The sequence below is a fragment of the Amphiprion ocellaris genome, chromosome 12 (assembly GCF_022539595.1).
Source record: "Amphiprion ocellaris isolate individual 3 ecotype Okinawa chromosome 12, ASM2253959v1, whole genome shotgun sequence".
NCBI lineage: Eukaryota > Metazoa > Chordata > Actinopteri > Pomacentridae > Amphiprion > Amphiprion ocellaris.
The window spans coordinates 4,203,982-4,276,070 of record NC_072777.1 but is presented as its reverse complement, the minus strand read 5'-3'; the positions used below and the strand labels follow the sequence as shown (position 1 = coordinate 4,276,070).

The 72,089-nt window shown below is 38.5% G+C and overlaps 3 protein-coding genes across 6 annotated transcripts; 2 read left to right on the top strand and 1 right to left on the bottom strand.

Moving 5' to 3' along the window:
• The first annotated feature begins 21,262 nt into the window (after window positions 1-21,262).
• si:ch211-203k16.3 (fibrinogen-like protein 1) lies at window positions 21,263-27,446 on the top strand. Its single transcript, XM_055015970.1, has 10 exons — window positions 21,263-21,293; window positions 21,336-21,408; window positions 22,233-22,486; window positions 23,826-24,041; window positions 24,898-25,017; window positions 25,120-25,234; window positions 25,330-25,467; window positions 26,091-26,307; window positions 26,425-26,620; window positions 26,694-27,446. The coding sequence occupies exons 2-10, from the start codon at window positions 21,393-21,395 to the stop codon at window positions 26,838-26,840; spliced, it is 1,419 nt and encodes a 472-aa protein (XP_054871945.1). The 5' UTR covers window positions 21,263-21,293; window positions 21,336-21,392; the 3' UTR covers window positions 26,841-27,446.
• Window positions 27,447-30,029: 2,583 nt separating this feature from the next.
• On the bottom strand, window positions 30,030-57,912 carry snx9b (sorting nexin 9b). 4 transcript variants are annotated; one of them, XM_055015968.1, is made up of 20 exons: window positions 57,601-57,912; window positions 53,409-53,495; window positions 50,210-50,284; window positions 49,092-49,223; window positions 48,425-48,502; window positions 46,473-46,635; window positions 42,818-42,853; window positions 41,099-41,237; window positions 40,618-40,702; window positions 40,258-40,383; window positions 39,949-40,066; window positions 39,724-39,854; window positions 37,673-37,776; window positions 37,448-37,551; window positions 37,231-37,308; window positions 36,886-36,962; window positions 33,582-33,671; window positions 31,729-31,843; window positions 31,545-31,636; window positions 30,030-31,370 (listed from the first exon to the last, which is right to left on the bottom strand). In XM_055015968.1, the coding sequence occupies exons 1-20, from the start codon at window positions 57,610-57,612 to the stop codon at window positions 31,323-31,325; spliced, it is 1,890 nt and encodes a 629-aa protein (XP_054871943.1). In that variant the 5' UTR covers window positions 57,613-57,912; the 3' UTR covers window positions 30,030-31,322. The 4 variants fall into 4 exon arrangements, with proteins under 4 accessions (XP_054871943.1, XP_054871944.1, XP_023125530.1 ...); XM_055015969.1 differs by lacking the exon at window positions 48,425-48,502 and having other exon boundaries at window positions 57,601-57,911; XM_023269762.3 differs by lacking the exon at window positions 42,818-42,853 and having other exon boundaries at window positions 57,601-57,910.
• A 3,442-nt stretch (window positions 57,913-61,354) lies between these two features.
• moxd1l (monooxygenase, DBH-like 1, like) lies at window positions 61,355-71,577 on the top strand. Its single transcript, XM_023269761.3, has 13 exons — window positions 61,355-61,667; window positions 62,255-62,401; window positions 63,110-63,262; window positions 65,161-65,244; window positions 65,442-65,597; window positions 66,256-66,358; window positions 66,507-66,679; window positions 66,777-66,865; window positions 67,022-67,118; window positions 67,216-67,275; window positions 68,591-68,715; window positions 68,884-68,950; window positions 70,645-71,577. The coding sequence occupies exons 1-13, from the start codon at window positions 61,398-61,400 to the stop codon at window positions 70,801-70,803; spliced, it is 1,683 nt and encodes a 560-aa protein (XP_023125529.2). The 5' UTR covers window positions 61,355-61,397; the 3' UTR covers window positions 70,804-71,577.
• The last annotated feature ends 512 nt before the right edge of the window (window positions 71,578-72,089 follow it).

Below are 72,089 nucleotides of genomic sequence, written 5' to 3'. Positions count from 1 at the left end.
ATCTTTCTACTGAAGCGACATCCTTCTCACTGCTACAGCTCAAAGACGGCTGCTTCACACTACAATGAAACTTAAGTGCTGTGGGCTATTCAGTCTTTTCAAGAGCACATGTTGCTGCCACCCTGCAGAGCAGCTGATAAATGGAGGGCTATACCAACAGATGCTGTCTCTGAGAGCCCCGTAAACTTGGTTATTCTCCAAAGTTTCCTCTTCATATCCCAGCGGCTGCATGATTTGGTGCTGACAAGATGTTTTCAAGCAGTGAGACTGACATGTTTACAACTTTCAACAAAAGTAGCTGTCTCTCTAATTGCCAAAGTCAATTTCCAAGGAAGAGATTGTGACTGTAATTGAAAATGTGTCTCTCGCAGACACTGATAGCATCTCGAGCTGCGTTAACTGAGCCTGGACGTGATGTGAGCAGCAATATTGTGAGGATGCTACAAGGCAGTAGAATCTCTGGTAAGTTAGACTTTGATTTGAACTTGCATCACCGTTCAAAAGTTTGGGGTCACCCAGACAATTTCATGTTCTCCATGAAAACTCACACTTTTACTCATGTGCTAACATAACTGCACAAGGGTTTTCTAATCATCAATTAGCCTTTCAACACTATTAGCTAACACAATGTAGCATTAGAACACAGGAGCAGAGGTGGGTAGAGTAGCCCAAAATTGTACTCAAGTAAGAGTAAAATTACTTCAAAATAATATCACTCAAGTAGAAGTAAAAAGTAGTCATCCAAAAAATCACTCAAGTAAGAGTAAAAAAGTATGTGGTGAAAAGACTACTCAAGTACTGAGTAACTGTTTAATTGAAATGTCCAATTTATTTTTTAGAAATGATGTGATCAGACAGACAAAAATGTAAATTAATGTGCAAATTCTGGTATTTCCAAATAAAGAGATATTTAATAACCACAACGTTGTCTGTTAAAGTGATAGAAAGTCTTGAGCTCACATGTTCATATTTGCATTAGCTTCTGTTTGGTCAGCCATTTTGCTTCGTGCAGAGAGAGTCTTCTTCCTGAATTTAAAGCTACAGACACTGAGGGGGGGGGCTCTAAAACCAGAGGCTATACAATCATGGTGAAATGAACCACCTTTGCAGGATTCGAGCTGAAAAATGGAATGACACATTCTGGGCACATGTGAGACTTTAATTACGTTGCTGAAAGTGGGAACAATAGGGGACCTTTAAAGCTAAAGTGCAGCAGTTTTACATATAGATGAACATCAATTACGTTCAAGCTGTTGCCAAATGACTTCACACGATGCTGATTAGCATTTTAACATCATCTCACAGTGATTGTTTGCCTGAAAAGGGGAACAATCGTAACAACGGAGGAAAGTGAAGCAACAAAAAGTATCTGATGCTACAGACAAATAACTTCAGAGGGATTACAGCCTAAAAGAGAAAGTGATGGATACGTCACGACGAGACTGTGTGCATGTTCTCACTGCAAGAACAAAACTTCAGCACTGCAGGTTTAAATATCAAATGAATCAAGGTTGTATAATCTTAATGCTTGCATTACTTCTTCTAGATTGACCCGTAGGAATTTGCTCTGGTGTAAAATTAAACTCAGAGTTTAGAGTCACTGTATTAAAAATACAGTGCGACACCTTTCATTACTCAGATCAAATCTTTTATTGTTTCAATCCTTCACGTCCATATTTTTAATGAAACGCTGAATCTTCCTCGGATGATACCAGTGTTGCAGAGAGTTGTTCTGCCAGAGTTTGTCTGAATTATAGGCTTCTGCATGCCAGTATCTCACCAAAAAGCCCTTCTGTTCTCAGAGCCTGACAAATTGCAGTGCTGACAACAGTAGAAGGTTGTGATTTTTCTTTTGCCGCTTTAATTTTAGGTGTGTTTGTCATGCACAAGAGGGAGAATGACAATACACGAATGAATTATTGATACATCTGATGAATTTTACAGTGGGAAACTCAAGGCTTTTAAGGATAAGGAAGTCGGTGCCCATCACAAGGGAATCTATAAGGCCAGGGATCTGAATTATAAAAGTCATATATAAGATAGAAGACTGCTGGAGGCTGCATTTTACACGAGATAATCTTATACTGCATTAACAACCCTGTCACATCTGTGTTCCAGCAGCTTGTAATTCATTGCAGACTTGCTTTATGGTGATTTTTGGTTGACTCTTGACCATCCTGACCAACTGTCTCTCAATGGCAGGTGATAGTTTTTTTTGTTTTTTTTATCCTGATCATTGCAATAACACAACTGGACCATGAACTTTAGGTCCTCAAAGAGCTGTTTTAGCTGCTTTGAAATGCCTCCAAGTTACACGACCGTTCAGAAGTTTGAGGTCACTTAGGAATGTCCTGATTTTTGAAAGAAAAGCAGTTTTTTATTTCACTGAAGATAACATTAAATGAATGATAAATCCAGTCTAGACATTGTTAATGTGGTAAATGACTGTTCTAGCTGGAAACAGCTGATTTTTAATGGAATATCTCCATAGAGGTACAGAGGAACATTTCCAGCAACCATCACTCCTGTGTTCTAATGCTACATTGTGTTAGCTAATGGTGTTGAAAGGCTCATTGATGATTAGAAAACCCTTGTGCAGTTATGTTAGCACATGGATAAAAGTGGGAGTTTTCATGGAAAACATGAAATTGTCTGGGTGACCCCAAACTTTTGAACGGTAGTGTACGTTCCTGAGTTGTTCAAGACAATTCTTTGCTTTTTCAGATTTTTTCTGAACTCTATTCCCATTGTGGTGTTTGCAGAAGACTCCAATGGCTGTATCAAATTATATAATTAGCTCACAGGAGTCACCAGCTGTAGTCAATCAGAATCACTCACATGATTGTTTTCTGTGGAAGATGCAGGTGTTTCAGTGATTCTATCAGTGAAAATGGAGTGTTGTAAGATCATTGGAAACTCAAGACTGCCATAATATAGTACGTGGTCTTTCCAAGTGTGTGTAAACTTTTGTTCAAAACTGCAAAATGTAATTTTGTAATCATCTGGGGTATTATATCATTTAAAAAAAATAAAGTTGAGTTTTTAAATAAATTATGGATTAAATATGGATTCTATCCCTGTGAACTAAACTTGCCGTAGCTCTTCATTCTTCACATCATCTCCTGCAAAATTCAACTTCTGTTCTGTTCCTCCATCTGAATCTTTCATGTGGTCTGATAATCTATATTCCAGGTCTTATAGGTTCCCTTGCAATGGGCATGCATTTTGAATTTAGCAATGTGTGTATCGAACTTTTCTGAGGGCCACAAAAATACCTGAAATTAAAGCAGTGGAAGAAAAATCACCTTCCCTGCTCTTCTCAGCACGGCAATTTATCAGCGACTGAGAAGCGAAGTGCTTTTTGTAATAATAATACTGGAATGCAGCAGGTTATAATTCAGACAAACTAGTTTGTGGAACATACTTAATAAAAATGATGGAGCCTGATAGAAAACTATTATGGAGCACGTTTGTTATTTGTCTGGGATTAAAATTCATACTGCGGTGCACATACACATTCTAAAAATAAAAACCCGCTGAGGCAGCAGTAAACATACAACTTTTCACTTGGTGTGTTCTATAACCTTCACCCCACAGATATAAACAACCACCACTGCAATAGAAGAGAAATCCTTCCACACCTACAGTAGACGCAAACACGCTTCCATAATCAAGTATTGATGATTAAATTCAGACTAAGAGCCTCTATGATTCTTCTCTGAGCGTCTATCATGCTGGCAAATACAGTGGCAAGAAAAAGTACAGGAACCTTTTGGAATTTCATGGTTTTCTGCATTAATTTGTCCAAAAAAAATCGGTTCTGATGGGTCATTCCAGAATTGGAGGACATTTGGGCATCAAAATTTTTGAAAATAGACCTTCTCTTTTGTGTTTTTCTGCTCCGTGTTCATCAATAATAGGTAATAAACTATCAAAGGCTCAGCTTCCACATCAATGGTAGCATTTTTATCCCATGTTTTCTGTGTTGTTTGCTAACCCTACTCTAATCACAGTAACAGGGTTGCTAATCCATGCTAATGTGATCTTTTTCACAGCAGTAGAAGCTAGATATTTAGCTGCTGTTACTGCTGACCAAGAGGACAAACTGACTGATGGAAAACAGTCCAAAGAATTAGTCTGATCCTGATAATATGAGGTAGAGTGAGACGTTCAATCAAGACTGACAATGTGATGAAAATAGGAAAAATAGAAGAGAGGACATAGCTTTGCTCTACACATTCTTTAGGAAAACTGTTTGATGATGTTAATTCCAGCGTATCATGTGATTCACTGTTTTCTTCTTCTAGCAGCTAAAAAAGTTTATGCTAACAGGGTTGCTGTGGGACACATGTTCCATGCATAATTATTATTATTTCAAATATTATGTTTGTTTAAAATAAATGTTCCCAATCAATGAAAAAATAACCAAAAAAAAAAAAAAAAACAGATTGAAATTTCATTTTAACTGTTCTATTTGAGACTCAGTTTGGTCACCAGGGGGGTGGGACAGGAGAAGGGTGCTGGGGCTGGAGTGCAGCTTATAGGGGGGCTCCAAGCCAAACAGGTTGGGAACCACTGCTCTACAGTATATGGAGATGCCGCTACCCAGTCATTCATTTACAACTTGTTTTTTTTTTGCTATTTTTGTGTCTTTTCTCCTACGAGGTAGATCAACAAAACAGTTGCACGTTTGCAGGCTTGTTCCATCACCTGAATGCTCTGTCAGATTGGGATGTGAGGAGTTTGGAGGCAGTCGGTGCTTCATGTTGCTCCGAGCTGTGCTTTTTTGACGTGGAGGGTCGTATTGACACTGCTGCCGTTGGGGATTACGCTGGATCTGCAACAATACGTGTCAAAACAACACCCACACGAATGCGACGATCGAAGGTTACCCAACAGAACATTGCATTGTAACCAGATGTTTGATGTCTTTTATTGCGCCTGTCAGTGGTTTTATTGTTGCAGCTGATTGGTGTATACGTCTAGTATCTCAGTAAAAGCAAGAGGCATGTTCCAGCACCCACATTACCATTCTATATAGTATCCCACAATAAGATTAGTATGTCCCAATACATGGTGCATCAAATGCAAGATGCCAAAAATACTCAAATGTCCTACTTCATCTAGTCAGTGCTGAGCCACAGTCCATGTTACATACATATTTTTTTGTATTTAACCTTTATTTACACAGGTGACAGAACAACACTAGGGGACCTGTAGTAGACAATATAACAATACAGTATAACACAGAGTGACAGACAGACAAGTTCATGACAAAACACAACATAGACATCAAAATGGATGTGCAAAGCATCAAGCAATGAAGTTAAAATGTAAAAACACTGCGTCTTTTTGAGGTGAATTTGCATCTTTTTGTGGTCATTTTGCATTGTTTTACCATAAACATATAAATTAATACTTTTTCTGTGATTTATTCCTTATTATTTGTAATATAACGAACCAGGGAAAATCAGTAAAATAACAATATTTTTTGAATATGCAGAAGGAGTTGAGAATAGTCTGTTAACGTATTTGAATGAGGCAGAATTATTACAGAGATTTAAATGCATGGAATCAAGAGGCCTTATTTCACCTCTAAAATAACACTAGCTTTTATTGTGAGAGCAGCTTTACCGAGGACTGTGTGTGCTCTGGCTTTGTGAAAAAACAAATCTGACCCCAAGGTTTGGGAGAATTCAAAAACACGACACAAAACCTCCAAAGTAAAATTAGCTTTGCTGGCATAAAGCAGAGACGAAGGCTTTAACCAGGCAGTCAAAAAAACCAAAGCGACACGAAAACAAGTTGATCAAAAGCATGCAGAGAAATGAGCAGGATGAAGTGGAACGGAAACACTGGTGGTCTGAACCAGGAGATGATATACTGAAAGGACTAATCAGGGATTGGATCAGGTGTGAAAGCAGCGGGATGGGAATAGTGTGGTCTGAAATGAGAAACTGAAATCATGGTTATTTGTGGCTGTGAGTGTGTGGATTCTGTGTTTTAGCTGCACTCGTAAATTGGCAGCATCAGTCTGTCAGCTGCTGGGTGGTCTGTCGTTCCACCGCTTTGGTCCAGAGCTAAATATCTCAAGAACTGTTGGATAAACCGCCGTGAATGTTGGTGAATGGGATCTACATTTCTGAACCCTCTAAGCCCCTCTGCTGATCTCTTCAGTGGTTGGAGGTCAGTCGGATCACTCCTGTGTCTTTTTTGTTTTTTTTTTTACCAATAAGTGGGTTTTATACAGCAGGATATTCCAGAAAACTCTCTCTTGTCACTGAAGTGCTTGCATTTTTTACTCTGCCAAGGAACCGTGGAGCTATGTAACAATCAGCATATGATTGTTCGTCTGTCTGTCTGTCTGTCTGTTGGCAACATTACTCAAAAACTGACTAATGGATTTGACTGAAATTTTCAGGGAAGATCAGAAATGACACAAGGACCAAGTGATTAGATTTTGGCAGTGATGCAGCTTATAGTCTGGATCCAAGGATTTGTTAAAGATTTCTGTATCATTGCCAGATAGCAGCATGGCGTCACTGTAACCATGACAACAAGTGAACACTACGTCAGCTGCCTGCTGACGACAATGATGATGATTGTGATCCTACTACAAATCCACTGCTGCAGACTTATTGGGCTTATTAGTGGGAAATCATAGAAGGAACAACTGATTAAATTGTGGGGGTGTTTCTGAGTCCCATCAATTCCCGCCGCCTGCTACATATTTAGGTCACGTGATTCAGTATCCGTACATAACGTACACATGCATAACACACGCCTGTGCTCAGCACAAAGTCATTTTGTTTAAATGTCCACACTCTAAGGTGCTGTGATTTCATCCATCAAATGGTACAACGACTGAGCAGCATAGGTGGAGTACTGCACTCTCTTAGTTCTTTTCTTGGTTTTTTTTTGTGATCTTTTATGGAGCACTCCTGCAACAAAATCTACTTTCCTCCTGTAAATATATTGCAGATAGTTTTAAAAGTACACCAAGGTCAACTCCTTGACACAGTGGCCTCTCGAAAATGAAAGAAAAAAATCCAAAACCTCCCTTGAGAATCTGTTGAACAGCAGAAAGAAATTAGAGATATAAAAAAATAAAACAGTGATGCAAGAAAAGATCACTTCTTCAAACTGATCACTGACAACCGGATTAATGGTTAGTTAAATGTCTTGGTCCCTCCTATTTATTGGATTCGCTTTTATCTAATTAACCTTCTGGTTATGACCTTTTACTTATACCTACAGTAAGATTAGGTGCTTTGTTTTTACTCAGTTTTTTCTACTGTAAAGCGCTTTGTGTTCCATTCTGTTTGCGTAAAAAAAAGTGCTATACAAGTAACACACTGCTTGTCCAAAAGAAAAATTGCCACTTGGATTTAGCTTTCATTGGATAATTACTGCAGTGATGAATATGTTTCAGCTGCAACAACTTATCTAACCCTAGCTGATACAGTGAGGAGCTTCTCATTTCTATAACAACCATGTTGGAAGACATATCCTGTAGTCATGGAAACGATTATAATCTGTTTCAGAAGGGTCAAATTATTGGCCTGCATCAAGCAAAGAAAACAACTACGGAGTTTTCAAAAACTACTAAAATCGAGTTAAGAACCGTCCAACGCGTTATTAAAACCTGAAGGATAGTGGAGAACCATCATCTTCATGGAACAAATGTTGTCAGAACAAACTCTTGAATGATTGTAGGAAATCAACAGTAGAATTCACGGCTATGTTTAATAGTGAAAGTAAGAGCATTTCCACATGCACAATGTGAAGTGAACTCAAAGGATCAGGACTAAACAGCTGTAGCTCTAAGAAAACCACCTATCAGTGAGGCTAATCAGAAAAAAAAGGCTTCAGTTTGCTATGTAGACTGGACTCTGGAGCAATGGAAGAAAGTCATGTGGTCTGATGAGTCCAGATTTACCCTGTTGCAAAGTGATGGGGGCATCAGGGTAAGAAGAGAGAATGGGAATGATCATACCCAGTAAAAAGGATTTAACAATCGGAGGTGCCAGAATCCTTTAATTACATATTTCAGGGCTCTATTATGACAAAACACAGCCGCACACACAGTCACACTTGTCATTATCATTATGCAAGTTTAAAAAACCAAAACAAAGCATGTCAGCGTGATTTAGACACAAAGTGGGAAGAGAGAGCTTTAAGTTGAAAAGCCAGAGTGGGAGGATGGAGTTGGGATTACTGCATTTCATTTCACCCTGTCAGTCACAGAACACAGCAGCAGAACGTCTGCTCCGTCATGCAAACGTCTATTTCCCTCCCTGTGTTTGCTCCTGCACCAGAAACAGGACTTTTCCCTCTCCACAAATGACCATGCATGTGTTGTTGCCATGGCTACCGAGTCATGTTGGACAAAATGCAATTGTGTGGCTGCGTGTTGCATTTATGAACTCACACGCTGCACACTGAGATGTTTGTCTTGGTCGATTTGGCCGACTGTGTTTATGAATCGGCGTCTCGTTTGCACCGTCATGTTGCTGAGCTTCTTATTTTTAGAAAAATCTGATTATTGTGTCAGATTAGAAACTGAACAACTGAAGTCAGACTGAGGAGCTGAAGTAAATTTAGTCCGAACTACTGTCATATCATATGGTGTTGCTTTTGCAGTCGTCAGCTCAAACAGAGGTTTAAAAGAAGACTTTGAAAATCTGGCAGGGAGCCAAATAAATGGACAAAATGATGAAATATTGTAACGTTCAAAAACTGCAAATATCTATAAAACAATTGTATTTTTTATATGCTTAAATAAAGCTAAACCTGTGTAATATTTACAGTCACATGCTGTTTTGGATGTGGACATTATGTACAGTTTTAGCCTGTTTTTTCTTTAATAGTCACCATTTAAATTAATGTTATAACAAAACATTGAAAATCTGTAAAATATTAGTCAGAAAAATTTAATTTTTATTTATTATTATTTACAATTTTGATCTTTTTCCTCCATTAGCATGTAAATTAATAGTCTTTCTATGATTTTATCACATATTACCTGTACATTAACAAAACAAGGAAACTCAATGAAACAACTGTCAAAAAATTTATACCTTTTTGGTTCCTTAATGTATCTATTTTTCTTTTAAATAACAGAAAATATCTGTAAAACAATGCTTTTTGCTGATTTAAATACAGGAAAAATAGTCACTGTATTATGAAACATAAATGAATTAATACTGATTTCTGATGTGGACATTATTTACAGTTTATGGACATTTTTTTTTACTATTAGCATGTAAATTATTACATTGTTTCTGTGGTTTTGTTAGATTTTAGCTGTAATCTAACAAAGCAGGCAAAATCTGTAAGATTTTGTGTGTTTGTCTGTATGTATATATGTATATATATATATATATATATGTATATATATATATATATATATATATATATATATATATATACATATATATATGCACACAATCATGCATACATATATATATATATATATATATATATATATATATATATATATATATATATATATATATATACATATATATATATGCACACAATCATGCATACATATATATATATATATATTATATATATATATATATTAATATATATAAATAACCATTTTTCAGCCCTGAATATACAAAATTTTTCTGTTAAAAACTGAAATTATCTGTAAAATAATATTTGTTGCTGATTTAAATACTTGGAAATTAATGCTTTTTTCTGTGATTAATTACTTATCATTTGTAATTTACTGAACCAGGGAAAATTAGAAAAAGAACAGTAATTTTATTTGATTTTTTTGAAGAACACATTTGTCACTATATTGATTAATACTGAACACATCAAAACTATAAAAGAAAACAGATGGAACTATGTTGTAGACAAAAAAGTGTTCATCTTCAGTATTAATCTACAATGTAGAAAATAATACAAATAAATAAAAAACAGTGTCCAAACTTTTGACTGGTAGTGTGTGTATAGTACCGTTCAAAAGTTTGGGGTCACTTAGAAATGTCCTTATTTTTGAAAGAAAAGCTTTTTTTCAATGAACATAACATTAAATGAATGATAAATCCAGTGTAGACATTGTTAATGTGTTAAATGACTATTCTAGCTGGAAACAGCTGATTTTTAATGGAATATCTCCATAGAGGTACAGAGGAACATTTCCAGCAACCATCACTCCTGTGTTCTAATGCTACATTGTGTTAGCTAATGGTGTTGAAAGGCTCATTGATGATTAGAAAACCCTTGTGCAGTTATGTTAGCACATGAATAACAGTGTGAGTTTTTATGGAAAACAGTAGTGTGTATATCATTTTTACAGTGATAATGCAAGTGCTACTGCACACGAGTCACCAGAGTGTTTCATGAACATTCAGCATATTTGCTGCACAAACAGTTCAGTAACAAGGATTTCTTTCTGCCACAAACTGCTGACAATCAACAAATCACAAGTGCGTTATGTGCAGTTTAGCTCAGATGGAATCACTGCAGGACTGGGAATAAAATAACAGAGACTATATATGAAGATGGATGAACCCCTGAACAGTGGGTTGTGCAGCTCAGAGAAAGCAAACTTTAGCCGAGAATGATTCAGTTTGTCGTCAACAATAAAGCTGGACATATAAAGTGTTGAAAAAATAAAAGATTTTCTCCTCAGTAATGTAACAATGCAGCTCCTGTACGCTGATACAGTGATGAATCCTGTGATACTGTGTAAATGCTCTCACTCACAGTGTTGCATACTGCTGCTGCTCTGTTCTCAGGGCTGCAGACCTGTTGGAGGTTAATCAGCTGCATTGGACACACCTGGACTCTGCTGTGCCTCATGATTAGAAACTGGAGCTGCAGCTTCTCTCTCAGAGCTCTGATGTCTCCACACTGCTTCCTGCTGCAGCTTCTGGTTCACTGCTTTGGGCTTACAGCAGAAAATACACAGTTGAATTATCTGCATTTCTGATTGTTGCATGTTTGTTTTCATTACTACCGCAAATATAATTCTTTATTTTTCAGTAAACCTGTATCTCTCAGTCTCAAAGCAAATCTATAAAATTGTAGGTTTCACTATTTTCATACCACTTCATTCTCGGCATTTACTACTACTGACTTTTTAAAATGCTGTTAAAATTCTTGTAACACACTACTTATTGCACTGCAGATCCACTCTTAGTGAGCTACAAAAAAGTCTATACAAACTTAAATTTACAGCACTAAACTACACCGATTAGCTGAAGTGAAGTGAATGACAAATTTCAGATCACAATATTGTGCCACCAAAAACTGAATTTGAGTCGTTTAAATCTGAATTTGTGCTGCTTATCTCAAATAATTCAAAGAAAAACTTGAATTTGAATCTAATGATGTGAATTTGAATTTAGAAAATTGAATTTGAATACAGGTGGTCCTCAACTTACGTCGGAGTTGCGTTCCTACGACCTTATGTAAGTCAATTTTCGCTGTAAGTTGGAACTCCATCAGAGGAGTCTGACTTATGCTTGGGATCCATAATGAAGGGCAAAAAGTTAGTGAATGTAGCACAATCCAAGGTGGCGTACAATCGGCGAATGTAAACAAAGCCGTCTTGTAGCACCAGGTGACAACGTATTCATCCGCTCCGCTCGCCAACTAGTTCCATGCAACCAGTTCCGACGTAGCGACGAAATGCCGTAGGTCGAGGACGTCGTAAACCGAGGACCCCCTGTAATGTAATTTGAATTTATTAAACTGTATTCCAATAAACTTAAAACTGAACGTAACATTTTGAGGTATCGTTGCCTGTCGCATATCAGCAAGATTCCTATACATTCACTGCTGTTCAAAAGTTTGGGGTCATCCAGGCAAGTCCATGTTTTCCATGAAAACTCATGTTTTTATTCAGGTGCTAACATAACTGCACAAGGGTTTTCTAATCATCAGTGAGCCTTTCAACACCATTAGCTAACACAATGTAACATTAGAACACAGGACTGATTCATTTAAGGCTATCTTCATTGAAAAAAGCTGCCTCTCCTTCAAAAATAAGGACATTTCTAAGTGACCCCAAACTTTTGAACGGTAGTGTACATAACACTAATCACTATTGTTGCATTCTTGCCTTGTAAAAGACACAATTTGTTTCCCCAAACAGCAAATGCATTTTTGAAGACACATTTATGTAATACTGTAGAACAGGAACTTGTATGAGGTGCACAGTCACTACAGAGTGTTCGCAGGTGAACTTGTTTATTTTTAGCCATCATGATGTGAGAAACTCAGACCTCTGATTTTATTACCTTTGAGTGCTTTTAGGCGGCGTTGTTGTGCAGAGAAAACACACCCACGCACAACTCCTGATACTTCCAGTGTTTTCTGCTCCATAATGAACAGAAGCGACAGTAAAGAGTGGGTGGGAAGCCAGTGAGGGATCTTCACCTTTATGTTGCATGGGCGACCTCCACTAGTTGTTCAAAGCACCTTTGTCAAGAGTGTTGGATTGTGAGAACCCAAATGTATTCCTGCTTAGCTACAACATTTCAGAGCATCTCAAGACCATTTTAAAACCCAGTCAACGGTCAGTCTGAATGTCTTTTTGCGTCTCCAGGTTCGTCATCTGTGTGATATAAATTTTCCACCTACACTGGCATGCTGATTAGAATAATCAGTGTTTTGCTCAGAGCCTGTGGAGAATCTCCTGCCGCTAATGCAGCTGCTGTAAGTGAAAAACACTGAAGTGTGATTAAGCTCTTTCACTACATGATTAAGTGTGTGATAAAGCATTTTCATTAACAACACATGAAAATACTTGACAGTTGATTATATAAAAATCTCAAGTGTGAGCCATTAGCGTGGCCAGCTGTAGTGTGAGAACAGAGCAGGGAGTGGACGTCACGCTGATTGCAGTTAGCTGATTTCATCAATCAAACAAGCACAGAAGAAGGTCAGTGAGTTGGATGCGGTTTCAAAAAGAGACGTCTGCACAGTAAAGAGTGAGAAACACCAGTACTGGGGACAAATGTAGGTTTCACGGCCCCCAATACAGAACATTTTGAAATGCATATGACATTGTAAAACTGAAGCTTGTAAATGTTGTTTGCAGTCTACACATATCTGGTTGTGAGCAAAATTTTACATGCACATGTATAGACCATGTACACCTACCAGCCACAACATTATGACCACTGACAGTTAAAATGAATAACATTGATCATATTGGTACTATGTGGTGTTCTGCTGGAAAACCTTGGATTTTGGTATCCAAGTTGATGAGACTTAGACATTGTCCCAGATTAAGTACACTCCTTCATGCAAATGGAAATCCCAAATGTCACTGCAGGAAAATGTTCCCCACCACATCACAAAAACATCAAACAATCAGGAACATCTTGGGGAACATGACAATTGTGTAAGATATTGATTTGACCTCCAAACTGAGCCACACTGAGCATAACCACACAAGAACATTTTAACAATACAGAAAAAAATATAAAAATAAGAACAAAATTGTATATATGTACGCTACCAGTCAAAAGTCTGGACACACCTTCTCATTCAATGGTTTTTATTTAATTATTTTATACATTTTATATTCATAACTATAAAAGAATACATATGGAATTATGTTGTAAACAAAAAAAGTGTTATTCTTCAGTATCAATCTACAATTTAGAAAATAATACAAATAAATAAAAGGCACTGAATCAGAAGGTGTGTCCAAACTTTTGACTGGTAGTGTATGTAAAAAGTAAAACTCAACAGAGTATGTATTGGTGGGATGTGTAAGTTTGAATTATTATGATCCATGTTATATCTTTTAACTGCTACCAGTGATTGTTTCCTTGATAAAAACGAGTTACTCCTGGTTGACTTCTAAAAAATAAATGAATATAACAATGAGCCAGTCTTTTGAACGGCTCCCTTCAAAGAGTCTTATCTCTACTCCTCATATTCCAAACTGATCAAGAATCCAGAGGTTGTGTCAGAACAAGCCAGAGCCACAGGACGATGTGATGTTGTGAGGAATCAGTGTGTAATACAATTCAGAACAAAAGACACAAAACGTCCGTGTTGAAGTCATGCATTAAAGAGGTTTACCTGTGATTCACAGGGTTAAAGACTGTGGTTGTCTGTGAGCACTGAAGTCAGCACTCCTGTCCTTATCCATCTATTTCCTCCCCATCAATGTATGTGTGTGTGTGTGTGTTTGTGTGTGTTCTTGTGTGTTGCAGGCAGTCCTATCTTCCCTCAGCAATCAGTAGAATTGTGAGCAGGCAGCAGCAGAAGGAGTCGGTATGGATAATGCAATTGATGGAAAACCATGGTCCCTTTTTACGTGGTGGGCAGGGAGAGACGAGGGACACAACGAGACTCAACATTCATAAAACATTCATTCAGCACTATTCTGCCCCAGAGCAACCACACACTGTGAATAAGGATGTCGGATACACTATGCTGTGTGTTTCTGTGTGTAGCTTTGTTAAATTTTAGGCTTGGTTTTTTAGTGGAGATCTCGAAAAATATTCATATCGAGCAAAATATTGTAAGTCGGTAATGGGTTGTGACTTGCTAGTTAAAACTTGACGAACCCAAGGTCTTAAATAATCTTTACAATTAATGAATCAGAAGTATCGTCTGTCGTTGTGGTCGAGGTTGTATAAAGTGTGTCTGAACTGTCGGGCTGAGTCATCTGCAGCAGAAAGTCTGTTTGTTTTTGTGTGTAGTTGTGTTGTTTGTTCTCTCGGTGTCCCCACGCTGCCGCTAGCCAGAGGGTGTTTTCACACGGAGGCTTCAAGTGGGAACAAAAACACACGATTTATTTCAATTAGAAGCTTTCATCACATCCGAGACGAAACGCTAAAAATAGCCTGAGTTAAAAATGACCAGTTTCTAAGAATCAAAGAGAATTCCATTAAAAATCAGCCATTTCCAGCTAGAACAGTCATTTACCACATTAACAATGTCTAGACTGGATTTATCATTCATTTAATATTATCTTCATAGAAAAGATGCTTTTCTAGCAAAGTAACGGAGAAAAAGCTACAAATTTACATGTAGACTGTAAAAATAAACGAAAAACAGCAATAAAACAGGGCAAAACTGTACATCAAAAAATTCAAAAGCACATCAAAGGCATTTTTTACAACTAGCAATTTGTTCTTTTACAATGAATGACTGAAAAATTATACTGCTTTGCTGTATTTAAATCAGCTAAAACTGTAATAACTTTACAGATATGAGGTTAGAACGTTTTCTTTCTGTCATCAGTGCTGCCGTTGTTGTCTCTGTAATGTATTTAGGTGATACGTTTCAAGTGACACATGATACCGAGGGGAGCTCAGTGATGAATAGAGCAGGTTAAGTGTCCTGAAATTTATTATAGCGCTCTGGATCCTCAAATAAATATCCGTCCAGAAAATGGTGCTAGTGATGTATAATGACCGATAGTGATGGAATGATGCAGACACTCGTAGCTTCTCATGACTTGACCTGTGATCTGTGCAGGAGATGTGTGATAAACAATCAGAGAGGAAATGGGCAGTGCTGACAGCTCCTGGCAACAATTCATAGTTTTCTACCTTTTTTTATATAGAAGACTTGAAGCTTTTTCAATTTCACGACACCATGGCAGTGAGCAGAGGCTAAAAGCAGATGTGTGTTTTGTGTATTCAGTACTTTTGAATCACACTTTTTTTTCTCTCTCTGTTGCTAATGAGGACCTCGTCTGTGGTATTTCTGAAGAAAATGTCAGCCTCTTAACAGCAGCCCTGATCCTCGGCTTTATTATTCTTCTAGAGCGAACCGCCAGTTTATTTCTGGCATTAAACTACCATGAATAGCCGTGACCTTTCTATTGCTTAAGTTCATTCTAATGCTGGGAAATACACACTGTTTTACCAGAGAGTGTGGTTTGTCTGTTTATTTGTTTACAGTCGTTTCCATACACTAATAAAGACCATGTGTATCATGTCAGTCTTGAGTTTCCAATGATTCCTGTAACTCTTAATTTTTTGTAATGCCAGTAATTGAAACACATGCATCTTTGTGACAGAAAATAATGGTAAATTTTGGGTCTTTCACAGATTTATGACAGAATCTGGTGGGTCAAAAATATACACTGCCTGTCCCAAAAAAGTTGGTACTTGGATTTAACTAAGCAAATAGGTAAGAGCCTCGATTGGATAATTACTGCAGTGATGAATATGTTTCATCTGCAACAACTTATTTAACCCTCGCTGATGCAAGGAGGAGCTTCTCATTTCTTAAACATCCATGTTGGAAGACATTTGTGACAGAAAACAATCGTGCATTTTGGGTCTTTCACAGATTTACAGCTGAATTTATGCACTTGCTCACATTTCATATGGAGTAAATCGAATTTTCTTGCTTTTATTAATATTTACAATTCAGCACATACATACCAATTGCATAAAACATTTGTAAAGTCCTTTTTTGAATGCTTTATCCCACAAATTATTCTTCTTTTCACTTATTTTTACATAAAATTAAATGGCCTGTAAGTAAATAAAAGTAAACCTGTGATAGTTTTATTAAACTTGTCAGCTTTTGTATTCACTTAAATTTCTTATCATTATTATTTGTAATATATACTTTTTTATGTTTTATAGGTTTTTTTTTTGTCTTTTTCCACTGTTTCATCAGTTTGAATTATTATAGAAAAGGTATGTGCACTTTGAACTTGTCTGCACTGTTTATAATGTATTATTAAATAAACATAATCATTTATTATTTTATATCCATTCCGCCATATTTTGTAGTTTACTTTTTACCTGTAAAGCACTTTGAATAATATCCATGTATGATTAAAGTGTTAAATGCTGTTTTATTTGCCCATCTTATTCTGCTGTAATACATTAATTCCATCATTCAGTCTATATCGCATGACCTGATGCAAACTCTGACAGTATTTTCTCTAAGACAGAAGCAACAGGGTCATCTCAGTCCATGTGAACATAAAATATGCACATTGTTGGTGTCTCAGCTCATCAGTCCCTATGAGGAAACACCAGGCTCATTACAGCAGGAGCCGGGAGATGCTGATGATGATAATAGCTCACCTCCTAGGGGAAGGTAGACTGGTGGGGTGGAGGTGAGACTTGTGAAATTCTACATGAACAGCAGAAGCAGCTGCTAACCAACAGCAGCGCAGCATGTTGAGCGATGTGGCCACAGGCACGAGCAAAGCACCGATGGCTGCAGTGCACCAGCAAATGAAAGCAGTGGGAAGGATATGTCAAGTGAGCAGCAGATCCAGGTTGATTGGATGTGTTCTTTTTCCCAAAACTTTTTTTTAACTTTTGTGTGTGCAAGAATTCAGCTTTTATTTTAGCAGCTATCTGTTTGTGGCTTTTCCAAATAATGTAAATGGTTGTGCACGGGGACTAAAATAGCTTGTTTATGCAGATTAAATATTATATATATATATATAATATTATATTCAGAGTAGACACAGGAGCTCCTGATGTTTCTCGTGGTGGAAGGTGTTCCTGTGATTCATTCAGAAACTTAACAGGAAGCTGTGGCAAAGAGGTAACACAGCTTGGGTGGGTTTCCATCCATAGATCCCTCGGTTCGTTTTCACAGCTACACACACATTCATAAATTAGCCTCCTTTCATCTGAGCCCATTAAAGCCTTGCCTAGAAGAACAGCTGCTTTCCCCTTAGCAACGGTTATTTCACCCAGAACGATGATGGACATTTGACCCTTAGTTACACATGATTGGTCTCCAGGTACAAGGCAGGCAGTTAACCTTTCAACAAAACTGCATTGTTAGTCAGCGAAGGAGAAGAGAGCTGGATGAATCAATTTGAACTCTTCTTCTGTGCTTTTTGAACCATATTAATGTTGATGTGCACGCTTGTCATGTTTCCAACACAAATAACAACATACCTCTCACTGTAATCCCCTCTGCTTCCAGCTCTTTCCCTTCACCACTCAGCCTCAGTGTGTAGCTCGATGTCAAGCAGCTGGAAACTGCTGCTTAACATTATGACAAATGTTAACCCACCTTCATCGCATGATGAATAATTGAGCGAGATGAGGTCAACAGCATTTCATTATGTTGTCACTTCCACAAAGTAATTTAAAAGGTTGTATCACAAGTGGCAAATAGGTTGAAAATGATTAATAATGGATAACTTTAAATAGCTACTGTGTTCGTAAGTGACCCTAATGAATAGGTTTACTCATTTCATAGCTTCATAGCTTGTTACAGATTAAAATAATGAAGTGTTTAAGGTGGTTTTAACTGATATTGTACAATAAAAATCTGTGTATTAGGCTCTTTATACACATAAAAGTGGTATCAGATGAAAGCTTAGACTTCATGATGAGTGTTAGTTTGTTGTTAGGCTGTCCGGACCACAATGTCACTGTTATAGTTCACTCTCACGACTGTCATTGTGTTGTTTTTGGCCACAGCAGGCAATCGTTTTCTAAAAGGTTTTGAAAAGTCAGCGTTAGTCGGTGAACATAGTGTAGCATTTAGCAGCTGGAGAGCAAGGTATTTCCCTCAGGACTTGGTAGGGAACAAAAACAGAGCCACAACCACAACTCTAAATAAAAGTTGATGCTCAGCAGACAGGAAATCTCTCCAGAGGATCATTAACACCGCACAGAGGATCATCGGCTGTTCACTGCCTTCTTTGGAGGCAAGTCTTGCTGCCTCAGTAGAGCAGCAAACTTTCTTAAGGACCAATCCCATCCTGGACAGCATCTGCTTGATCCACCACCCTCAGGTAGATGCTTCACGGTTCATCAAATCACAGACGAAGAGATGGAAAAGTAGCTTCTGCCCCATAAGAGAACTGAACTCCGCCAAGCACTCACACTAACTGTCTGGACCTGAGTGCCTACTAGCAATACTGCCTGCAGTAGCAGCAGAATACTATTCTATGTTCCTCCATAACTGCTGGATTTGTAAATATGCAGCTGCTGGCTAATGAGTTTGCAATATCAACTTGATTCATCAGCTTGCTCTTTTCATAACTTGCTTCTGCTGCCCAAAAATTTCCAACATTGCACATTTAAAGCAATTGACTCATGAGAATTTTACAAAGTAAAGCCAGTCAGTTGCATCTGTTCGAAATACATATGGATCCTGTAATTGCTAGATGTGCATGACCACAGTAAACGTGTTTCTCGTTTTTAAAGATACAAACCCTACCTAGTGTCTGATTCTATTTTTGATACTCATGGACAGGATCTCAATGCACAACTGTGGTGAGGAGGGTATCCGATTTGGGAACCTCAGAGTCACACGTCTGCTTTTTGCAGATGATGCGATTCTGTTGGCTTCATCAGGCAGCGTAGAGCAACTGATATGAATGGATTACATATCTCATCTCTCCTATGAACACCTTGGGATCATTTGGAAAGAGCTTGATGGGGAGAGGAACATCTGGAATACCCTGCTTGTCCTTATCACATGACGGATGGATGGATGGATGGATGGATGGATGGATGGATGGATGGATAGATGGATGGATGGATGGATGGATGGATGGATGGATGGATGGATGGATGGCCTATTTAATGTTGACAGTTTTACATTGTGGTTTGTCATCAAATTTCAATCTTTAAAACCACACCATCAGCAGCTATTGATCACAGGACCGATATAGTCTGCAAAGTAAGTACTCTGTCTAAAGAAAAAGCACTGCATTGATGTCCTTAAATTCTGTTGTGTGCCAAAACACTTGTATTCACCTCAGAAAAGCAGCGAGCATAATGGATAAACACTTCATGGTAAATTACAGGAATATGGTGTTAAATTGCTTTATAAATATGCTTTTTATAGTGCTGCAATCAAAATTCAGTGACAGTTTAAAGATGTAAAGTAGAGAAGTTAATACGCTTCCCTCCTTCCTTCCAAAGTAATAATGAATGAACACTTGAAATGATATACACGGAGCAATTTGAACAATACTTTTTGTTGTGACACCACAAGACCAAGACCTCACCATTCGCAGGTTTGCAGTACTGCTGTTTGAAATCTGTTTTATTGTTTACTACAAGCTTCTGGCTTCTTTTTCTTCAGAACCTATTATTGGAAACTCACATTTTTTCCCACTTTCTCATCTTGTTTCTCTGTTGTGTTCCCTGTTATTCATGTCGTTTCTCTGGGACTCTATAGCGAGGGCGTTCAGTGAAACTGTCAGTGCCGGCAGGTAATTAAGTTGCTACACGGTGCCACCATGTGGTCCAACACACAGTTTCTCTCACATGCATACAGATGAGACACTATGGCTTGAAATTCAGCTTTTATGCTTTACATTTGCAGTGCTCTGGCAAGATACGGCTCTACTTTCTACTGAATATTTTGAAAACAGTACATCAGAAGATTTACAATACAGGATTTCAGCCAATGACATGCCACAGCCACAGTGCTGATTGTTCAGGGGGTGGATTTTGAACAGTGTATTGAACGTACAATGACGCATTCATGCATTAGCACCTTTTTTTCTTAATGAGACCACATTTGTTGAGCCATCGCCAAGGGCATAAAAATGCAAAGAGCAGCTTGGATACTGTAATAGGATCAGCAGCCCTCATACTCCTACACACATCAGCCTTCATTATCACTAGCTTAAAGCAGGATTATTGTGCCTGTAGGTGATGTTTATTTAATGTATATGCAGTCAGTTTTCTGACAGATATCTGCTACATGCATTAGGTTCTCCGGCAAAGCACAGACTTTATGCCTTCTTTTGTCTCTTATAATGCTTAAGTCTAACCAAAAACTGTCTTCTTCCAAATGATGAATCTCTAAGATGATTACTTTGTTCCTCAAACTATCCCGGGAAATCCAAAAAGCTACGTGTTTAACTGCCCACAGGACCAGGGCCTTCTTTAAAGGGGACTATGAGGTTCCACACAGAATAAACAGCATTCGGACAAAATGCTCCTTGTGTGAAGTCCAGTAAGATCTGGAACAGTCTTCCACTCTTCATAAGGGAGTGTTCCACGTCACCAACCTTCAAAACTCACTAATGTGCCCTGACCCTATCAAATTAAAGTCTGTATTGCCACATTGTGATCAATAAATACAAGCAAGACAACACACAAATTTAATAATTTTATGGCAGGAAATATGGATATCGCTTGTAAATTAAAGATATGTTTTTCAACATCTTGCCATGTGTTTTGCTTTTACCCCTAATTTCATTATTGCCACCCTGTTTGTGCGCCACCCCTCTATCCCCTGCGAATCCTCTTAGGGGTGGATTACTGGACTTAGATGTCTACGCTGAGAGGGGAAGAGAGTGAGGCAGAAAGAGGGAGAGACAGCAGATCAGCACAAGGCACTCGGAGTGAAAGAAGCAACACGGGAGGAAATACAGGCGAGGAAAGGAAGAACATGGAGAGAACCCCTTGGCTCAATGCGAACCAAGAGTGGGGTAGAAGATGGTGTGTAACTGGGGTGAGTACGTCATGTTTTATAAAGAGAAAAATGTTTTATTTGTCTGTTGTTGCTCAAAAATGAGAAAGGAAAGCGTCATATTTTGTTACTCTCTGTGCATGTATTTGTAGTATTTAGAAAGGTATAGAAAGTTCTAGAACACAAGACATTTGAACATGAGATCAGTTTGGTTTGGAGAGCAGCAGGTACCTGACAAACCTAACAGACTGAGTGGATCACCTTCATGTCCTATTAGTAGTACTGAAACAAAAGGCAGACTAAGACTCTGTGTGTGGCTTTGTGTGCCAACAGATGACTTTAAGGCTTTGTGAATTAATCAGGCATAACATTAAAACCAATTGCCTAACACTACGTAGATCCCCCTTATGTGATCAAAAATACTCTGAACCATTGGGTCTGGACCAGAGGACCTCTCAGGGTGTCCTATGGGGTCTGGATCAGGACGCTGGCAGTGGATCCTGTGGGTTCTCTGGGTTGTGCTGTGGAGCCTCTGGGAATCAAACTTGTTCTAATGCATCCTGTTGATGTTTGATCAGAATGGGGTCTAGGAAGTTTGGAGGCCAAATCAACATCTTGGGTGATTGTCATGTTCCTCATAATGTTCCTGATTGATGTTTTTGCGATGTGGTTGGGTGTATTTTCCTGCCGGGGTAGGCCAGTGACATTTAGTTTTGCATTTGCATGAAGGAGTGTGTTTACTCTGGGTTTATTTGGATGTCTAAGTCTCATTAACGTGGATGCCAAAACCCAAGGTTTTCCAGCAGAATACCACATAGTACCAGTATATATATAATAACACATTTTCTCATTTCTGTCCCTCCCAGGGAGAGCTAGCAGAGCCTCACATGGTGAAGCACATCCTCCTGTGTGCCATCCCTGCTGTCTTTGCCAAATCAGGGACAGACTAACTCGGTTGGCAGCGATGTCTCTCCTGTCCTTAACCAACCCTCCCGGCTGGAGCGTGTGTTCTACCGTCTATATCCTCATCCTGTTGCTCCCAGAGGCCAAAGCAGACGACCTGAACGCAACCACTACAAGCAACGGAGGAGGTTCCCAGTGTGGGGAGTACACGAACCAGGTAATAACTGCAAACATCGACAACATGCGCCAAAGTGATGTTCTCCAGACAGCAGTAGCACACATTTGTTACAGCTTACAGGTTTCTTATTTTACTCCAGGGATGTATGAGCTCAATGAAAGAGCCTCTCAGCTGAGCACAAAGCAGCAATAGTTTTTGCTTCAGGGTGTGTTTGCAGTGCTGTAACATAATTTCAGGGCCATAGACAGTGGATAATTGATTCTTTGTGTGTGAGAGATGAGAAAATTGACTTGATATGACACATTTTTGACTCAATTACTGAAAAAAAAACAATATCCAAGAAATCAAGGATTTAACCTGCAATGATGCAAGACTGATTTTTTAAAAGATACTGTAGTATTGCCAAAATTATACAACTTATTGGTTCACAGTGAATACAATGACCAAAATACAGCAGCATGGCAAAAATCTCACTAATCAGTGTGATATTTTGCACCTAACAGTAATTTAAGGACACTTGTGCACTTGTTGAATTAGATTTTACTTTAAAAAAGTCTAAATAAATGTCAGAATTGAAATGGATTAGTTACTGTCGTATTCAACACTAGTTCAGGTGCAAAATATTGTGTCTAAAGCACTTTCTGTATATATGTTGTAAAAGACAATGCTAATTTGTGGATATTATGGTTAAAAAAAGTCAGTGCCCCTGTAACAATTGTGCACACTATCTCAGCTGCCATATTGTGTATGTGCATGTTCAAGAAAGGTCATATAAGTTTAAATTTATATGTATACCAACATTTATAATTGCATATGTGGTTGACAATTTACAAATTTTTTTATTTACTTTTTTCTTGCTAATTCTCATGTATATGTATATGCATGTATGTGTATATATCCATTAATATTCCCTTTTTTATTGTTTTAAAATGTATTTATAAATTTAATTTTCTTCTATTTATTTTTATTATTTTATTTAGCTTTTTTATTATTATTTATGATTTTTAAAATATTTTATTGTGGATTTTTGTATTTCTATTTTAGTATTTCCCTTCTCTTTAAAAAAATACTATTACTTATTTATCTACTTTTGCATGTATGTGCTTTATGCATATATATTTTACACAAACCCTTATCAGCTTCTAAAATACCTGGCTGTAAAAGTCGATGTGAACTTTTTGAAAAAGAAAAAAAATGAAAACAAAAGTCTCTCCAGTCTAAAAGGTCTCTAACTGATGTTGAATTTATCGTTTTGTCAAAGAAAGAAGATCACAGGATCATCTAAGAGACCATTTTTTTCTTGATCCCACTAAAGAATATTGTTGAAAACTGTTTATTTTTTTAACACAACATGGTGTTCCTGCTCTTCATTTACCAGCTGATGGAGGATGGGATGTGCCGGCTGGTGGCCACGCTGCCTCAGCTGGACGAGCGGAGATGCCCGGATATGTTTCGCTGCTCGGACGAGGTTTCCTACTGGCTGCATGAGAACGAGGAGAGGAAACGGCAGATTGTGGCACTGAAAGAGACCATCTCTGAGCTGCAGGAGGAGCTGAGGAACCACCGGCACCGCATCAAAGTCCTCGAGCTGCAGGTGAGATTTCCACATGGACTTAGCAGGCCTGGGTCAACCATCAGCAGCAATCCTGTCAGCTGCTTTGAGGAGTGGCTTTAGTCTCCTCAGACTCTGGATGGACGGTGTGACAATGTGGCTGAACTTATTGTTTGATTGTTTGCATTTGGAGACTTAATAGAACTTTTAAGAGACACATTTTATGTTAAATGTTTACGTCATTGTCATTTTTTCTCTGTTTTGGGCAATTTCAATAAGATAAAGTTTTGATTTGAGATGAACTTTTAGTATAATTTTTCAAGAGAGCAAGTTGTTCTTTCCGCAGAGAAAAGGAAAATGACCTATTTGGAGTGCACAGTTTTGTGCTGTAATGTGGTGCTTGGTCATCGAGCTGGCTTCCGCCCAGCATGCCCTTGACCTTAGCCGCTAACAGGATTAGCCTCCTACTCTTCCACGTGTTGCGTCGTTCCTCTCAGGCAGTGAGCTCATACAGAGTCTCTCAGATGGGCGGGTCGGTGGCCACAGGTGGAAGGTAGAAAGGCCTCGTGTTGTGAGTTCTGCACATTAGCACAGGGCAAAGGGAGAGGGCTCTTTGGTCTGTGGTAATGGGAGTTAGTGTTATCCTCTACGTACAAGCTGGAAATAGAATCGTCTGGCTTTAGGATTTATAAGAGGACTTGTCCTGTTTGTCCACAGGGCATCTGCAGATGTTGCATGTTTGAGTTTAATGCACAAATGTCGAGGACAGTTGAGTGGTCAGTTGTTGACCTTTTTTTGTTGACAAACTCTACATTCCCACCATGAAAAAAATACGTTTCACACCCGTACTGCATATGTTTTTGAATGCCTTTGTATGCATATTCATACATGGTGTCAGAGTGAAGAGAGGGCCCACTTGAACACCTCCTTGGAGCAGCGATTTCATGAGTTGGAGCTGCACTATGCTGAAGCCACCACCCTGCTGCATCTACAGGGGTCTCTGATCCTAGATCTTCAGGTATTCTCCCGCTCCTTATCATAACTAACACTATTTTAGTGCAGTTCATTGCACAATTTTCTTGAATGGAAGCAAAAAGTGACTGTGAGTCTTTCTCTTTAGAACCAACTCCATAATCTGACACTTTTGATGGATAAAGTAAAAAGAAGTCCCGGTTGTTTGATCAACATCGTCCATCCCAATCCTATCATGGATGCTCAAGAAGCTCTGCACCCAGGTACAGGCTAATGTGATGATGTCCCAGCAGAGGGAGCCAGATACCACTTGTTGATTTTCTGCTACTCAGTCTCCTCTCAAAATCTCTTCCTTCAGAGATTCTGCATGCGAGGAACTGTCCCATAGACTGTGCCTCTATCTACTACAATGGAGTGAGAAGATCAGGTTTCTATTCTGTGGTGCCATCAATGGCAGGCATGCCTTTAGAGGTCTATTGTGACATGGAAACAGATGGTGAGTCCCCTGAATTGTACATGAACATACAGCATATGCAAGTGCAAGGAGGATTTCCAAGACAATGCCATGAATCGTTTTCATTCATCAGTTAACTCCATATAAAGTGTAAATGACAGAAAAGCCTTAAGTCAAATCAATGTTTGGTGTGACCTTGTCTTCAAAATAACACCTGTTCTCTTAGTGAGGTACACTTGAATGCATGTTTTTAAGGTACTTGGCAGGTAGGTTGTTCCAAGTATCTTTGGGATTTAGGCTTCCTCCTTTTCCTCTGTCTCTTTATGTAATCCTAGACTGACTCAGTGATGTTGAGATCAGGGCTCTGTGTGGGCCACACAGTCCTTGTTCTGACAGTGGAGACTGATCAGACCCTTCCTGGACAGTACTGTGTGATAGATAAGAATGTAAACACGAGGACACATTCCACAGGGTTGAAATCTGGCTTACACGTGACTGTGTTTCAGTTGAATAGGCAGAGTTTCAATCTCCGTGTTGGCAAGCACACACTCTACTTTGGTGTTCTTGAGCAAGACACTGTGTACCCGATGTGTAGTAATCAGCTGAGCAAAAGAGGAACCCAGGATATGCTCTCGACCCTGCATTACCTTGCTTTTTTGCCTCAGGTGGTGGCTGGACTGTGATCCAGAGGCGAGTTGACGGATCAGTGAGCTTTGACCGCAGCTGGAGGGACTACAAGGATGGATTTGGTGACCTGCACTCGGAGTTCTGGCTGGGCAACGACCACATACATGATATGACCACTCAGGGACGCTACAGCCTCCGAATCGACATGGAGGACTGGAGCAACAAGCACAAACATGCCACCTACCAGAGCTTCAGGTCGCTGTCATTCCCACAAGCAGCTGACAAACACATGCACGGACTTGTGTAGAGCTGATTATTGCAAAACAATCCGTATCTCTTAGATAATTTCCCACTGTTCTGCTGTGTTTGCAGTGTGGAAGACGAGGAGCATCTGTACCGTCTCCATGTGTCGGGCTTCAGTGGCACAGTGCAGGACTCTTTCAGCTGGTACCACGACAAACAGGCCTTCAGTACGCCAGACAGTGGCAACATCTGTGCTGAGATCTCACACGGGGGTTGGTGGTACAACCAGTGTTTCTATGCCAATCTTAATGGAGTCTACTACAGGGTAAGGACACACAAACTAGCCCTCACATCACACTTATAAAGAGCCAAGTGTTTACTTCCTCTTTATCCTGCAGGGAGGCCACTACACCCCAAAAACCAGAGGACCGCTGGGTCCCGATGGGATTGTTTGGCACTCCTGGAAGGACTCTGATTATTACTCCCTACGCAAAGTCGCTATGATGATCCGTCCACGCAGCTTCCGAAGCCGTTTGTCACCCTGAACCACTGTCACCATGACGACGGCATGGATGCGGGACTCAGCATCCCTCGCCACAACATAAGCACTGTTGTTTTCTGGTGACTCAGGGAGCTCAGAGAACAGTTTTTTAGTGAATGGACCGACAGAGTAACCTGGAAACGACATCTCTTCTGAGGATTTTCAGTTATGTGTAAATGAACTCATGTTGTGCTGGATATTTTTGGGAAGTAACTTTATACTGTAGAGTTCATAGAGTTTTCTCACTCAGTCTCGGGAAGTGAATTCTTCCTCATTTTGTACGTCTTTTTTGTACTCTAGTTTGATACCTTGACACTTGACATACTTTTCCAGCCAAAAGCCCTGTTTGTTTTACGGCACTCACTGGCAGAATGAAGTGGCTCCAAATTCCTTCTAGCCACTAAGTGGAAACGATTGCAACTGGCAAGCAGATCACGTGAGACTGTTCACTGAATGCTCTACAAATGTCATGTGCTTATTGCATATCATTGATAATCATCAATTTTATTCTTTTTGAAGGTTGTCCAACTATTAATTTAATCTACTGTGTAAAATTTAATTAAAATCAAAAGGGTTTTACTATTACTCAAATAAAGTCAGGACATAGGAACACCTAAAGTACACAAAATGAGTACACTCCTGCGCAATATCACCTGAAAGTCAAATCATCCAGAACTGTATCACCTCTGAGTAACTGTATAATTTCTAAGTTGAGAAGTGGAGTATTTTACTTTAGAAAGGCCATATTTAAAATACAGGCCCCAAAGTAGAAACTCAATGCAACAAAAGTGAATACAGCTGTGATCATGAAAACAAAACTGAGTACATCTGACCATGACCCGTCAACACCAGATATTTGTCAACTTTGGACCTATGAGTTGTGTCTACCTACATGTCTGCATCATGGCTGCACATGGAAAAAAGGACGTGAAAGTTGTGATTATGGGACCTGGATCGGAAGTGGATTCAGGAAATTCAACGGTCAACTAAAAATCAGTGAAAACGAAGTTGCAGAAATAAACAGGAGGTATAGAGTGAGTCATTGCAGCACTAATCAGAGTTGCTGTGGTCGTTCTACTGAAATAATGCCACGGACAGGATGTCTTCAAAGTTTACTTCTGGGAAAAAAGGGGGCAATTGGATACTGAATCACGTGACCTAAATATGTAGCGGGCGGCGGGAATTGATGGGACTCAGAAGCACCCCCATACTTTAATCAATTGTTCTTTGTATCATTTCCAACAGATAAGTCTCGATAAGTCTGCAGCAGTCGATTTTTACCAGGGGACGTAGCACCCACTTGTTCTCATGGTTACAGTGACGCCGTGCCGCTATCTGGCAATGATACAGAAATCTTTAACAAATCCTGTGGATCCAGACTATAAGGCACATCACTGCAAAAATCTAATCACTTGGTCCTTGTGTCATTTCTGACCTTCCCTGAAAATTTCATACAAATCTGTTTGTCTGTTTTTAGTAATGTTGCTAACAGACAGACAAACGTACACCGATCGTCACATAACTGAGTAATAATGATCATTTTTTTTCTTCCTCTTTTAAAAGAAGCTCTCCAGAGACGTTTGTTTTTTATTACTTTTTACCGGATTGATGGCTTCATTTAACATCAAGTGTGGGAAACAAGCACAGATGGAGGAGACGAGAAGACGATGTGGTCATTTTTCAAAATAAAACACCCTGCAGACTCCGCCAGAAATAAAATACATAATAAACCGTTTTTACTCTCTCTGTGCGGCCCAGTGGTTGGGGACCACTGCTGTAAAGGACAGTGCATTATGTCAGCCTGTATGGATGACCCTCGCTTAGGTCAGGTCCAGACAACCACAGTGAATGCAGTCCTGACAGTCAAGCATGGAGATGAAAGTGCAATGATATGAGGCTGAATGTGTGACTGCAAAATACCGACTCTCAGTCTCCAGAAGCTTAGAAGAGGAATATTCCAACATGATAAAGACCCAAGTGTGTCGTCTAACTTGAATCAAATAGAACACCTTTGAGGTGTTTTAAAGAAAAAGACAGAAACACAACATCTCTTGAGAAACTTGTTGCACTGAGACCATCATCATAAAATAAACCTGGATATTCAAAGTGGTTAAGAAATAAAAGATGAATCTTCATAATGAAAATTGTGTTGACTTTTGTTGCATAGTTTTCTACAGTATGGCCTTCAGTTTTAATATAGTAAACCTAACATGTTGTTTTCTAATACAGAAGAGCAAATACCTGATTTTTCAACTTCTAAGTAATGCAGTGGCTGATATTTTGCACAGGCATGAACTCACACCTGCTGCATCCTGTTATTAGAAACAATGACCCTGAATCTGAATTAATAAGTGCTACTGTCTTAAAGTATCAAGTCAGGCAGGGAAAATGGATCTATTTGAGGCTGTGTATACGCATACCTACTGTATGAGTGGTACAATAAACACTTAAATATGACACAAAAGTCCCGATTCATTTACACAAATGCTTTGAGTTCCGCAACAATGCTCCTTTTGAAAACTAAAGCAAATATCTAACTCACAGCTGGAGACTCTCATGGTTGCGTGCAGACAGCAGTAGTCATCTGTGGCATCCAGTAAATGTTAGTTACCTCCATTCAAATGACTTCACACATGGGTTTCTAAAGACCTTCAGCATATTGGCAGGTTTGTGTCAGGCATGTGCTGTGCAGAGGTGACTTCTGCTGGCCAGCTAGTCGGTAAAAAGGCTGCTGGGTTGTAATCCACTCAGTTTAAACTCTTATAAAACTGGAAAATAAATGTTTTATAAGCTTTTTATAGACCGAGATGATTTTTATTGCAGAAGAACTCGTGAAAGTGAAGCAGTAACCCCTCTAAATCACATGCAGTTAAAAATAACAAACGCGAGAACACTCGGTGTTTCTGTTTGATGATATCCTCTCATCTCGCTGCTCTGTGGCCTCCACATCCAGCTGCACCTGATAGCAGCGATAGCCATCACTTCCTCCTCTAGAAGGCTGCACAAAACGCACTCTTCACTCAGGCTGCCGACTCATTCTCATTCCTATCCATGTCTACGGCAGAATTTGCTTTGGTGAATACTCGCTTTTGTGTGAGGAAATCAGCGTGCGCGGCGTGTTGTACACCGAAGCATATAGAAACCAAGAGGAGGTTTCTCTCAAACACGCAAACAGAAACTAATGAAATCCCAATGAGTACAAATCATTGTTTAATAAATCAAACAGAATTTCTGCTCACCATATCGCAAATACTTCTATACATAAAATAGTATCTCGATGACAAGAAGCACCTGATAGGTTCAATAGAATATATATATATATATATATTTTTCATGTATATTTTTTAAGGAACAAGTGATAAGAAAAAAGTGAACAAGATTAGAGACTGATTGAAAACTGGGCGATGAAAAGCAAAAAAGAAAAACTTCATACAAGACATAGTTCATAGTTCTTTCTCAAACTCTTTATAGCACAAATTCTCAAGTGAATGTTGCCACTACCTTCATATCAAAACCATAATCTGGTCAAAACAAGGACAAACATTTTTCAGGAGCAGAGGGAACTGTTTTGGCACCGTCTGCAGCAGGATGTAGATTCCGAAATGTGCAACCCAACCTCAGTCTTCCACATCTTTTCTTCTGAAATGTAAACTGCAGTATCGTAGTCTGTAGACTGGGGGCGCTATGTTAACTAGTTCTATTTTTCCTAGAGGGGCAGGACAGGAAAAAGGTGGAGCTTCCTGCTCACTTTTGAGGAAGTGCAGGATGAAAGGGGGGTTTAGGCACTGCCAGCAGTGGACACACAGAGGACACACAGAGGACACAAATTCTACCTTTTGCCAAGACTTAGATTCATAAAGGAATGCGCCTGCTTCTACTAACAGTGATGGGAGACTCTGAGCAAAACGAATCCAAATAAACCCGATATTTGCTGAGAAATAAGTAAAGCTTGAATATGCTTTTGAAGCTGCATTTAAAAATGAACTCCCTGGCTGAGGATGGCTTTGGTTTTTGGTGTCAATCTGTGCAGATAATAGTTTTGCCACATTAATAAATCCTTTCCTGGAAGAACGGCTGAAAAACTGCAGACTATTGCTTTAAAACACCCAAAGCAGGAAAACGCTGGAGTTTGACTCATGCAATGAAAGAATTCATGACCGTTGTAACTTTTAGTTCCTGCCTTACAAGCTGTGAACCTTGGACAGAGGGAAATGTGTGGAAATGGTGCGGTGCATTCTGTTATCACTGCTGCACCTAAAACCCACTAGTGTCAAAGCTTTTTCACGCTCACAAACTTCATAAACTCCTGAGAGCAGCGGACAAAGGCAACGCCGACGAGCTGGGACAGTTGGCAGGAAAAGAGGAAATGAGGTAACAGTGAAACAGAAGTGAAATTTAAATTAAAAGGAGGGAAAATAATGCAAATGTAAGCAAAGATGGTTTAACTTTTCTTGTTTTGTAGTGCGAGACTCCCGACGGTTGTTTTTCACATCGTAGTGAACTGACTGTGTGCTTGTCTCAGCTTCGCAGCGATCTGGGGGTGCAGAAGAAGAGAGAAAAGCGAGCATGAGTACAAAGGCAGAGTGGTCATGAGAGGGTTTAGTGTCTTCAGTATCTAAGCACTGTGCAGCTGCCTTCCAGGTAATAAGGCAATGAAAAGGACGGGCTTAAATTTGCTGGGATAAACGGTCAATAAAAGTGCCTGTACCGTCTCGTAAAACTTGACTTGCTCCTCCAGGTACTGCTGCATGACCCGGTTGTAGTCATAGATACGGTTGCTATGGAAGTGGTTCATCTCAGCTGCGCCGCAAGTGAAGGAAAACCACAGAGATCAGACAGAGCGCTGCGATGAACTGCAACGCTTCAATTAAGAGTGAGAGCGCGGTGGGTACCTTGTAATGCGTAAGACATGGTGCTGACGCGTTTGGCCATGGTGACTTTGTCCTGAGGGGTAATTTTACTGGCAGCCACCAGTTTGTCAGCCTCCTTCACCTTGTCGATGGCTGCCTGTGAGAATTAGAAGCGAGCAAACAACAACACAGCAGTCAACCTGGTGTCCGTAGCTTGCAAATATTCACTAATTTTGCCCATTGAGTGGGCTACAGCGACTCATGAATCAAAATATTAATTAAAGTATGCGGCAACGAGCACCCAGATAGCTCAACAGGTTGAGCGGGCGACCCATGAACAGGGGCTATAGTCCCTGATGCAGAGGCCTAGGTTCGATTCCAGCTCACGGACCTTTACTGCATGTCTTCCCCCCATTATTCTCCCTACTTTCCTGTCTGACTCTCAACTATACCCATCTAATAAAGCCAACAAAAGGCCAAAAAGTAACTAAAAAAAATAGATTTGTGGCGATGCTTGGTAAGTGTAGGTTTAACTTTTTATATACACTACCATTCAAAAATTTGATGTCATCCAGGCAATTTCATGTTTTCCATGAAAACTCACTTTTTTCATGTGCTAAGATAATTGCACAAGTTGCTAAAGTTGTTCTAAATGAGTTAAAGTTCCTCTACATTAGTTAAATTTGCTCTAAATGAGTTAAAGTTGCTCCATATTCATGAACGTTGCTTTATATTAGCTAAAGTTGCTTTAAACGAGTTAAAGTTGTTCTATATTAGTTAAAGTTGCTCTAAATGAGTTAAAGTTGCTCCAGATTCATGAACGTTGCTCTATATTAGCTAAAGTTGCTCTAAACGAGTTAAAGTTGTTCTATATTAGTTAAAGTTGCTCTAAACGAGTTAAAGTTGCTCTATATTAGTTACAGTTGACCTACACTACAGTTGAAAAGTTTGGTGTCATCCAGACAATCCCATGTTTTCCATGAAAACTCACACTTTTATCCATGTACTAACATAACTGCACAAGGGTTTTCTAATCATCAATTATCCTTTCAACACCATTAGCTAACACAATGTAGCATTAGAACACAGGAGTGATGGTTGCTGGAAATGTTCCTCTGTACCTCTATGGAGATATTCCATTAAAAATCAGCTGTTTCCAGCTAGAATAGTCATTTACCACATTAACAATGTCTAGACTTGATTTATGATTCATTTAATGCTATCTTCACTGAAAAAAATTGCCTTCCTTTCAAAGTTAAGGACATTTCTAAGTGAACTCAAACTTTTGAACAGTAGTGTATGTATGCATGCATGGAGAAAAATACATGTTATAAGTCAATTATTTGGTCTGTGCTGACAAAATTTGCATAATCTCGTCTAATTTGAGATATACCGTCTTATTGTTACATCATTTGAATTACTGTGCATCAGGCCACTTTTTGCTAGCTTTGGCATTCAGATTGAAAACTATAAATAAGCCTTCTTGTTTAAGGTGCAGTAGGCAGAAATCCAGAAAAAGCAAAAACAAACAAACTAAAAACAAACAAAAAAAGAACAGCACAAACTGAAAATACAACCCTTCTCTCGCAGCTCTCCTTATGCATTTTAAATCTGCAAAAATTGTCTATAGCTCAACATTCACTTATAGTTCAAACTGCACTTTCCTGAGTGGAAGTCCTCAGTTTATCCCACTGTTTATTTTGCTGCTTTTTATACTCTCTCACCTCATTTAGGGGAAAAGCTCTGTGATCAATTGGGCTAAAAGGAAGTGCAAAGATCTAGTTTCCTCCCAGACCAGTTGAAGTATAATATGCTAGCTTTTAATTGTGTTTTCTACTAAATCTTCATGCTGATAGCAGTTTCCCTGTTTCCTAATACCATAGGAGCTGACGTACCTTATGGACTCCAATGGTGTCCGGGAAGCATCCAAGAAGACCCTTGTATTCATTGTTGGTCTCCATGAGGAAGTGAAGGTCTTTCTTGGGCTGAAAACAAAACAAACAGACACGGAAGTGATAAATGTATAAAGGAAAAAAGTGAGGTAAAGGACCTAAAATTGGAACAAAAGTGACAAAGTTAACTCTGGAGCAGGAACTAATGCAAGATCCTGATAAGAGAGAATACGGGGAAACAGGGAAACTTTAGGTCACAGGAGTTTAAGTTTAACACAACAGCACTACATATGACACGACCATGGATTCAGATGAACATCCAGTAGGTAGAGACACTCAACAGGGAGTTGGTAAAGGAGTAAAAAACACCAACAGAATTTTTAGCTAAATTATCTGTTTGCATTGCAAATAAAATTCACTTCCTACATTCTTTCCTTTTCATTGACCATATAAGACAAGGGTGTCAAACATGTGGCCTGTGGGCCAAAACCGGCCCACCAGAGGGTCCAATCCGGCCGGGACAACTTTGTGAAGAGTACAGAGAAGACATTAACTGCAAATTGTAAATTTGTAAGACTGTAAATTTGAAATAAATTCCAGAAAATGACAAGTTCTTTTGATTATTAAGTAAAATACTAGACTGATAATTGTTCTTTTGTCATTTTGTGTCTCATTTTTGTAATATTTTGCCTTGATTTTGTTTTTGATCTTTTTTTGTCTGACTTTTGTCATTTGTTATGTTTTTGTCGTTTTGTTTGTTGTTTCGTTTCCTTTTTGTCTTGCTTGTTTTTTTATCTTATTCTTGTCACATTGTGTTTTTTGTCACGCTTTTGTCATGTATCCATTTTTTGTCGCTTTGTAACTTTTTGTCTAATTTTTGTCTCTTTTTTGTTTTGTTTCGTGTTGTTTCTCTCATTTTGTCTCATTTTTTCATTTTTGTAATATTTTGTCTGCTGTTATTTTTTATCTTTTTTATCTGACTTTTGTTGTTCTTGATCATTAAGGCAAATACTATATCGTTCAGTTCCAGATACCTGTGATTGAATGTTTTGTTCCTTTGTAAACACTCTGATCTTTAACATTTAATGTGTAAATGATAAACTGAGGCATAATGTTGTTGGAATTTCACTTATTTTTCTTAAGAAATTTCAGGTTGTTTATGATGTTCTGTAATAAGATAGTTCATTAAATGAGAACATTTTCAGAATGTACTTTTTTGAACTAAAACAAAGGAAAATTTTGGAGTTGTTGTTACTTAGAGGTTATTATGCTGTGATTTTACTGGTCACTTGAGGTCAAATTGGGCTGAATGTGGAACCTGAATTAAAATGAGTTTGACACCCCTGATGTAAGAGAAAGCTGTGAGCAGATAAACTTTACTGCTTTAATGAATCCATGTCAAGACATCGTCTTTGTCCAACTCTAAACTGTATCGCTAAGGTACCGCTATCATTTCTGCAGGAGAACTGATAAAAACTGTCTGGAGCAGCACAAGCTTACCAGATGAATCCTCCCTCTGGAAGCTGCTGGGACATCAAAAAAGCCAAGAAGTGACTTTATAACACAGCATGAGGATCGGGCTCAACAAAACGATCAGAAAAAGTCAGAATCAAATCATAGGTCAGAACAAGGCTGAGGAAATACTAGAAATAAATCTCGCCTCGGTCTCTTCCTCTACAGATACAGACTTGGTGAGCAGGACGTTGGGTTCTAGAGGTCATTAAAACAGCACAACCAGGAAGTAAACAGTGGATGTCATCAGGAAATGTTCAGAGATATCGTGAGACGTATCATGAAGTGTGACCATGAATGAAAAATGATGCAGCCGACACAAATACCTAAAATAAGCTTCAAGACGTTCGAGCTACGTCTTATAGTTCTCATGCTCATGAAGGAAACAAGTGCGGTTTATCGAACATCAACAATACGATCTGTGTGTGAATTTCTAGGCATGGGGGGAGTAGGGCAAGATGAGCCAGCTCTTGTTTATAGAAAACCATGGAAGAAATTGGTTGTGTGACCGAATATTTTTGGAGAGATCGGTTATACTCTCCCTGTGAAGAGAAGGAGCACATGGAGGAAGAGGTAAACATAGTTTTTTTGCCGTTCAAAGTAAATTTCTCATGTTTATGGATTCATGAGTGTTGTGTCTGAACAACTACTGAGACACCTGAAACTATTTCACACGTGTGTCAGTGCATTAGTATCAGCGTTAGCATGAAGCTAGCTCTAAACTGCCTGGATGATGCACTTTTGTTAAAATGGTGGCAATGGGGTTAAGTTGAGCCAGAAGGCCGGGGCCACTTACGATGATCGGTAAATAATCACATTATTGTAATTCTGTATCGCATTTCTATATTTTATAACCAAAATGAGACCAGTGGAAGACAGATTGGGCTTCAGCTTCTCTGAAGGAGAAGTAAAGAATGGGAAGTCCATACGTCAGATGGCAGATCAAGATCGACAGAATGACTTTAAAGCAATTTATGGACAAGTATGCACTACTGTTCAAAAGTCTGCGGTCACACTTTCCATGAAAACTCACAATGTTATTCATGTGCTAACATAACTGCACAAGGGTTTTCTAATCATCAATGAGCCTTTCAACACCATTAGCTAACACAATGTAGCATTAGAACACAGGAGTGATGGTTGCTGGAAATGTTCCTCTGTACCTCTATGGAGATATTCCATAAAAAATCAGCTGTTTCCTGCTAGAATAGTCATTTACCACATTAACAATGTCTAGACTGGATTTATGATTCATTTAATGCTATCTTCATTGAAAAAAAATGCCACTTCAAGTAAAAAGATTTTACCCCACTCTCCCTTAAACATTCATAATAATTTGAGTTTTATCTATTTATTCTTTATTTTACCAGGTAGGATCAGTTGAGAACAAATTCTCATTTACAGTGACGACCTGGCAAGAGGCCCCAGCAGCAAAAAGACAACAAAGAAACAATACATATACAAAAACAGGACACAGAAGTGTTTGAACAGAGATTAAAGACAGCCTGGATTAATGCTTGAAGTTCAGTGAGAAACAGTCAGCCAGGGTCTGCTGCAGCTTCTGCTTAAACACGTAAAGAGCTGACAGTTTGAGAGAGTTTTGATTTTTGGAGGGAATTCCAATCGATTGCTGCAGCAAAGTGAAAGGAATTCAGTGTGAACCTTAAGGATAGAGAGTGTTATGAGATCACTGGACCTCAGGTGGTAGTTGTTATGGGAACGGTGACAATAGGAGGGTTAGAAATAGTTGTGTAACTTTGTGAATACTGGTAATGACAGCGGTCAGAGGACCTACCTGCTCTGCAACCATCTGAGCAATCTCTTCGTACGTCTTCCCTGCTGCTGTCATGGCATCAGTGAGGGTTGACTCGCCTTCAACATAAAAGGAGTTAAAACGTGTCATCACCGTGTTGCCCAATAGCCTGTGTGTACTGTTGTGTTTCGAAACATGTTTCCACATAATGAATGACTGCATAGCGAGCTGCATCTGCTTCTGCTTTCACCATTGGGATTACAGCGCTGCGTTAATTACAGCAATCTCTCCAGCTTGGAAACAAAGACAGAACTGGCTATCATGTCCACCTGGGAAAATGCGTAAACTGCCCAAAACAACACGTGATGTCATATTTTTGTTCTATACCTTGGTATCCGCTGCTGGTAAAGACAGAGGAAAGGTTTTGGAAGGCTTTGCCGATTCTCTGGTATTCTTTTGGCAAAGCTACAGATGATGAGAAGAACACAGATAGTGTTGAGAAAATACTTGTGAATTTTTAATGCAAACAGTAATTACAGCAGAGTGAAGGCGTGGCCTGTGTGCTGTAAAACACTTATTTAGCTTCAGTGCAGCGTGAACATACGGCCTGTACATCTCTTCCAGTGCTCGTTTCCCACTGTGAGGATTTCCTTCACCCCATCATCCATGGCTTTGGTAAACCTGCTGAACTGCTCACATTTCTGATCCCTGTAAACGAGCAGCACATGTACTGAATATTCAGAATATTGCTGGCATGCATAAACACCTAACTACTGCACACAAGTAACTTAGTCGTGGTTTTCTCCTTGCAAAGTTTGATTTAACTCACACTTCTGCAAGCTCCAGGTCGTGAGCTTCAGGCTCTATCGTGGAGAAGATCATCACTCCCACTGTCTCATCTTTCTCTGCTTTTCTCTTCCCCATCTTCCAGTCCTGCACAGATCAATCATCACTCTTTTTAATTAAATCTCCAAATCCCAGAGCTGCCAGGTTTAAAAGGTATGTTTTTTTAAATCACCAAAATTACAACATTTATCCAGCAAGAAAGTGTAGAAACGAAAACGACTGTATGATTTTCAGTGCTTTGACAGTCCTTAAACTACTTATGTGCGACTTTCATCCGGAAAAAAAGCACAATATAAGCATGCAATCAGGATATTTCATCTAAATCATTTCATTACTCCACCAAGGCATGCGGCGGAGGTTATGTGACGATCGGCGTTGGTCTGTCCATCTGTTTGTCTGACTGTTAGCAGCATTACTCAAAAACGGACCACTGGATTTGGAGGAAATTTTCAGTTATAGTCAGAAATGCCACAAGGACCAAGTGACTACATTTTGGCAGTGATGCGGCTTATGGTCTGGATCCCCGATATCTCAGCCGTCAGAAATGATACGACGACTGAGCAGCCTTGGCGGAGTACTGCTCTATCTGAGTGATTTTCTAGTTTACTTTCTAGAGCTGTTTTTGCTAACTACAGCAGCCTACAGCAAATGTTCTGCTGTTGGCTGTAAGAGTGAACACAAAAGTCTTCATGCTCTGCCAGCATCTGAAGAACTGAAGGCCCAGTGGATTGTAAGTCCACCAAGGAAAGCGATGGAGTTACGCGATGATCGGCGTTGGTTTGTCAACGGACTTGGATGAAATTTTCAGGGAAGGTCAGAAATGACTCAAGGACCAAGTGATTAGATTTTGGCAGTGATGCAGCTTATAGTCTGGATCCATGGATATGTTAAAGATTTCTATATCATTGTGAGATAGCAGCACAGCGTCACTGTAACTATGACAACAAGTGAACACTACGTCAGCTGCCTGCTGATGATCACATGATTGCAATCCTACTACAAATCCACCGCTGCGGACGTATCGGGACTTATCCATTGGAAATGATACAAGGAACAATTGATTAAATTGTGGGGGTGTTTCTGAGTCTCATCAGTTCCCGCCGCCTGCTACATGTTTAGGTCACGCGATTCGGTATCTGTACATAACGTACACATGCATAACACACGCCTGTGCTCAGTGCAATGTCATTTTGTTTGTGGGTACATCTATATTAAATGGACACATTCTATGTTGCCATGATTTCTGATCATCAATAACTAATAAACAAATGTTTTCTACAAAAAAACATTGCATTTCTGACAATGCCACATCGGGGAATGAACAGCCTTGGTGGAGTACTGCGCTCTCTGACAGCTTTTCTTGTTCTGCATGTCTCATTTAAAAATCAAAAAGTCTCTTGCAGTGACCACATTCTGTAAAAGACTAAAAATGTTTTGCTAATTGCCACAGTTGATAATCAGTTATTGACTCAGCTGCAAACATCAGGTCTGTGTCAAAAAATTAGGTAACTTTTCAGCTGAACTGCAGACTTTGTTTACACAAGGGTGGAACCAAATGAACAACATAAGTAATAAAATATCTATTTTATTTTTCCAGTATTGTTAACACCAGTGGGCACATGGAAAAAAGTCGTACAGTCCAATATGTACAACAAGGAAAAGATTTTTGACTTCTCTCTGCTTCTAGCCACGGTTGTGCTGTCTCCATGGAGGTGCAGAACTTTACATTGCAGTGAAAAATGAGCTCAGAGTGAGGAAAAATGTGACAGGAGCTTAAAAAAAACACACCCAGACTCTCCTACAGTTCAGAGGGTTAAACAATAAATGAATTAAAACAACCAAATAGCTCCCAAACCCAACAAGTTAGTAACAATAATAGACAATCTTTGTTATAGCCCATACAATATGCAGCAACTTTTTAAAACATGAATTTCAATAATAAAAGTAGATCGTTTCTACCTTTTGCCAGTATAATCTCAAAGTAAACATAATTTGAGATGTTAAGGGGAAGTAAACACAGGAGCTGCAGTTTACCTTCTCGTCCTTGTAAGTGAGGAAAAGCTGAAACACGTCGCTGGAGGAAACAACAGGGTGCCTGCACATCCTGGTCATCCAACCTTGCAACCGCTCCATACGCATCTTAATAAACTCTTCCTCAAAACGGCCTTTAAAAGAGCAAAGAAAAGAAAATTGTCAATTTATAACTGCGACATACTGTCTGGCATGCACATATTAACGGTGTGAGAGTCGGTTACTCACCCGTCACCTGCTTGTCCGGTAAAGAGGGGATGGGGATGGCTGAACCGAATTTGTCCAGGAGCCTCTCATACAGCCAATCAAAGTGCTTGTATCTGTGATTGACTGGTCGATTTGTGGTCTGCAAACCCAAAACATGGAGTTCATGAAACCTTGAAGCAAGAACTGACTTCAGCCAAAAGCTTCATAGCTCCCATTAACCAAAATGATGTTTTTAAAATGGCCTTCTTGCTTGTATTTTTGGTTGCTGAATAAACTCTACTTAGCACATCCTGGTGATTTGACATTTTGAAGAAGCTGCTGGATTCTTACATTGGGTGTGATCTGGTACTCGATGTAGCTCTTGAGGCCGTACATCTTTGAGCCTTTCTTGGGATCAGCTACAATGCAGTCCAGCTGGGCTTCGGGGTAAGACCACACCGGACCAACTTCTCCAGTCTGAGCACCAAACATAAAGAATGATGCAACGTTGCATTTCAAGTCACACAAACTTAAAATGAAGCTGGCAAAAAGATGAAACTATGTGAAAGAAATACAGTAAATAACCGCAAAATTCTGACCTGAGAAATAGCAACAATTAAATCAGGTAGATTCTGTTGTATACCACTACCATTTAAAAATATCTCCTAATGAATTGTATATAATTTACACATATATTTAGAGATAACCTACATAAATTGTCAGCTTGTCTTTGCCCTTGGCGAGCTGTTTGCAAAGGAGGTAGATCTCCGGACCAGACTTGGAGAAGCCAGGAAACCTGCTCAAAGAGAAAGTTTCCTGATTAGTCTCTTTAACTCTTCCACAAAGTCTCAGTTTAATCAAAAAATTACGTGTGACCTGGTGGAAACAGTGAGAATTCAGTTGATTGCTGTGCGTGAAATTCTAGGGGTGACGGCGACATTTCTGGAAGCAAAACCTCAAACTCTGAAAGGTCGAACACATTTGGAAAAAGTGCATTCTAAGACGAGCTAAAAATTGTTACCAACCACATTTAACAGTTTAAATAATTCTGTTTATGCATTTTTTTCCTTTTCAGATTAAGGGATGAACTGTAATGCACTCAGTGCTTGTCGAAGATTTAACCATCAGCTGCTGCGTTATTCCACAAAAACTGATTTTAAAGCTTCACGTATGATCACACACTAAGTCTTACTTGTTGAGGGAGATTTTCATTGAAGATGCGTGAGTTCCTCCTCTCTGTAACGCGCCACCGTCTCCAGATTCTGACTCTGCGTAACCACCAGTGGACTTCATGTCGTCCCATTCATCATCCCACTCATCGTCCTCTGCCCCTGGGGTCAGATTCATATAATTAGGTTTAAATCACATGCTCTGTGGTTCTAAATATAAGATTAATTATTCTTTTGGAGCAAACGGGTGCATTCACATCAGCTGGAGGACATGCAGCACTCATCTGTGTCAAAAACAATGCAAATTAGTAAATTGTTTCTTACATTAAAAATACATTCTAATCATCACCACTCTCACTTAACGTCAGCAGGGTATAAATATCCCACACAGATGTTGCAGACATGAAAGGTTAAATTTATCCTTGGCTGCACTTCCTGTTTTCCCACACATTATGTTTAATGTAAAGTGTGCGTGCATCATTTTAAACCAGTGCCTAAAAAAAGTGCATGTACATCTCAGCAAAGAAATCAGCAGTACCCTGAAATCCTCTCCACTCCCAGATGCTGCTAAAAAACACGTGGATTTTGTAGCACAATTTTCTCAAAAGCTGCTCGCTTCGCTTCAGAAGGAGGCTTGAAAGCACACTGATGCAGCATATAGGCTTAATGGAAAGAAACAGACTCAGAGTTTGTTTGTTCGAAGCAGACCTTACAAACAAAGAGGATATTTTCACACATAAATATAGTATAAGTGGCCTGCTGCATTACTGTCCTATGAAGGCAAATGCAAAACTACATACAGGTCAGAATTAAGACAAGAACCAGATTTTTTTTAATATTTGATTTAGAGTATAAAATATCCTTAAGCCATAGAAACGTATATATTTTCAAACAACAGAGTAAAATTTGCAAAAATACTTTGATTGTACTAAAATATATATTTAAATAAACAGAGCACTGCAAAAGAAGACTTTAAAATTATTCCTTGTATGAATTCTGTGAATCTCCTGGAGGCAAAAAATTGGATTTATGGTAGTAATGAAATGTTTGATGATTTTATCTACAAGAGCTGTTTTCCATGTGTGAAATTTTATATGAGTGGAACATGTATTTTACGTTCATTTAATTGTGAGGCCAAAATCAAGATAAAGATTAACATTTGATTAACTGTGCAGCCCTAATAGATGAGTAAGGCCAAATTTACCTACACTTTCCTGTAATTTCACATTTAATTTTGCTTTTCCAACATCTAAACGCAGTTTGTAACATGGGAGGAAGTAGCGAAAAAACATGCCTACAGTAGCAGAGAGGACTTTTAACAACTTTCTCATCCTACAACGTTATGAATGTTTAAAGATTTATTCCTAACTGTTAAGACTGTCCAAAGACCGTGTGTAAAATAAGCAGCCACAGATTTCTTAATTTCAGAAAAAGGTTTCCTCCCCTCCCCTCAAAAAAGCTCAAAACACACTACATTCATATTTTATTTACTTCTCTTTATCTATACATGGCAGGCATGCTGGGACAAAAAAAAAAAAGAGGCCACACTCCTCTTAAATTCCAGAAATCACCTTCTCACATCACATCGTAGTTAATATAGTGTTAATATCAAAGTACACACACATGCCTTATAAAGTTCAAGTCTTAAAACTCCAAGGTGGAAAGTTTCACTCATCACATGTACTTATTGCCAGTCTACACACAGGAATTAGGAAGCTTCCAACGTGCCACAAATGCGATACCTGTGTAATCAATAAGGTAAGGGTACGGGTAGATGTCTTTGGCAAAGAGAGAAAGAAAGGAAAAGTCTGTTAACTTTTCTCCTGGCCCTTTTTTCTCCTGCGCTCTCTTTTTCACAAAAAGCAAATGGAGAATTTAAAAAACAGGTCAAGGAATTTGTCTTTCTGAGTCATGAGTGAGGCTAACTTTTCCACAGTCTGGCCAAAACTGAATCATGACTGGGCTGTCCTTTCCAGATGCTGGAAGGAATAAGAAAAAGCACATCTGGGAGTAAAAGTCACCGGGCAGCGGAGAATTTAGAAATGGTAAATACTGGACCAAAGTACCTAAAACTCCAAATTACAGGGATTATAGTATATTCTCAAGGTATACGAGTTATTATGAGGTGAAGGTGAAGGACAGGAAAGTGTACTCTGTCCTGAATGTAAACAACATCTTTTGTCATGTTGTTTTATGATGCAAACCCACTCTAAGAAGGAGACGTCAAAACTACTCAACATGCACTGCAGTTTTAAAAGTTTGGGGTCATCCAGACAATTTCATGTTTTCCATGAAAACTCACACTTTTATCCACGTGCTAACATAACTGCACAAGGGTTTTCTAATCATTAATTATCCTTTCAACACCATTAGCTAACACAATGTAGCATTAGAACACAGGAGTGATGGTTGCTGGAAATGTTCCTCTGTACCTCTATGGAGATTGATTAATTTCTTTATTTTCATGTCATGCACACAAGCATGTCCAACCCTCATAGGTTTACAAAACACCAATATACCAGCATTGCAGCAAAACATCCAAAACACACATTATTCTGCTGCTCAGTTCTCAAACTAAATATGTTGCCTTTTATCCCAGGCTGGGCAAAGAAATTCTGCCATGAAAAAGGTTCCTCTTCCAAAACATAACTCAAATTTTTCATGGTCGTCCAACCAAAAGACATCAGCATAAACAGAGGACATCTGACTGAAAAGCAACTCCCTGATATCTTAGTATACAGGACAGTAAAACATAAAATGAACCTCATTCTCCACTTTACCTAAATTACACAGCAAACAAAGTCTGTCCTCCTCTGGAGCAGCATTAAACCTCCCAGTCTCTAAGGCTGATGGGAATGTTCCCTGAGTGTAACTGTGCACACAGGGATCTGGTTTTTGCTTAAATTATACTTCAAATCAGGTTCCATACTGTATCTAATCTCTATAACAAAATTATTTTGTAGTTTTCGTTTATACCAAATATCAACAGACCATTTTCTCTAAACCTAAGAAACATATTACACCTTATCTCCTGAATATCACAGAGTAACTTATTGTGAAAAATAAATGAGTTGTTAGATATTCCATTAAAAATCAACCGTTTCCAGCTACAATAGTCATTTACCACATTAACAATGTCTAGACTGCTTCTCTGATTCATTTAATTCATTCATTTATTCATTGAAAAATAACTGCTTTTCTTTCAAAAACAAGGACATTTCTAAGTGACTCCAAACTTTTGAATAGTAGTGTATATTTCACTTGCTAATCAGCATATTTTTATTTCATTGTCCTTCACATGACAAAAACCCTCGTCACAGCAGCATTTTAATTAGACCTTTTACAGCATATCCAAAGAGCTGGATTGTGGTCAGAAAACTCAAACATTTACACAGGATGTTTACCAAAACACTGACTGCAGTGGGATGCGGCAGCCACTATCACGACGAGCCAAAACAAGCATCCCAACGAGAAGGTAATTGCGGCATCGGACTACCAGACCGAGTCACAAACCACAAAATCTAATTATGTTGCACAAGGCTGCTTAGTCCGATTGTTTGATGGATTGAGCCGACACATCAGTCAGTCTTGTGTTTCCACATCTACTCTATCCACTGCAGCCACACGTCCAATCCTATCCCCACAGTTACAGTCTAAAAAGCAAACAGTAACCTAAGGGTCAGTGAGGACTTTACTCCCATCAACGCTAAAGCATGCATCCAGCACTGGACCTGTGTGCATCTATTGGGCTTTAGGAACAGTCTGACCATTGTCCTGCACCTCCCAACATTGGACATCTGACAGCTGATACTGTCATCTGGAGGAGACGTCATTTCAACATCCTTCAGGGGCTTGTTGAAGTGCACCTTTCGTATTCATGTTTTTTTTTAATTTCTAGCTTTTAACTCTTCACAGAGACTTGCAGGAGCATTTTTTGGAACCCTGTAACAGCAGAAAGAGGCTTTGGATTGTGCTTCTCAGGAAGGTGTAGGTAAGTGGTGTGAAGGGAGACAATAGACGTGATTCCTTCAGCCCCTCCTTTCGTTTGCTTTTGTTGGTTTAGAGAATCAGCAGAGAAAACCGAGGCAAAGAGAAGAGAAAAGCGCTGTGTTTCCTGCATTGTTTTCTATACAGTTCCTCTTCTACGGTTTGTGTCCTGTCGTGTAAAATGTTTCACGGTTTGAAGATGAAACGCTAAGGATTTGTTGCATTGCGGTCTCCTGTTTGCACAGAAACAGCGCTTTAGACGACACTTTTGAATACGGCCTCCATAGTGGAATTTTTCCCAAACGTTACAGCCACCGTCACCGCGTGAATGAATAGCCTGAGTTTTCAGTGAGAATGTCGATGCCATGTTCTACAACCTCCACTTCTGGGATTTTAAGGGTCTGGGAAGTGTGCAAAAAGGTCAGAAAGGTGTTGAGAGAATTCTTCCTGTGGGATTCCATGCAATTTGTTGCTGTGAAAGTGATCACACTGACGCAAATGTGTCAAAATTAGGCAACAAAAATCTTGAATTAGTCCTTAATCCTCTGAAACCCCAAGTAGTTTCTTGACTCCGCTTTGTGCAATAGACTTTTAATCTAGTTGTCATGCGCGAACCGGACGACAACAGTAACAATGGCGGACCACTGTGTTAGGCTTGTGCTGCTGAGTTTACTGAATTTATTGAATCTCCTTCACCAAAAGGTGCATTTGTTGCACCACTACTGTAATCAGCAAAGACGCATTCAATATATATGCCAGACAATCAGCCCACCTCTACATCAGCGGCTGTACTTCTTCTGGTCTGTGGAGGAACTTTTAGTGGTCACATGGGTTGTGCCTCTACAAAGTTCCATGGCTGACTACTGGCCTTCCAGCGTTCCAATGTAAACGCAGATTCTTTTCACTCCACTGTCGTGTAAAACCAACAAGGCAAAGGAAATACTTTTGTTTTTGGGTGAAACGTTGTCGTGTAAACGGGGCCTAAATGGCATCACAAGACACTGTTGTGATTCCAAGAACCAAAACAACATGTGACCTTCACAGTCCTGAAACCACAGTAAGACATCAAGACATTCATGCTCCTAAATTTCTCTTCCATCTGTCTTACAAATCATCACGTGAGTTTCTTCAAAGTCTGACAAGTGAAAAAGCCTGTTAAACATTAAACACATTAACAGCAAATGCATGTAACAACTTGAAAAGGAAGCAGAAGCACTTCAATGAATAAATACGCAGCTCAGCAGTTCCTATTTTGAATTAACCTGTGGTTTTAAATAGCGGTAATTAATGAAATAAATAAAGCCACAAGAATGAAATTTACAATTTATAACTGCCATAATATTATAGGCAGTAATTTTACAGTATTGACAGATAACATTTGGCCAACGACGGCTATAAAGCTGTTCCTACCTGGGCCTTGGTAAGCCTGAGGGTGGCCCTGCGACACGGAGCCCCAGGGATCAGCAGCGCTCTTCCCCGTCTGGGTGCCCTCAGGATTAGACGCCCAGTTGTTGCTGGAACCCCCGGAGGGGTCTGCGTTCCACACCGACCAGGGATCATTGCCGTTACTGGCCTGGAAGAGACAGAAAGACGAATCATGCTGAAGGAAAAGGAACAGAAATGGAGAGGGAGCGGACAGAGAGGAGACAGAACCGAGTCCAGCCTTGTTTGGAAGTCTGTTTAATGAGAAGCTAACAGTAGTCTTAAAACAACATGCTTTTCCAAATACGTGACGCAGACCTGGTTGCTAGAGGGGATCCGTTGAGAGATAAATCAGCTTGATAGTGTAGTTTGTAAACACTGCTTCACAGATGAGGCGACGGCAAATACAAAAGGAAATACTGCATATCCAAAAAAGAGCACATGCTTACACGCAAACACGACCGTTTCTGTTGGTACACTCTATTTTTTACAGCACCTGAAAGCTCAAAGTGCGACTTACATGCTTGCAAGGCAGGTACACGCACCGCAGTGAACCATGAGAGCAAAGGCATGCAACTGTGTGTGCTCGTCTTCACTGGGTTAGAATTACCTTAATGCTAACCAAACCCAGAATTAGTACAGTTACCAAATACACCGTTTTAACGAACATTCACAAATAAAACAGTAGTTTCAAAGCAAACTGCTGCAAGGACATTAATAAATAAACACATGAATGTAGTGAGGAACAACACTCCATTAGCAACTTTACTGTACATTATGAAACATTTAGCATTAAAATAATTATTATTTGGATCAATATATAATTGCGGGACTTCTTGTATAAAAGTTTACATTTTTGCTGTTTTCAGGCCTAAAATCAACATGCCTGGCTATAACCAAACACCACATGACATTTTTCAGAAAGATTCTTCTAAATATTCTTTATACAATTGAGTAAAATTGAAATGTAAAGTTATTTATAAAGATGTTGTAGTGAACCTGTTGACGTGATAAATCCACACTTGACTCACACACTATATTAAATAAGTCAGAAAGCCTTGGAGTCTGGCCAGTCTTTTCTTCAGCAGGAAGTGACATCATGTGGAGCAGATCATGTGATCTGGAATTAACACACTTCCTTCAGAGGTGTTTTTGTAATGGGGAACTTAGTGGAAAGTGATGTCTGGGACACAGATACAATTTGTTATTTTCCATGTAAAATTTGATATATTGCCAAAAAAGAAATATCTGTCATAATTATCTCAACTTAATAAAAACAGCACAATCAAAACTATTTTTGAATAATTTCATTTTATTATTGTTTATCTAATTAGAAGGTGGTTGTTATTAAATTCGGACGGTTATTTAGTTGACATTTTAGTGATATCCAGTTATTTTTTATTAATAACCGATTGTTTCCATAATACATAATTATGGAATTTGTAAAGACATGATCACAATGAACATAAAAAAACATTTGTTTTTTTTTTACTTTTAATAAAAATGCTTGCAAGATATATCCCATGGAGTTCAAAAGTCCCTCAATTATATACTGACCCAATTACGTTTGTGACATTCTGATCATCATTTTCTAATAAATGCAAGTGATCTGTCTGTGTGATTTGTCAATTATCTGAAAGATATAGGTATTATTTACTGATCTTTAAACGTTCTCCTTGGGGTGCTGATTCGAATAATTTAAATAAAGGGTGTGGGAGTTGATTGTGTGAGCATCCGAGTGTCTGCGATGTAGTGCAAGGTGAATGGAGAAGATGAGATCATGCTCTCTGCAGGCAGTGGGGGTACGACGGAGGGGGATTTGCCAAAAAGCAGACCAATCAGAGAGGAGGATGGTTTTGGGCTGAGAATGGGTGAGAGGGTGGGAGGGCTTTGGTTCATGCCACTGGCCACGCCCCACCACCCCCCCAAGTGGCGATTACCTCATCAGGGGACGTAAGGTAGGGGGAAACTGGGGTGTCGGGGGTGTCCGGCTGGGGACTCAAGCCCCCAGCATCCACCTTGAGAGGGGACAAGAAGGTGACATCATCACAAAGTGCCAGCAGTGGAGGTACACATAGAGCAGGGAATGGGTTAAAGCGCTGCTGAGGTGTTGTTGTGTTAGAGTGAGAGTGCGCGAGGGACGATGGCTGACACATTTCCTGCCTCGACTCAACCATTTACTGCGCCCACACTTATTTTCTACAGATCAGCAGCTCGCTCATATTCATGGAACTTCCTTGCAGAAGATTTCACTGCACTTATTTCCTCCCAGTTCTGACATGCTCGAGCTAAAACCTGCGTCAGTTTATAAATGACATGACTACAGAGAATATCTCCCGCTGCAGCTGCTCTCACTTCTGCATCTCTGGGGCTCACACAGGCTGAGCCAACGTCAGTAGAACTCTGTCATCGGCTCACTTCTGCTTTTGCTTTTTTTCAACATCGCTCTATCACACACACTAGTGAGAGGGAGAATGGAAACACTGTGCACGGTGATACTATATATATATATATATATTTACACCTACTTCCCCAGCATGGTTTTAGCTCTTGTGAATTTAGAGAAGTCAAAGGCATACCTGAACTTTCACTGGTCGTTTGCATTACCTGGTTTTGTGCAGGTGTCGATGCAGGTGCGTATGCATCAAAGAAGGACAGATCCGTAGATGCAACATTTCCTACACTTGGAGTCGGTGCTGTGGTTCCTGCTCCTTGAAACGCAGGAAATTGCTTGCTGAGCTACAAACGAAAGGGAGAGACAGAAAACAGTGAACAAATCCAGATATTCCACAATGATCTAATGACTTTTAAAGGTACATTCTTCTGTGGTAATGTGACTGTCTCCTTAGCATTCCCTGGCTTTGCAAACAGGGTTTTAATTTGTCCAGAACGTATCGGCACAGGATGGCGATTTTCACGCATATGCTTAACCACTTATCAAACAAAAGCACCATATCTTTATTCTATTTTTGCAGTTTAACATCCGTTTGTTTTTGCAGATCTTGTTTTTCACCAGTAGCGTGCACTGAAATAGAGAGTAGTTGCTTAAGAAACAGGCCTGGTGTTTTTCATTAGACATTACATAAGCTACAAGTGCAACTGTCATCTGTGGGTTTTTATGATTTGGACGCAGAATCGAACAGGCAGCTGTGGAGGTAACTTAAGGTCAGACAGACGTACACATCCACGTGAGCTTGTTTGTGAAGTTCAGCAGAGAGATGATATTAATCTCTCTCTTGTACAGACATTTCATTGTTAGAGGGCATTTGAAGTGAGGCTAAACAGTTAACATCACAGACTTGAGGTTTAATCAAACTCTTTTCCTGTCTCTGTGAATTTCTTTCGAGTGAATCATGCTCTCATGATGAAGTCAAGAGCTTCTGGACAAACACACACAAATATCCTCATCAGCAAAACCCTGAAGGAGGCACATCCTGTTGTGATTTTAGTTTCAGGCGAGAGAAAGCACCACAGTATGCAGACACATCTTCCTCTATGGTGGGAAATAACTGATTGATTCAGATGATGTGAGTTTGAACTTTTTTTTTGCGTGATGACCTGGATAGGACATTCTGTACTTTTTGATCTCAAAACACAATAGCAGATGGTTCAGTTTCCTAATTTTGTGGCGGTACATACACTTCTAACAGCCTGTAGGTTGTGAAATGTTTGCTGAAATCACCACCACACACTTTCTGCATCGCTATGAACGCTGTCTAAGTTACCTCGATGTAGTCCTCGGGCACCAGTCCAACCTCCCCTCTGGAGTTTTGTGCTTCAATCCAGCCCCCTCCGATATTCTGAAACAGAGCAAGAGCCAGCAACAAATTACACCAAACAAACCGGGGCTGGAGCTCTGCATGTTGCTCAAATGAACCAAAACCAATCTGTTAATCCTGGTTACGCTAGCCTGGTTTGTTTGAATTCCAAAATACTTGGATTCAAACATTCAAGATGACTGCATGTGGATGAGATAAATCTGCAAAAGCAGCAAAAACAAGAACAGAGTAGTGCCAAAAAGTGGCAAACAAATTAAGTCATAATCCCCCTACTACTGATATCTTATAATGTACTTTTCTACTACAGCAGAGCTAACATAGCTATAACAAAAGCAAGAGGCAAACTGATTAGGGCTGGGACTTTAACGCGTTAATTTCGATTAATTAATTACAGAAAAAGTAACGCGTTGAAAAAAATAATGCATTTAATCGCACCTTTCTCAATTCCCTAATTTATGGCACACTGGTAACACTGATGCATGCTCCAGTCCAGTAGGTGGCAATAATTATCCTAAAGTTTGTTTTCCAGCCGCGAAGAAGGTGCACAGGACGCACTGTCAGCGCACAAGAAAATTTAGTGAACAGAGAAGGAAGACGAGACAGCATTGAGCTTGTAAGGCGGAAAGTTTTCTTTTAACCCTCCTGCTGTCTTCATTTATGGGCACCAAAAAATATTGTTTCCTTGTCTGAAAAAAATACAAAAGTTCAGCAAAAAAATTCCCCAAATTTCTGAAAATTTGCAAAACCTTCAGGAAGAAAATTCCAATAATTCCTTAAAAGTTTAATTTAAAAAAAAAAAAAACTCAAATTTGGCAAAAATCAGTAAAAATCCTCAAAAAAAAACTTTAAAATATCTAAAGTGATTCCACATATATCAGTAATACTTGAAATATTTTCTTTAAGAACATCCACACAAAAATTTACCAAAATCCAGTGGAATTCGCTGGATTTTGGTTCATTTTTTGTGTGAATGTTCTTAAGAAACTTTTTTAAACATTTCTTTTTTCCAGCAAAAAATTTTCAAAAATTTCCTAAAAATGTTGAAAATGTTGACATCAGAAGTTTCACTGAGAAATTTTTTTTCCCCACATTTTCAAACTTTAAATGGGTCAATTTGACCTGCAGGACGACACGAGGGTTAAAAATCTTCCCGATGGCAGCTTGGAGAAAAGCCTGGTTGTGTGCAAATTGTATAACAAAGAGTTTTCTTTTCACTGCAGCACTTCGAGCCAACAGCATCACCTCAATGCAAAACATGTTGCTGTTAGCACCAGAGCTAACGTTAGCTACGACAGTCCTGGTACCGGCTAAGGGTGTAGCCATCCCATAATAGGGCACCTTTCAAGACACTGAAAGTGCTTGAGTTTACGAAAAGTCTTAAAATGTTGACTTTAATCGCTATAATTGCACTTTGAGGTTGCAGTCATCTGTGAATGTAGTAGACAGATGAAAAATGCAGATAAATATCAATGAAACAAAAAGACTTTTAAGTTCACGTATATGTCTATTCATCGATTCAGTCATCAACCAAAATGTATTTGAATTGAAAATCTATGCTTATTGTGTCAAATATTGCTATTTGACAAAATGTGATTAATCACAATTAATTAATTACAAAATCTCTAATTAATTAGATTAATTGTTTCAATCACATCCCACCACCAAAAACTATATTACAACAGCTCTAAGGTAACATATCTCCAGCTTTAAAGTTGACAGAAACATCAAAATGAACAATACAAGAATAAGAATGACATTACAGTAACAGAAACAGATTCCAAAAGCAGAATGCAATGAAAAGTATTAAATGTGTGCCATTTTAGTTGTTCAGTGTGGCAGAACAATCGTGTTTCCACCAAATGAATCTACTTCCGAGTAGGTTTGAACTGGAAGATAGACCGCTCTAACAACTGTTTCGAAGAACAGTGAAGCCTGGGATCGTGTCAAAACGTCAACGGTTTAATCCAGCTAAAAAGCTAATCCACGTATGGAGAAATGGCCCCTGGACTGACCAGGTCACCAAACGTCTGCATCACATGCACTTAAAGCACCGACTCACTGGGAAAAATGACCTAAAAAAAAACCTGAGGACGTGTTGATTACTCTAAAATCCACAGTTACACACAGCTGGTGATTAAATTTCATTATTTATCTAGGCACCCTTTATTTTTGGATGCTAGCTGCTAGCTGGAGGGCAGACTATAATGAGACATCAACCTGCTCTGTTGCTGAGTCCAAATCCAGGAGACGAATATATTTCACTTTCAGTCGCACAAGGATTTGGAGAGGGAGTCTTTCTGCTTAATAATGGCGTATAAGGTACTGGACCTACACATGTGCAGAGACCCTAGAGAAATCAGGTTTCCCCAGAAAATGGAGCTGTGTTTCTGTAATTGTGTTTCTCTTAACACATTGGTTTTGAGTTTGGGGAGGGGGGCAAAAAGCAATAACCAGTTTAGCCCAAGAATCTGTAGAAAACACTCCCAGGACAAATTACTGCACAGTCAGTTTATTTAGCGACAAAAAAAAAATCTGTTTTCCTGGCGGGCTTAAGACAGACTTCGATTAGAAAACTATGTAGGTCAGCACACAGTTAGTGACCTTTGAAATGTTTGCAGCTCTCAGTAATGACATCATGTTTGCTCTGTGTTTCATCACCTCATGTCCTTCCTTTTCCTCAGTACATATTAGTGACATACATCGATTATAGACAACATGAGGTTGTGCGATTTCGGCCTTTATAGGACTGAGTTTTCAATAAAAACGCGAGAGGAGGAGCTCTATAAACATTTAAGGCTACAATAGAGAATGTTCCTACAGGTTCTGACCTTTGAAGCAGAAATACCACAACTGACTAAATTAACATACTGAAAATAATAAACTAGTAGCTGCAAATGTTACCTACGACAAACTAAACCTTCCAGTTTCCTGACCTCTTCCACAGTGCAAATCATGACACATTAATTCCAAATGATCACATACTGCAACCCAAAGCTTCTTTTGATATACAACAACAAGCTGAACACGAACCTGTTGAATAAATTATATCTACACAGTTCCTGAGCAGCAGATTGTCTGGTGTAATACATGTAGTGTGTGCTGAATTTAAAAAGAAGCAATGTAGAGGAATGCTGGTGTGATTTACCTGATTGGTGATGGTGACTGTCTCGCCTTCTTTCACCGTCAACTCATTGTTTCCAGCCTCAGCAATGAAGTCATATAAAACCTTTGCCTAAAAATCAAAGGAAAAAAACAAAAGAATAATGGGTGATTGGAGGACAGTTTGTTTTTCTGTGCACATAGCCAGATGAGATGTACTAGAACACATAAAAAAACCTGTCTTTCTCTTGTAAAAAGAAATCAACAGGACAAACCAGTTCTTCTAGGCCCTGTTGCGCTGACTCTTGCCTAAATTCAAGCATAAACCGAAACAAGGCCGGGACCATCACATCACCTGGTTCAGTTTAACACAGGAGCCCACATGTCTTCTCACACTGACCCACATCCACTAATCTGTCCTTCCCTCAGGGCCCCGGAGCAGCACAAACACATGTTCATTCAGCAGCGAGAGGCAGCAGAGTGAAAACTATTCCAGCATTTTGTGTGTTATCAAAACCGTATCAAAGCTACAGTGTGCCGGTGACTAACTTACTTGTTCATTAACCAGCGAGATGGAATGCGAGGCTATTTTCGATCGCCCTGAACAGAGGTCTATTTTAGTATAAGTGCATCACCTCCCAGGAAATGAGGAAGCTGGATGATGTTTATTAACAGGAACGACAGAACAGAAAGTGTTACGGATGCTTCTGCTGGCTCAGCTATCATTTCTACAGATCATTTCTTCCTTAATAGTTGGCATTGTTATGTGATTTGCATGGATGTCATTTAATGCTAATTAATCTCAAAATTCAAATGTTGTCTAATGTTATAGGTGTTTTGGTTACTGTAACTTCACTTGTGCTACTGTTCAAAAGTTTGAGGCCATTTAGAAATGTCCTTATTTTTGAAAGAAAAGCAGTTTTTTTTAATGAAGATAACATTAAATCAATCAGAAACACAGCCTAGACATTGTTAATGTGGTAAATGACTGTTCTAGCTGGAAACGGCTGATTTTTAATGGAATATCTCCATAGGGGTACAGAGGAACATTTCCAGCAACCATCACTCCTGTGTTCTAATGCTACATTGTGTTAGCTAATGGTGTTGAAAGGCTCATTGATGATTAGAAAACCCTTGTGCAGTTATGTTAGCACATGGATAAAAGTGGGAGTTTTCATGGAAAAATGAAATTGTCTGGGTGACCCCAAACTTTTGAACAGTAGTGTAGGTCAACTTTTACTCATTTAGAGTAACTGTAATGAATGTAGAGCAACTTTAGCTCATTTTACAGCAACCTTAACTAATATAGGGCAACTTTAATTAATATAAAGCAACTTTAACTCCCTTAGGGAAACTTTAAGTAATATAGAGGAGCTTTAACTGTTACAGAACAATTTTAACTCAGAGCAACTTTGGCTAATATAGAGCAAATTTAACTAATGTAGAGCAACTTTAATATTGAACAACTTTAACCAATAATGTCAATTTTAACTGTGTTGAAAGGTGCCAAAGGCATTGAAAGGCTAATTGATTAATATAAAAACCTTGTGCAATTATGTTAGCACATGAATGAAAGTTTTAGTTTTCAGGGAAAACATGAAATAGTCTGGGTGACCCCAAACTTTTGAATGCTAGTGTATATGCCTTTTACTGTGCAGAATGATGCATTGATAGTAGGGTTTCAACCAACAATTGTTCCCGTTATCAATTAATCTGTTAATTATTTTGAGAAACCAACAACAGGTGATATTCAAATATTCAAATAACATTCAAATTTTAGAAGCTGGATTCTGGGAATTTAGATATTTTTTCCCTCCTAAAGAAGCCTTAAACCAATTACTTGATTATCAGAATAGTTGACAATGAATTTAATAGTTGATTTGTCAGAGGAAAACACTGTACTTTCTACTCCCCTACATTTACCCAATTACTTTAATTACTCTGCATCGTCAGGGTAACCAAAACAATATATAAGCAATAAATAAATGATGATGGATTACTGCTGGAAAGCGTCAGAGAGTTGCCTTATTATTAGATTCAAATAAAACTCTTTCAATACCGGGGGAAATTTAGAAACACACATTTACCAGCTACTAGTGTGAAGTGATAAATGCATTACGGCATCAATAATTGGAATCCAATAATAATAATACTGAGCACTTCTAGAAAACTTAGATGCTAATACTTTTTTACTAAAGTGAGTATTTGAATGTGGAACTTCACTCACATAATGACAGCTAGCCAATGGTCATGTGCAATAAACCCACGTGCAATTCATTCACGTAAATATTCTTAAATTTGTGTTCTTGGTACCCTTGTGTTCTTCTGTTTCTCTTATTTATATTGTACATATAGTGTGTATACCTCACCTCTTGAATATATAGTTGTGTTTTCTTGCTTTTCTTACTTTTACTTTGCTGCTTTGACGACGTTGCACATTTCCCCTTATGGAACTAATACAAAACTAGTATTAGAATTTTTACTTAAATAGACCTACAAGACCAGATCCACACTATACAGTATTAGGCCTCTGCAATAAAACAATAGTGACTGATAGTTTCAATGAAATACATCAGACGCAAATCTCCATTAAAGCATAAAATGAAAATGCATGAAGAAGAAGCACATTTTGAATTCTTTGTGAATTCCTTGCCCTCCTTGTGGATGATAACCGACGCATCCTGGGCCTCTTGTTGCCACAGACCTCCCTTGTTGAGAGCTACAGTCGACAGGAACCAGTGGTTGCCCTGCGAGGTGGGCTTTGTGGTGTAAAAACAGCCACAACTCTGTGTACCGACCCCTCACCGCTTCCACCTTAGCGATACACTCCTGGATGCCTGCTCTGGGACTTGACGTCGGGTCACGGTTTACAAATTTATAACCTTCACCCTAGTTGCAGTCAGTAACTTCTTTTAAATCACTTCTTAGAACCCACTTTTATAGACTTGCTTTTATGTGAAGTTCACTGTTAGCTTTAATTAGTTTTAGTGTTCTAATCTGTATTTATGTCCTGTTCATTTTATACTTTTTATTTTCACCTTAGCTGCCTAGTTCTTTGGTGTGATGTCAGCTTTAATTTTTTTAATTCTCTAATTTTTTGTAACTGTTAACCTTCAATCTTATCCTTTAATTTTTTAAACTGCCCAGTTCCTTTGTTTGATATGCGTGCTAATCTAGCTAATTATTCATGTAACTCATTACCATTTTTCTATTTATTTTGCTTGACTGCTCTCTTGCTTGATTGTCTGTGTTTGCATGTTTTGACTGTCAAAGCGCCTTGTAAATGCTGTTCTTAAGGGTGCTATATCAACAAAGTATTATTATTATTATATGTGCAATAACCATCTTAATCTAAGCATTTTTTTACTCGCATCATACACTTTCAAGCAAACATTGCACCTCATTGCACTGTTAAACTTTTTTAATACTTGTATTTTTTAAAATATTTGCTTTTTTTAAAGCTGTTTGTTGTTGTCTGCCATAATGTGTTGTTTTTTTAAAATGCCAACAAAGTTTCGTTGTAGAAATGCAATGACAACAAATATCCTTGAATTATTATTGCCTCAGGATTTTACTTGTTGTATTAAATGCATATCGAGATAATTTCCTTGCCATTACTTATTCTTCTATATCATGTGTGTAATTATGTGTGTAAAGGTATTTATTTGTGTGTGTATGTGTGCCTTCCAATTGTGTGGTAACACCAAAATTATCACCTGTGTATCTTCATAAATGGGCTTAAGTGGTTAAATTTAAAACAAAGGTGGCTACATTCAAAATAAATCTTCTTTCTGTTGGTTTACTAAATTAAATTAAACATTTAATCGTGATATTTTTTGCTCCAGCCATATACATCTCTCTGCACAGTACAGCCCACACACCCAAAGACTACATTTCCCAGAATTCCACAAAGGCATGAATGACCCGCACTGGAAAGGTAGTAAAATGTCACAAGACACTTTCTTAATGAGACACATTTTCCATGTATAGCAAAAACTTTCACGTTGAACAAATGTGCCACAAGCCGCCATTACACGCAACTAAAACCGAGTTTTTAAAACGTTTTACGGTCCAAATGTGTACCGAGAGAAGTGCTAACTGTAAAAACTTAAAGCGAGAAACTGTGCGTCTGATCCTGAACAAGCCCGCATTATCCGTGAGAAAACAACTGTCAGGACGAACCGGAGGACGTTTAACGATTAAAAAACACAGAAGCATGGAGAAGTTGTCAGACCTACCTTCAGCGCCATTGTCGAAGCTTTGATCAATCATTACAAAAACAGGGCCCTGCGGTTTTCAGGATTTCCAGTCCTCAGCTGGACATTTCCCCCCCACCGCTGCTCCTCGGCTAAAGGCGAAGAAAACACGATAATTCCTCCCGGTGGACTAACGCCGCGACACACACACGTTAACGCATTCCTAAAAACTGGTTTAAAAAGCAGAAAGAAAAAAACCCCCAAAGAGCTGGAGAACGACGGTTGGAAGCGGAGCAGCTGGAAACGACTGCCAAGTTTGAAGCTCGTAGCTGCTGACAGGCTGCACGGAGCGGAGGAGGGAGTGACCTGAGAGAGTAACCCGGAACGGTCGTCCAGGTCCGACACGGCCCCCCGAGCACCGGACCGTTTAAAATCAAACACCTAAGAACTTTTTAAATTTTTTTCATTTTTACTAAATAAACTAAACGAAACAAAGTTGTAAATTTTCTCAGTTACAGAAAAACTGAAGGAGTAATAAAATAAAATAAAACTTGCTAAACCGAAAAACAAAATATACAAACAAAAATAAAAAATTAACCGTGAATAACACTAACGGCTAGCAGCTAATGGCTAACGTAATCATACAATTCTGCAATTTCATTTAGCAGATGCTTTAATCCAAACCGACGTACATCTGAGAATAGATACAATAATATTAAAATAATGACAATATCGAAAATGTAATCATAATATTCGAAATTACTTTTAAAATATCACCAATGTACTACTACTACTACTAATTGTAATAATAATAATAATAATAATAATAATAATAATAATAATAATAATAATAATAATAATAATAATAATAATAATAATAATAATAATAATAATAATAATACATGTTTCTGTAATAAATAATAAAAACTGCCCTGTTGATTAGTGCTCTGACCACTGGTGGCAGCTACATATGTTTCCTGACCATAGACTGTTTTGCTGACAGTTGAAAGGGAGTTACCCTTAACTTATTTCTTATGCTTCAGTCGACCTCTGCTGGGCTTAAGGTGCCATTACATTTTAATTTCAAAGACCACATTTGATATGTGTGGATACAAAACCTCATCTGTCGTGCTACGTGTTACTGCAACTAAACCCCATTTTCACCATAAATCAGCTGGGGTAGATTCCAGTCCCTCCATGACCCTACAGAGGATTAAGCGGTGTATAGATAATGGATGGATGGACAGTAGACCAAATAACAAAAACACTCATCTGTGTAATTTTTTATTTTTTTGTGCACAAAAACATTAAAAGAAATCCATTGTACTACAATTAGATACTAGCAGCCACTGGGCAGGTAGACACAATAGTAAATATGCAATGCAAATATAGTAAGATGATAAGATAAGATAAGATAAGATAAGATAAGATAAGATAAGATAAGATAAGATAAGATAAGATAAGATAAGATAAGATAAGATAAGATAAGATAAGATAAGATAAGATAAGATAAGATAAGATAAGATAAGATGAGGTGTGTGTGTGTGTGTGTGTGTGTGTGTGTGTGTGTGTGTGTGTGTGTGTGTGTGTGTGTGTGTGTGTGTGTGTGCAGCTGTAACTTTCCAGCTTGACCCGTCTGTATCCATCATGTATTGAACCCTCCAGAATCTGGGGTTAATGCTCTCCCTCTAATCAGGTCAACACAACTCATGCATTAATTACACAATAAATGGTTATTAATATCAATATTGTAATATTCATATGTGATATCAATTCAGTGTTCAGCTAGCAGTGCCTTAAAAAAATCCTAACAAAAATAAGAAATACAAAATTACAATAAGGCTAAAAAATTAAGACATACCAAAGTTTTATAAAGACAATGTGCAAGGCATGATTATTTTACATATGATATGCAGCATTTTGACATGATGAATATATATATATATATATATATATATATATATATATATATATATATATATATATATATATATATATATATATATATATATATATATATATATATATATATGTATATATATATATATGCACATATGTATATATGTATATGTTGAAAAGTTTGGGGTCATTTAATGTCCTTTTTCTTCGAAGAAAAGCAGTTTTTTTTCAATGAAGATAACAGTAAATGAGTCAGAAATCCAGTCTAGACATTGTTAATGTGGTACATGACTATTCTAGCTGGAAATTTTTAATGGAATATCTCCATAGAGGTACAGAGGAACATTTCCAGCAACCATCACTCCTGTGTTCTAATGCTACATTGTGTTAGCTAATGGTGTTGAAAGGCTAACTGACGATTAGAAAACTTTTGTACAATTATGTCAGCACATATATAAAAGTGTGAGTTTTCTTGGAAAACATAAAATTGTCTGGGGGACCCAAAAATTTTGAAAGGTAGTGTATATATATGGACATGTACAGGTATGGCATGAAGGACAATGTACCCATATTTCTGTTGTTTTAGTTAAAACGTTATTGAGCAAAAAAATAAAAATAAAAAACTGTTAGGATGATGTTATTGCACATGAAGTGCTGTAAGAGAACAGTGTTATATTTCATTAAATTGTTCCCATTCTTGTCGACATAGGGGGATTAAGTATTTGTTGCCACAACACACAACATTTGTACAACACAATGGAAACCATGAAACAATGAAGTACACAACACATTGGAAACCATCACAGACAGATGGAGAGTTGGGGTCAGAGACAAGTCACACATGTGCAACTCGGAGACTTAATGAGGTTATCGATGCTGCTTATGAATTTTGCCTGAAAGACTTGGAGAAGTTGGTGAACATTTTGGGGAACAGAATCATGTTGTCAGATATCTAGAGCAGCCTGTGACGATTTCTGTGCAGTGGCGGATATTCAGGTGTGAGTTGTTGTGCAGAAATACTGTAATGTGATGCTCAGAGAACGATCACATGACCACATTCCTGCAACATGAAACTGTTTGTGGCTTTAATCAAGCGTTTGATAGACGAGTGAGACAGAGAACATTTCTACTCCCTCCTCAGCACCTCTTCATTTATCAAACACCTGAGTCCGGCAGTTCATTGAGGGGCACAGAAAGGGGCAATGAGCTTGCAATTATATGACAAGAGTTTTGGCTGCGCTGACGAGCAGTCATGAGATTTGTACTCACATCAAAGACACTGAACCTGCAGATCTAGGGCTGAGTGTAAGCTCTGAAGAAACCCTTAAATTTGTAGTAAAAATTAGCCCAAAAATCTGAGAGCATGGAAAGGTTAGACTTAGACTTTATCAAGTCAGGAAATTAAGTTGTTACAGCAGCATGGATATTCAATAAAGGGGTAAACAATAAGACAACACAGAATATTAGGGTAGGGTATTGTGAAAGTAGAATAAAATAAGATAAAATTATAGAAAATATAAGAGAAAAAAATCAACAGAATTACACGAGCGCTGAAGAAATGTGCCAATGAACAGAATGTGCTACATGTGCAAATGACAGAAGTAGCTGCACACGAGTTTATAGATATAATGAATGATGTTTACAATGTAAAGTGTCCAGTATGTGAAGTGGTTTCAAGTCCTTTTGTGATCTAGGAGACAATGTATTGAATAGTCTTATTGCTGTGCGGAGGAATGACCTCCTGCACTGTTCCTTGTGGTATTTCCACAAGGGCAAATGACTGAGCACTTTTTTTGACTGTATCGCTTGAGTTCATCTCGCAGTGCAGGTGTGTTGTAGGAGGGGGGCGGGAGGTTTTGTGGGTGTTTTTTTTTTGTTGGCAACTCCACAGTCGCTGATTCTGAGCTCAGTTTGAAGTTTTCCAAGCTCACAGAGACACCATGTGCTCTCTGCCTCCCCTCCTGCCCCTGTTACTGGCCTGGGCAACAGTGGCGGGGGCAACGGACCCGACCTTGCCGTTCATGGAGTACCTGGACCGGGACCGGCTGGTGTGTCTGAAGTGGGGCTTTGATAATCTGCAAGGAAACATCACATTCCAGCTGGTAGTCAACTCGACGGGCTGGGTGGGCTTTGGCTTGAGTCCAAACGGAGGCATGAAGGGGTCAGACATCATCATAGGGGGACTTGGACCCAGTGGGAGCTACTTCACAGTAAGAGAGTAACCACACAAGCAGATGTTGGTTTTATCAATACATCAAAGAATTGATTTTACACATTTAAAGCTCATTTTAGTCTCGCTCCAAGTTTTTTCAACGAAATGTGAGCCCCATATGAGCAGCTTCAGCCTTGCTCCATATGTACAAGTACAGCTCAGCTTGGTAAAGACCTCCCTGAGGTGAAAGGGCTTTTCAGATTAAGTGTCGTCCGTTTTTACAGGCTTGCTTTCATGTTTTAATCTTTCTTTACTGTTTTATTTAAAGCTTTAGTTATGATTTTCTTGTATTCAGTTTATTGTTTTTCTTGCCCTCTTATCCACAGCTTTTTTCCTATAATGTGCACTTTTGTTAAATTTGATTTATTTATGTTGAAATCCTGTGTTTTGGTTGTAGTAGTTTTTTCTCTCTTTCTCCACTTTTTGCTCCTCTGATCTTTTCTGTTTCTGTTTGACTGGCTTCCTTCTGTAATACTGGTTTCCTGAGCATCCTCATTTTCTGCCTTGTGTGCTAAAGCACTTTGTAAACTCTGTATTTTATAGGCGTTTTCTTCTGTGTGAGTTTTTTGCCTGTTTGTCCTTTAGGATCTACATGCCACGGGGAATTCCATGCCTTTGGTGGATGATCAGCAGAACTACGCCCTCCTCTCTATGAGCGAAACAGATGGTCAAACCACCATGACCTTCCAGAGGTCCATTAAAGCCTGTGATGACAAAGACTTCCACATCACTGTAAGACGTTTTGTTTGCTTTTCTCTTCCTACCACAATCTACATTGTAATGTACATTTCAATACAAGCATCTTTAATGCAAAAGTATTCTTTAGTTTGAAACTGGTTTGTCCAGTAAAGTTTCACTGCAAGTTATTTGGTGAGAAATAATGTAAAAAGCTCCATAACATTTGATAATATACCAGATACTTTGGTGCCAGACTGGTTGACACTTTATACAGAACAAACATGCAAACATCCAAAAAAAAGGGAAACATTTTTGTAAGAACAGGACTTTTACTACAGGTTTATACCTTTTACATTTCAGATTTTCTTTATTGTTTTACACCATGGAGGTAAACCACAGGTTTGCTGTTCTTTGTATGTACTATTCTGGCTCATTATGCATCTTCGTTTTATTGTTTGCCCAGTTCTCATGTTTCCTGCTTATCGCCATCTGTTACGTGAGCTCTTTTGTTCTGTTTATAGGATTTAACTTCACAGCAGGTGGTTTTCAGATTTGAAGAGAAAGGCAACAACACAAAGAAATGCACGAGGTTATGATTACCTGAAATACTAGATGGTTGCTACGTTACTGTACTGAAAGATAAAGATTTTTCAGTTCACAAACACTGAAAGCTATGGTGACCTTCTTCACCCGATGAAAGGCTTTTCATGCTGTTGCTTTTGTGTTTATACTTCTTGACAATAACTTCCATTTCTCTAACAGGCTCAACCCATTAAACTAATCTATGCGTATGGGACAACAGATGAGATTAATTACCATGGGAACCGCAGAGGCACCAAGGAAGTGAACCTGCTCAACTATATGCCGAGGACCATCCCGACTGACTCCAACTATCTTATTGCTAAAGTGGACAACGTAAGAATAACAGTTGACAACAACTGAGGTCTGCTCAAGCTGTCGGTTCTTTTAAAACAGGCCTGAAAACCATATTGCTTACTGCAGCTTTCTCCTAGATGCCCAGTCTGTTTTCTTGTCTTTTAATGCACTTTTATGACCCTAATGTCTACTTTTGTGTTTTATTTCTATGATTTTAATGTACACTAACAATCGAAAGTTTGGACACACCTTCTCATTTAATGTTTTTTCTTTATTTTCATGACTATTTACATAGTAGATTCTCACTGAGGGCATCAAAACTATAAATGAACTCATGTGGATTTATGTAGTAAACAAAAAAGTGTGAAATAAGTCAAAATATGTTTTATATTTTTGATTTCTCAAAGGAGCCACCTTTTGCTTTGATTACTGCTTTGCACACTCTTGGCATTCTCTGGATGAGCTTCATGAGGTAGAACCTGAAATGGTTTTCACTTCACAGGTGTTCCTTGTCAAGGATAATTTGTGGAATTTCTTGCCTTCTTAATGGGGTTGGGACCATCAGTTGTGTTGTACAGAAGTCAGGTTGGTACACAGCTGACAGCCCTATTTGACAACTGTTAGAATCCATATTATGGCAAGAACCAATCAGCTAAGTAAAGAGAAACGACAGTCCATAATGACTTTAAGAACTGAAGGTCAGTCAGTCTGGAAAATTGCAAAAACTTTGAATGTATCTCTAAGTGCAGTCACAAAAACCATCAAGCTCTACGACCAAACTGGCTCACATGAGGACTGTTCCAAGAAAGGAAGACCAAGAGTCTCCTCTGCTGCTGAGGAGAAGTTCATCCGAGTCACCAGCCTCAGAAATGGAAAGTTAACAGCATCTCAGATTAGAACTCAGATAAATGCCACACAGAGTTCTAGTAGCAGACACATCTCTACATCAACTGTTCAGAGGAGACTGAACCAATCAGGCCTTTATGGTCAAATAGCTGCTAAGAAACCACTACTAAGGAAAGCAACAAGCAGAAGAGATTAGTTCGGACCCAGAAACACCAGGAATGGACATTAGACCAGTGGAAATCTGTGCTTTGGTCTGATAAGTCTAAATCTGAGATCTTTGATTCCACCCACCGTGTGTTTGTGCAACACAGAAAAGGTGAACGGATGATCTCTACATGCATGGTTCCCACCATGAAGCATGGAGGAGGAGGTGTGATGGTGTGGGTTGCTTTGCTGGTGACACTGTTGGGGATTTATTCCAAACTGAAGGCACACTAAACCAGCATGGCTTCCACAGCATCCTGCAGCGACATGCCATCCCATCCGGTTTGGATTTAGTTGGACAATCATTTATTTTCAACAGAACAATGACCCCAAACACACCTCCAGACTGTGTAAGGGCTATCTGACCAAGAAGGAGATGATGGAAGCCTGCATCAGATGACCTGGCCTCCACAGTCACCTGACCAACAAGGACCAACAAGTGCTCAGCATCTCTGGAACTCCTTCAAGACTGTTGGAAAACCATTTCAGGTTCTACCTCATGAAGCTCATCCAGAGAATGCCATGAGTGTGCAAAGCAGTAATCAAAGCAAAAGGTGGCTATTTTGAGGAATCTAAAATAGCAAACATGTCTTGACTTATTTCACACTTTTTTGTTTACTACACAATATGCATATATACATAATATAATATCCATATGTGTTCATTCATAGTTCTGATGCCTTGAGTGACAACCTACAATGTAAATAGTCATGAAAATAAAGAAAAACCATTAAATGAGAAGGTGTGACCAAACTTTTGACTGGTAGTGTATGTCTACCTTTAAATAATTTTTATGAACGTATTTCTTTGCCATTGTAAAGCACCTTGAACTACCTTGTGTATGAATTGTGTGACACAAATAATCTTGCCTTGCCAATTATTTGCAGTTCACTGTGCCTTCCACTTTAACCTACTATCACTGCAAGATCATGAAGTTTCCAAAATTAAATACGAAAATTCATATATATCAGGTAAGCGTCTTTACTTTATGTAAGCACAATAAATCAGTTTAATGCAGTTCTATTTTGATGAGATTCCAAGTTTCCAGGCTTCAGTCTGTAATCACTCATCTGTATAGAAGTGCACTTTCTGATATTTGCATGAATAGAATAAAGTAAAGATCTACCTGAAACCTAAAATGTACTAACCTAAAATCTCTCCTCCTCAGATTGAACCAGTGATTGAGAACCATGACCTCATTCACCACATGCTGTTGTACAAGTGCCCCCCCGATGTGACAGAGCCGTATGAAAACCAATGCTACGTGGGCGACATAGGAGACAACTGCTTTAATCCAGTGGCTTCATGGGGAATTGGAGGAGGGGTGAGGGAGAACCAAGTTTTCGTACTTCATTTTTGACTCAATAAATTCATTTTGTCTGTCTTTAGTGTACATCAGTGCACTTCTGCAAGTAGATCGCAATGCATGGAAGAAGTGTTTAGATGTTTTACTCACGTGAAAGTACCATAACAGCAATTTAAAAGTACTTCTTTCCAAGTTAAAGTCCTGCATGAAAAACCCTACTTAAATAATAATTCATTCGATTATTTATACTGAAGTGTTTGTGTTGTAGGTCCTCCAGGTGGCGCTAGTTTGAACTACTTTATATTCAGTTTTATAAACAGGGACAGCAGCTAAATCTGAGCTGATGAGATACTTAATGGAATTTCTCATAAGCAAATCTGTTTTCAGTTTTTATACCTAATCAGCTGAAGTGTGACCCGAATACACATCGCTGTATGTGAGACACTGGAGGTTTAATGTTTAGCAATGTGTTGTATTTTAAAGGCAAGTGTAAAATCTTCTTTTTTAAAGTAACTAAAGGTGTCCGATAAATTTAGCAGAGAGGAACATGAAATGTTTCCCTCTCAGATGTCATGAAGTGGAAGTACACAGTAGCATAAAATGGAAATACTCAAGTAAAATTCAAATAGTTGCTTTCCACCACTGGTTAATTCACAGTTCATTTTTGAAACCTCAGGTTTTTGAGTTTCCAGAAAATGCGGGTGTTCCTTTTGGAGGCGAGGACAATGATCCGTTCTATAGGCTGGAGATTCATTACAATAACCCAGAGATTAAAGCAGGTAAATATGGTATATATAGTAGTATACTGTATACATTCTTATACCTACATACACACTTCAAAGGCTTTAAATTGTGTTTATTAATTAAGAAATGAAATATGCACTGATGTGGTTTTATTTTTTTTTGCGGTTGTCGCTCTCTGTATAGGCATTACAGACAGCTCAGGACTAAGACTGCACTATTCAGCCCAACTCCGGCAGCATGATGTGGGCATTCTAACTACAGGAGTGCTGATCAGAAGTAACCTGCCGTACAACATCCCCCCAAAAACCTCTCAGTTCCGCACCTACGGCACTTGTGATACGTCACAATTTTCTGTGGTATACGGTTTTGCTATACGGATTCCAAACGGCAGAAGTAACATCATCTTCATTGTTTATGACCATATTCATGAAAGTCTTGATTTGTCGTCCACAGCATATGAATCCTGTGCCTGACATCAGTGTGTTTGCTGTGTTGTTGCACACTCACCTAGCAGGGAGGAAAGTCAGAGTTGGCCACTTCAGGTAGGAAAAATGGGCTGAGTAGAGTCTGCCAGCCCGAGGATTAAACAGCAAAATGAGAAATCAAAACTGTTCTTGTAAGTACACAGTAAGAAATCGCTTTAAACAGAGGTTTGACGGCTGCTACTGTATTCTTTCATAACCTCGTGTCTTCCGTAGAGGTGGGAAGCAGATAGACTTCTTGGGCTTGGATGAAAACTACAACTTTGAGTTGCAACAGACTGTTAATTTGGGGAATATCAAGACAATCAAGCCTGTAAGCTTTAATTGCATCAGTGCCAATTTATTTACATGATAAAGACAGAACAGTGTTTGGGTTCTTATGTTGCCAAATGACTTGCCTCCCCCTACAGGGCGATGAGATCGTAGTGGAGTGCACCTACAACACCACCGACCGAGATGGAATCACGAAGGTGGGTCAGTGCCCTACATGTCATTATAGTATCAGAAAGTATGATGCGCTTAAGTAAAATCTGAAAAAGATGGAAACAAATGAGTACTTACATAGTTTACACTGATCAGGCACAACATTATGACCACCTGCCTAATATTGTGTTGGTCAACCTTATGTGGTCAAAAATGCTCTGAAACATTGGGCCTGGACCAGAGGACCCTCGGGTGTTTTATGGGGTCTGGACCAAGATGGTGGCAGTGGATCCTCTGGGTGCTCTGGGTTGTGCAGTGGGCCCTCTGGGAGTCAAAATTGTTCCACTGTATCTTGTTGATGTTTGATCAGAATAGAGTCTCGGAAGTTTGGAGGTCAAATCAACATCTTGGGCAACTGTCATGTTTCCCAAGATGTTCCTGATTGTTTGATTTGCCAATCAAAAAGCTTAATTCTAGCCTTACTTAACCATTTCTTCAGCACTTTTGATGTGTTTGGAGTCATTGTCTTGTTGGAACCCTTCTGGCTGACGATTTTAGGTTATCCTGAAGAGTAATCCTCCTTCCTTCCTTCCATCATTATTTCATTTATTTTATGTAAAGCACCAATTCTACTGACACCAAAACAGTCCCAGAGCATAATACTGCCACCACCATGCTTGACAGTAGGTTTGATGCTCTTGGAGTTAAAGGCCTCATCTTGTCTCCTCCAAACATATTTCTGGGAATTGTCAACAAGTAGCTCAATTTTTGTTTCCTTCAGAAGACCTTTTCTTTGTCTATGTGATCAGTAGCAAACTTCAGTCAAGCCTTAAGATGCTGTTTCTGGAGAAAGGCTTCCTTCTTACACAGTAGATAATAGTGCGCCAGCAGCTTCTGATTAATTCAGATCTGCTTTTTAGGGATTCTTGGTTGGCCATCCTGACCAATTGTCTCCCAGCAGCAGTGATAGCTTGGGAGTTTTTTTGTTGATCGCAACAGTGACTCAACTGTACCATGCACTTCACATTTACAAACAATTGTTTGCACAGATGTTGTTGGGATGTGATGTGAAGCTGCTTTGAAATGGCTCCAAGTAACTTTCATGACTCACTCAAGTCAGTGATTTGCTTTTTCTGGTCTTTTTTGTGCTTCTCAGACACATGTATTTCAGTGTTTGCATCATAGAAAATTAAGAGTCATATGATTCACTGAAAACCACATGCCACTGCCATGATACACATGGTCTTCACAAATTTATGGAAACCGGTGTTCATCCACTCCGTAATGAATCCATCTGTAGAAATATCGGCGTTTATCTTGTATCTGTAACGTTTGCCATGCTTTGTATTTTCCCACTTGCAGATGGACTTAGCAACCACTGATGAGATGTGCGTGGCTTTCCTGTTCTATTACCCTGCAAACAACGTGACCTACTGCGGTAGCCGGCCAAATACTACATTTCTACCAACGATCAACGTCAATGACATGTAAGACTCGAACAGAAATGTTACGCAAAGGACTGTATTCCTTTGCGTAACATTTCTGTTGAGACTAACTAGTGCTGGTTTGGATGCGTACACTATGTACAGTATTGTTTTGTCATGCAGATGTATTGATATGCTTTTCTGAAGTGGTTTTATGCTAATTTCCAACAGAGCATCTGATGAGTATGAGACATTGTTAAAGAACCAACCTCAATTTCAGGTGGTCATTGATTACGCCGTAAGTATCATTGTGAAGTTTTTGATTGTGTCTTTTCTTTCTATTCAATCTGAACTCTAAAAATATTGTCTGGATATTTTAATTATTACAAGTTCTAATGAAATTATGTTCAAGCAACAGAGTACACTAAAACTAGGGGAATTAGCTTTTTCAGACCAGACTGAACCATCTGAAATAGTGCAGGCATGGAGGAGGGGACTTGAACTCACCATGAAGACAAATTAAAAAAACGAGCCATTTTCATGAAGTCACCTCAACTTCAATTTACTTTTCAATCAGCGAATGCAAAATTTCAAAATTTTAAATAACACACATTGTTAAGTTCATGCATTTACCCGTCTTGTAATGTCAACATAACCCATCAAAATAATGTGTGCAACTTAAATAACTTATCTAAATCAGTAAATTAGACTTTTTAAAGTCTTACAACCATGCATTTAATTAAGTAGTGTGAATTTGTCCCTTGAATTACTTCTTAAACTGCAGTAGAACCTTTCGTTGAGGAAATTTTTTAAAGGACGGTGGACTCCTTGGTCCACTATTGCTTCCATCAATGGTAGTTTAAAAACGTGTCCCATTTATAGATGATTAAATATTTGTTGATTGATTTCTTTTCCTCCAGTTTTAGACATACTGTGCTTCAACTATTAAACTTTAACAAATAACCAATCAATCAATGATTCAAGATGTATCTGAAAATTATTATTATATACATTTTTTGGCAACAGTCAGACACATTTTTGTGATTTTAAAATGCTACATTTTGTTAATTTTTTATGAGTTGCTGCTTTTTTGCAGGTCATCTGAAGTTCTTGGATTCATTCCTTTTGTTTCGATTTCTTTTCTTCTTTTGTTTCTTTATGTCAATGTATGGAATTTTTGTCTATTTGTATGCAACTTTAATGATTTATTTGACTTTATTAAACCTTAGATGCATAAGTGTCCCAGTAAGGTAATATTCTTGCAATATCTTTGTAATTAAAACTTTTTATCATTTCATTTTCCAGCTATTCCTCAAAAAACATTTTTGATAAGTTTGTTACCTTTGACACTTTTAAAGAAAATGTAATATTTGCATTACAACCCCAAGCTCTTTATCACTGATAATATCATACAAGAGGTGATGGATTACACAAACTTGAAGGGACGGAGAGCAGCAACAGCTGGAAGAAAAGAGAAAAATGTTAAAAAAAAATGGATATTGACATTTTTCTATTGCTGCTCTGTGTACTATTCTTATTTTTCAATCATCAGAATGTTCAAAATCTGTTATAAAGTGAAAAATGAACCTATTTCAAACATGAAATCATTCTTATGTGGACAAAACTATAATGCAAACAATAATGCAAATTGTTATTCCTAACCAAAATGACAAAAATGGCATAAAAACACATTGATTCTTTTACGGGTCATTTTTGACCCACTTATAGAAGAGTGTAGGGTCCAATCACTCGTGCATCTAAGGGGTAATATTCAGTCTTCAGCCATTATCACTGCATACATGTTGACAAAATCTTATTTTGTGTCTCGTGCTAGTATTCATATGTATTGTCAGTCTCAGAAAGACAATCTTTGATCATTTTCCTTAACAGTATCTGGATTTCAGTTGAAATCACTGACAACCAAGCATAATTTTCAGTATTTGTATCGTAACATAAAGTATTTTTATGTTTTAAACTCTTGTCTTTTTACAGAATAGACCATCAATTTTAAAAAACGTCACTCTAAGGCAGATGATGAAGACGCCCACCGTTGCTTGTCAGAAGTACAACGCGTCAAGTCGACTCTGCGCCTCCTGGATTGTGAACCGCGCAGTGATGTTGCTTTTATTCCTCTGGATTGCAGTAGTGTGACATGGTTGTACGAGCAACACATCCATATTCAGTCTTGGTCAAGGGAGACACGACTGATCTTAACTGCAACCTGTTCGACATATTCAACTTTACAGCTGATTTACTCTGGGTTTGTTGGGTCTTTATATTGCACATCTTTGCTTTGTGTTGTTAATTGTCTCTCATCACAATAGAGTCAGTCAAGTATAGACTAAATTTACAGTCTTTTAATTTAAATTCATCCTCCTCTATTTCATATCACGTTATGAGAATTTAAATTTACTAATGGTATTAAATATTCTACCATAAAGCCATAACTTTAATATTTTTGACTGAATTACTCCACGTTGATCATGTTGCACAATTATAGAGATGCTCCATACAATAACTGATGTTTAAATGATTTTCAGTATAAATATAAAACAAATATTTTTTATAGCCTAGTATTTAATCTGCCAGATTACACAAAAACTGTTGTTTTGTTATTATTTTCACATTTGAATCACTATAATGAGAATATAACAAGTAGTACTTACAACAGAAAACAATTAAACTCTAAACCAGCAGGTACCTAACGAGCACCATCCACCAACTCTATCTTACATTATATACTTCTCATGTAGTCTATGCATTTGCCATAATTATTAAGCTATGGCATCAGAACAAATACACTTATCTGTTTTTGGTATGTTTATTCTGCTCAATACTTGCACTGTAAGCCTAACTGTTGATTTTTACATGTGTAAGAGTTTACATATTAAATCAATAAAGATCATTCTCTTAATAAGAATATAAGCCTAAATTTATTCTTAATTATTGTTACATTTATTTGTATTGCACCTTATCATACATGGAGGTTCATCTAACTGCTTTACAAGGAAGGGGAAGAACAAAACGTGTGTAAGACAACAGGCACGAAAATTATATATAAATTAATTCCATCAAATAAATGAAAACAGTGCAAACTTATTGCACAAAACTTTTATAGAATAGAAAAAAATACTTGGAAAAACACAATCATTTTAAAAAACGTGAAAGATAAATTAGATATACATGAATGCGCAGAAAATTTGAATAAAAGCATTGGTTGTTTAGAACAAACTTTATGAAAATTTATAAATAAATTAGATGGAAGATGGAATTAAAATGGCTTCATTTGGGACAAATCTAAGTTCCAAGAGGAATATATATATAGGACAACATGAGGAGCATGTATAAGGCAGCAACACAAAAATTCTATTTAAATTGATTACATCAAATAAATGAAAACTTAAACGTATTGCACAATGGAAAAAAATACTCTGCAA

Excerpts from the sequence above, each read along its gene's own strand:
- si:ch211-203k16.3 (XM_055015970.1), top strand. Across the intron at positions 24,042-24,897 it reads TCAAAGTCCTCGAGCTGCAG|AGTGAAGAGAGGGCCCACTT; the intron begins GTGAGATTTCCA and ends ACATGGTGTCAG. Across the intron at positions 26,308-26,424 it reads GCCACCTACCAGAGCTTCAG|TGTGGAAGACGAGGAGCATC; the intron begins GTCGCTGTCATT and ends CTGTGTTTGCAG.
- snx9b (XM_055015968.1), bottom strand. Across the intron at positions 37,552-37,672 it reads GACCTGGAGCTTGCAGAAGT|GGATCAGAAATGTGAGCAGT; the intron begins GTGAGTTAAATC and ends GCTCGTTTACAG. Across the intron at positions 33,672-36,885 it reads CTCAGATGGTTGCAGAGCAG|CCCAAGAAAGACCTTCACTT; the intron begins GTAGGTCCTCTG and ends TTTTGTTTTCAG.
- moxd1l (XM_023269761.3), top strand. The coding sequence starts at position 61,398 with ATGTGCTCTCTGCCTCCCCTCCTGCCCCTGTTACTGGCCTGGGCAACA. Across the intron at positions 61,668-62,254 it reads CCAGTGGGAGCTACTTCACA|GATCTACATGCCACGGGGAA; the intron begins GTAAGAGAGTAA and ends TTTGTCCTTTAG. Across the intron at positions 62,402-63,109 it reads ACAAAGACTTCCACATCACT|GCTCAACCCATTAAACTAAT; the intron begins GTAAGACGTTTT and ends TTTCTCTAACAG.